The 68,138-nt window shown below is 45.4% G+C and overlaps 8 protein-coding genes across 12 annotated transcripts in view; 4 read left to right on the forward strand and 4 right to left on the reverse strand.

The window, feature by feature from the left end:
• NLK (nemo like kinase) overlaps positions 1-1,288 on the forward strand; it is a 142,334-nt gene extending 141,046 nt beyond the window's left edge. Inside the window, exon 11 of the mRNA XM_044672816.1 lies at positions 1-1,288. This exon is cut by the window's left edge and continues 563 nt beyond it. The gene's annotated coding sequence lies outside the window, so the exon portion shown is untranslated.
• Positions 1,289-9,063: 7,775 nt separating this feature from the next.
• On the forward strand, positions 9,064-16,415 carry TMEM97 (transmembrane protein 97). The gene is made up of 3 exons (XM_044672817.1): positions 9,064-9,249; positions 13,575-13,719; positions 14,629-16,415. Exons 1-3 carry the CDS (start codon positions 9,121-9,123, stop codon positions 14,871-14,873), a joined length of 519 nt encoding a protein of 172 aa, XP_044528752.1. The 5' UTR covers positions 9,064-9,120; the 3' UTR covers positions 14,874-16,415.
• An 89-nt stretch (positions 16,416-16,504) lies between these two features.
• On the reverse strand, positions 16,505-26,011 carry IFT20 (intraflagellar transport 20). The gene is made up of 5 exons (XM_044672818.1): positions 25,918-26,011; positions 20,118-20,246; positions 18,210-18,295; positions 17,733-17,836; positions 16,505-16,951 (listed from the first exon to the last, which is right to left on the reverse strand). The coding sequence occupies exons 2-5, from the start codon at positions 20,242-20,244 to the stop codon at positions 16,870-16,872; spliced, it is 399 nt and encodes a 132-aa protein (XP_044528753.1). The 5' UTR covers positions 20,245-20,246; positions 25,918-26,011; the 3' UTR covers positions 16,505-16,869.
• A 5,108-nt stretch (positions 26,012-31,119) lies between these two features.
• TNFAIP1 (TNF alpha induced protein 1) lies at positions 31,120-37,783 on the forward strand. Of its 2 annotated transcripts, none has more exons than XM_044672822.1 (6): positions 31,120-31,509; positions 31,807-31,976; positions 32,678-32,767; positions 32,885-32,937; positions 33,698-33,893; positions 34,909-37,783. In XM_044672822.1, exons 1-6 carry the CDS (start codon positions 31,296-31,298, stop codon positions 35,143-35,145), a joined length of 960 nt encoding a protein of 319 aa, XP_044528757.1. In that variant the 5' UTR covers positions 31,120-31,295; the 3' UTR covers positions 35,146-37,783. The 2 variants fall into 2 exon arrangements, with proteins under 2 accessions (XP_044528757.1, XP_044528758.1); XM_044672823.1 differs by having other exon boundaries at positions 32,885-32,934; positions 33,764-33,893.
• POLDIP2 (DNA polymerase delta interacting protein 2) lies at positions 37,769-46,431 on the reverse strand. 3 transcript variants are annotated; one of them, XM_044672820.1, is made up of 11 exons: positions 46,228-46,431; positions 43,623-43,704; positions 42,872-42,915; positions 42,371-42,467; positions 42,080-42,155; positions 41,589-41,696; positions 41,192-41,328; positions 40,576-40,602; positions 40,207-40,332; positions 39,682-39,761; positions 37,769-39,162 (listed from the first exon to the last, which is right to left on the reverse strand). In XM_044672820.1, the coding sequence occupies exons 1-11, from the start codon at positions 46,383-46,385 to the stop codon at positions 39,048-39,050; spliced, it is 1,050 nt and encodes a 349-aa protein (XP_044528755.1). In that variant the 5' UTR covers positions 46,386-46,431; the 3' UTR covers positions 37,769-39,047. The 3 variants fall into 3 exon arrangements, with proteins under 3 accessions (XP_044528755.1, XP_044528754.1, XP_044528756.1); XM_044672819.1 differs by having other exon boundaries at positions 42,872-42,969; XM_044672821.1 differs by lacking the exon at positions 40,207-40,332 and having other exon boundaries at positions 42,872-42,969.
• A 169-nt stretch (positions 46,432-46,600) lies between these two features.
• Positions 46,601-52,026, forward strand: TMEM199 (transmembrane protein 199). The gene is made up of 6 exons (XM_044676262.1): positions 46,601-46,808; positions 47,828-47,901; positions 48,666-48,755; positions 50,123-50,165; positions 50,378-50,490; positions 50,723-52,026. Exons 1-6 carry the CDS (start codon positions 46,601-46,603, stop codon positions 50,816-50,818), a joined length of 624 nt encoding a protein of 207 aa, XP_044532197.1. The 3' UTR covers positions 50,819-52,026.
• A 2,788-nt stretch (positions 52,027-54,814) lies between these two features.
• On the reverse strand, positions 54,815-56,260 carry SEBOX (SEBOX homeobox). The gene is made up of 3 exons (XM_044672324.1): positions 56,179-56,260; positions 55,417-55,577; positions 54,815-55,204 (listed from the first exon to the last, which is right to left on the reverse strand). Exons 1-3 carry the CDS (start codon positions 56,258-56,260, stop codon positions 54,815-54,817), a joined length of 633 nt encoding a protein of 210 aa, XP_044528259.1.
• Positions 56,261-64,245: 7,985 nt separating this feature from the next.
• The window catches only part of VTN (vitronectin), a 6,847-nt gene continuing 2,954 nt past the window's right edge, over positions 64,246-68,138 (reverse strand). Inside the window, exons 5-8 of one of the 2 annotated variants that reach the window (XM_044676264.1) lie at positions 68,105-68,138; positions 66,325-66,468; positions 64,941-65,285; positions 64,246-64,536 (exon numbers count right to left, since the gene is read on the reverse strand). The exon at positions 68,105-68,138 is cut by the window's right edge and continues 123 nt beyond it. In XM_044676264.1, the coding sequence (XP_044532199.1) occupies positions 64,421-64,536; positions 64,941-65,285; positions 66,325-66,468; positions 68,105-68,138 (639 nt within the window). In that variant the 3' untranslated portion in view covers positions 64,246-64,420. Of the gene's footprint in view, positions 64,537-64,940; positions 65,286-66,315; positions 66,469-68,104 lie in introns of both variants that reach the window. The other variant, XM_044676263.1, reaches the window with a different exon arrangement.

Below are 68,138 nucleotides of genomic sequence, written 5' to 3' on the forward strand. Positions count from 1 at the left end.
GGAAGGGAGGGTTAGGGAGGGGGAGGGGCATGCCACCTGATGATCAAAATCCTATAAATAGCTTCTCCTTAGAGCTGTGATGGTGACGTGTGCTGTTCTCAAATCAACTGTTGTGGGTAGAGAAGAATGAGTTTGTGACTAGGCAAGACTAAACTTCTGTTTTCCTTACCCAGTATATATATATAAATATATATATAATATAAATATATATATATATTTAATCTATTTTTATTAGAAGTTTTTCTGCTCTTTCTTACATAAAAGACCCCCCCCAAGCATGCATCTTTCATGTATGTAAATAATTCCATTTCTGGGTTAATTTCAAAAGTACCCCCAACATTGCTGTATAGCGATAAACTAGCTTGCACATTTTAGGTCTGTGAAATTTTGTGAGACTTTTCCTGCACTGGACAGTTTAAAAAAAAATTTAAAAAGACAAAAACATTAAAAATTTTTTTTAAATGCCACAAAAAAAACACAACAGCCCATAGGGAATTCTGTTGATTGTGTTTGTGTCCTTAGGCAAAGCTGTGGGAGTCTTGAAATGTCCCAGTAGTCAATAACTTATTCCTTTTTTTCTGTTGGAACACTGAATTCTTCTGTGCATATGTATATATGAACACAAACTGAAGGCCTCTACCTCCTGGAGTCATACAACTTGGCTTGTTGACCTCCACATGCTGATGATGATGATGATGATGATTATTTTTTTTAAGTTCAGTGTGGAGACTTGAAACTTGAATGTCCCTTCCAACTTTTATATTTAAAAAAAAAAAAATAAAACAAGACAAGAACATTGAAGACTGTTTTTCACCTGTACAAGGAATACTAATGGATCGTCTTAAAATTGGTCTGGGGAAAAAACCTTGGTGTGTGTTATGGACAATTAACTGTTAAAGTTATTGTAAGTTATCTGTATTTAGCAGAGTATTTTCATCTTGAGTGATCTAAGCTGAATCTGGAAGCTATTAGTAAGTTATGTTTGGAAGTTTTAACTTCAATGAAGTAATTAATTAATCGCTGTGAAAGAGACAAACATTGAACTACTAAACAAAGATGGTGCGATATCTTTGTTTTTTTATGAGGCTCCTGAGAATCAACCCAACTGAAGCATTTCAATTCACTTGAATGAGAAACGTATTTAGTTACCAAAAGAGCCCAAGAAGACACTGTTATGAAAGGTACAATCTCAGAGGTTGGTCAGTTAACGTGGCACACTTGCTGGTCACTTTGTACAATGTAGACTTGAAGTACGGTGGTGAAAACATTAAATGTGACGTGTGAAAAAGCAGGGGCCCAGTTTGATTTACTTCCCATTCCTCCCTTTCCTTCCAGTTAGGGTTACAGTCTAACTTCAGAGCATTTGGAGACATTCTTCCTTGGATCACACAACTTTTTCGTGTCAAACTAACCAGACAGTGCCGTAGGGACTCATACAGTGTTGAGGCTAGAGGCTTATCGAAGCTTGTCTAAACTTTTAGGGAGGAGGAAGCTGAGGCTCAGCAAGCTGACTTGCCCCAAGTCCCATAGCTCCTTAGTGGCACAGCAGCATTCCCCAGCCTGGAGCTCAGGTTCCCTCCTCAGCCCCAGGCAAGTACAGTATTCTTCCCTTTACACTAGTCAGAGATGGGCAAAGTCAGTCAGACAAAATCATTCGGTTTTTCTTCTGGTTTCTGATAAAATATAAAGATGAGTGTTAGCATTTCCCTCAGGTCAAACTTGCCAGACATCTCCTTTGTGCACAACACTCCTTTTTCATGCCCCCAAAAACCAAAGCTTCAGCAAAGTCAGTTTTGGACAAAAATTTAGAAGAGATATCTGAGAAAAATATATGTGACACCTGGAACCTAAAACTCATCCTCACTAACTCTTATTCAGTCAGACACACAGACACACACACACACACACACACACACACACACACACACACACACACACACACACACACAGTGGCTGGTCATAAACAATTCCAGGTGGACCGATCTGCTTATCATACTAAAGGTTCTGGTACCTTATCATTGTTTAAATCAAGAGCCTGAGTGAATGAACAGGTTAGATAAAGAACCCAACAGGATTCGAGGGAACTACTTGGAGCCAGTGAGCAGTGAAGTCTTTGCTAGTCTAACCTGAACGATTTTTTTTTTTAATTCTAGAAAGACATAAAATCATTGGTATTTATTAACCTCTCATTGCTATACAAGTTGTGATCCACTTTTTAGATTAGGAAACACTCAAATGGCTTGCCTATCATCATATATAGTATTGAAGCTGGAATTGAACCCCTAAACCAGTTCCTTAGAAGCCCCCACTTGAGTACCCTTTATTTAGCACCACAGTCCTTTCTTGAAGATAAAAATCCTAATTGCTGAGGATCTCTTCTGGTTCTAAAGCCTTCTCCCACTTAATTGTAAGGGCTAACAAAAATTCTTGGGAGCATGTGTTTGCATGTGAGTGTTGGCTCTAGGTGCATTAAACTCCCATGGACCTGGTTTTTTGCTAAAGGGTAGATTCTTTCTTCTTCAATTACTAGTATCTCAAATGAGGGAACTGGCTGCCGTCCTCCATAAGATGGTAACTACACCCCTCCAGACCCTCAAGTACACTTCCCTTTGGCCATCTTTCTGCCATGCGGTGCTCAGTACCCTCCCAGGAGGAGCTGTGCCACTTGGCTTTGGAGTCTGTGCCCTGATGCCATGTCCTGGTTGCCAAGACACCCCTCCCTACCGATATATCTAGTCTGCCAACCTGAGTATACTTCATCCCAGCCACCCCCTTCTTGCTCTGGGAATGGCACTTATGTCAACATTCCCATTGCTTCCAGATAGGACATATCAATCAACTGTGCTTTACTCACCATCCCAGACTATAATAAAACTCCTTTCCTAGGCACAATTCCCCTCCCTGTATTATCCCCTCTTAAAATTTAAAAGAGCTCCTGGAAGACAAACTTAACACAATGATAATCACTTAACAAGTGCTTAATAAGTGATGTTTTGTTTAATTCTTTCATAGCACTCGTTACCCTTACTCTTTTGGGCAAAATGTTTGCCTGGAACTACAAAAACAAAATCATTCTTGCTTTCAAGAAGCTTTCATCCTATGAGAGATACGTATTCATGGATAAATAAGGGAGATGCCCAAATAAGTTCACTGTGGTTTGGTCTGGGAGGAGGTGACTAATAAGGAAGGGCAATCAAGAGAGGCCAAGAGTCAGGTGTAAAGTCATGGAGGCAGGAGATGGTATGTCATGTGCAAGGGCCAACTAGTAGATCAGTTTTGATGGAGACAGAGTGGAAGTAATCCTATAAAGACAAGCTAGTACCAGATAGCATTTTAAGTGCAAGTTTGGGTTTTATTCTAGAGATAACGGGGATCTTTTTGAGCAGGGGAGTGAGATCATCAAACCTTGGGGCTTTGGGGGCCAGCCTTCTAATTTAATTGGTCTAGGAAATTCCCAATGAGAAAACACTTTCTACCAATGTAAATCTGCAGATCAGCATCTGCTCTGAGTACCCAGGATTACACAGGATTCATCAAGAGTGTAATGCCTGCTCTTCACAACAAATGTTTTTAAACCCTCCCCCCTTTGGTCTTAGAATGAATACCAAGCTCCAAGGCAGAAGAGCAATATGGGCTAGGTAATTGGGGTTCAGTGACTTGTCCAGGGTCACATGACTAAGAAGTGTCTGAGGCCAGAGTTGAACCTAGGGTGTGTGTGTACATATGTATCCAGAGACATGCGACCTCCCAGGATAGTAGCTGTGGGGCAGATGGACTAAAGACAAAAGACACTGGATTCAGGATGACTTATGGTGACCTCCTGAACCAGAGTAGTTATGGTATGAGGAAAAGAGAAGGGGATAGATGTGAGAAATTATGGAGGAAAGATTTTAAAAAGAAATCTTGGCAACTCATTAGATATGGGAGTTGGAGGGCAGAGAGAATAAGAAGTCTAGGACTTTAGAAATGAAATTGTTACTTGAAAAAGTTGCCAAAATATTTTCTTAAAACAAGTTCATGACCTCCAGGTTAAGAACTCCTGATTTGGGGGACTTCTAAGTTGTGAACTCAGGTAGCTTAGAAGAATGGTAGTACCTTTTACAGAAAAAGAAGCGTCAGAAGAGGAGTCAGTTTGGGGGAAAGATCATGAGTTAGGTTTGAATATGTTGTGTTTGAGATGCCTGTAAGCTATCCAGAAGGAGCTATCCAACAGACAATTAGAAACACAAAATTCCTCTGCAGAAAAAGACAGTTGAACCTATGGGAATTAATGTCTAAAGGGAAGAGGAGTGCCCTGGAGTATACCTACACATAGGGAGCAGAACACAGTGATTCTGCTGCAAAGAAGGCTAAGAAGAATTCTAAGAAAACTATGACAGCAGTGCCACAAAAACCCAAAGGGGAGAGAATAGCTTCCCCTCTATTATTCTGGCCCTTGGTGGTAGCGTCCTTCCCCAAAGGACACCAAGCTTGGCCTGATGACTGTAGAAAAGTATGTGGCTCCTCTGGCCCCTTATCCTGTCTTCCTAATTAACAAACTGGAGATGAGGTAAATTCATCCTTTCTTCAAGCCAAAAAATGGCTTACCAACATGCACATTTTTCATTAATACCATATTCTCTTTGACAGCAGAATCATATGCCTTAGAGGTCCACTAGCTAAGTCACCCACTGGTAGTAAATGGCAAACCAAATCTAGGTCTTCTGATTCCTGCACCATGCAGCCCTCAAGCCTTGCTCTTGACCTTAGACAAGCAAAGAAAGGTGAGGGAGTAGTAGATGCTTCCAGCATAGCACCGGTTCCCACCCTTTCCAAACACTGTGTCTACTATGAGCAAAGCAATAAGCTAAGAACTGGAGAAGATGCTGCTGGGATAAATAAGACTTGGCCTGTCATCTCAATAAACAGTGCTATATGTTGAGTTTTTGTCTCCATTTTAAAGTTTTACTTAAATGTTTGCTAGTCCAAAGGCTAGAGTTCAAAATCATGAGATTAGGTTGACCAGATGCCTAGAAAGTCAACAGTAAGAAAACAATTTCCTTTCATCTCTAAAAAACAAACAGATCCAAGAATATTATTGACTAAACAAGCACACAGCTCTACCGGCTGTATTTGAGGCTGACAGAAGCTTGCTTTTCGTTAATAATTGAATAATGTTCAGATTCAGAGGTGTGAAACCACCGGCTGGCTTTAGAGCAGCAGTACCTTTCCCAATCTTATCAGCCACTTAAAATTTTCCACTAGTAACAAAATATCTTGAAATGTGATAAATGGTATCTGCATTTCTCCTTTGATAACTACTTTTAAACCTTGCAGATCTAGATTCCCTTTTAGACCCACATCTGCCTCTTAACTCCTATGTAACCTTGGGCAAATCAAGGTCTGTTTCATGCTATTTCACCATCTGCAAACTAGGGGATTGATGGAGTAAAACTATTCATTATCTTTAAGTTCTCCAAGCTCTAAAACCTCCTGTGACTGCCTCCTTCAGTATCATTTTGGGATAAGTACAAGGGAAATGACACAACTAGGCTTCAGGAGACCTGGGTTCTAATCCCAGCTCTATAAATCTGGCTCTGCTGGCTGGAAAAAAGTCCTTCTGAATCTCCATCTCTTTTGCAAAATGAAATGTGACTCTGGGCAGGTATACTTTATTCAAAAGAGAATGGCTTCAGTAAAGAAAGGTAGCATAGGGCAGCTGGGTAGCTCAGTGGAGTGAGAGTCAGGCCTAGAGACAGGAGGTCCTAGGTTCAAACCCGGCCTCAGCCACTTCCCAGCTGTGTGACCCTGGGCAAGTCACTTGACCCCCATTGCCCACCCTTACCAATCTTCCACCTATGAGATAATACACCGAAATACAAGGGTTTAAAAAAAAAAGAAAGGTAGCATAGATTATGAAAATGTGAGGAAATGGATTTGTCAATGAAGGTGAATGAAGGCCATAAGGGATGCAATTTTGTCATGATAGTATACCACAGACCACCTAAACAGAAGGAATAAATAGATCAGTCAGGGAAACAGCTCTCAAGCCTAGCTAGTCATTGGAGACTTCAGTTATCTAGACACTAGATGCTTGTTCCTAGAGCTCTCTGCCAAAAGGAGTATATGTAATAATGTTTTTTACCCTAGTGTTAAGTTCATCTCTCAAAAGCTGAAGGAACCAACAAGATCAAAAAAGAGCAACTGAGTCTAGAGCCAGAGGATGTGGGTTCAAATCCCATCTATTATCTGTGGGAACATAGGTAATCACTTAAACTTCTTTTGGTCCTTATATTCTTCATCTATAAAATGAAGGGGTTGGAACAAAAGGTCTCTCTATAGTCCTTAACAGCTCTAAATCTAAATCCACCTTATGAAACTATTAGAAAGGAGTAATTGGTACCTTAAAAGCCCATCACTACTCCCTCACTGTCTGAAAGACTGAAAAAAAAAATAAAGCTTATAATCTGAAATAAACCAGTATAGAATTAAAATTAGTACCATAATATATACTATTACAATAATGTAAATAAAAATAATATTCCCCCCAAAAAATGGACTCAGTAAATGCAGTGAACAATATTGAATCCAGATACCATAAACTATGCCTGGACACACAAAATGCAGCAGGCAGAAAAGGATGTGGGGGCCGGTAGTTGTACTAGTTGCTTTTACTCAGATTTTTTTTAACAAAGATTTTAGGTAGGAGGGGAGTGGTATGAGGGAAACACTGTAATGAATTTATAAAAGTCATTAGTAAAAATTAATTTTTTTTTCTCCAGGAGACAAGAGATGTGAACCCCGAAATCTCACCCTGAAAGCATTCAAGCTTTAGACAGATATACAGTCTTACTATTTTTATTTGAGAGCCTTTGTCTCAAATAAATTTGAACTCCTTTCTGTAGAGCACAGGATAGACAAATAATTCTAAATTGAGGCAAAAATGGAAAACACTAGATGATAAATATAAAGAATTCTGAGAAACTTGCTAACTTTAGGAGCCTAATTGAGCAAATTACAACCTCTCCAAGCCTCAATTTCCTCAAGTAAAATGAAGGGATTAGATTGGTCTCTCTGGTCCCTGCCAGCTTTCAATCCATTATTCTGTTCCTTAGCATGTCATTCACATGTAGGCTTTTTTGGCAAGTCTTCTAACCTCTTTAAACCCAATTTCCAACCTCCATCTCCAGACTGAATTTGAACTCTGGTCTTTCTGACTCCAAGATTAATGAGGTATGCACTGTACAACCTAGCTACCCCCAAATACTGACTCATTTGATTCTCATAACAACCCTTGGAGGCAAGTGCTATTATATACAGTACTTCCATTTTACAGATGATTAGCCTGAGGAAAATAGCAGTTAAATGATTTGCCCAGTTAAGAAACTAGGTAAGTGGGCTAGGCTGGATTTGAATCAAGGTCTTTCTGCCTCCAGATCTAGCACTATATCCACTATGCCTCCTAGCAGCCTAGCTAAGTTATTATAAGAAAGAACTTTCTAACAATTAAGTTACCCAAAAACAGAATCTATGAATAGAGGTAGTGGGTTTCCCATTTGAAAAGGACCATTAATCAGGAATGTTGAAAGATTATGAGGTTGGACTATAACCATTGAGGTTCATGCCAACTCAGTATTTGTACATCTTGGTGTGAATTTAAGTCAATGTGTTCCATCTCCCACAGAGTATTTGCATTCTAAGTCTTATCTTTAATTGCAAAGTAATGGTTTTTGGACCCAGTTAAAAGAATATACAAATAGCCCTTAGGGAAAGAAAGTGTTGGGTAAGAGGGGTGGAGAAAGCCAGAAGAGGAGAGTGACTTCCAAGAAGCAACTTCTGTCATACCTCTAGGAAAAAGATGGTTGGTATTCAACTTGGATCATGTTAAATACTACTTAGGTAAACAACTATATGGACAATGGCCACTGGACTGCAGTCTGTGACAAATTACAATGGTGTAGATTCCCCCCACCCACCCCCCAGTATTTTTTTAAAGGGTGAAATTTTACTAAAATGAAAATCAAGGATAGTCTTGAGATGTCACAAAAGGACAATATATAGACTGTTTGTGTGTGATGTGATGTGATGTGATGATGATGTGTGTGGGGAGAGAAATGAAAGGCACCCTTGCTTGCCAGACTACCCCAGTTCTCTTCACCCTACCAATTCCACTTCAAGACCAGCCAAATGAACGACCTCCGTTTTTAAAGACCTGCTGCACCTCCGCAACTCAATGCCTCAACAGTAATTATAACACGTATATAAGGCTTTGGTGCTTTCCTCACAATAATAATACCGCACTTAAATTGAACTTCGGTGTTTTCCTCACAAGTTTGGGGTAGTTAACTCAAGTTACATGCTCCCAAGGCCGCCACCACCCCAAAACAATTTAAATGAACATTATTAAACGACTTGAAAAGCGCTTCAAGGGCAAAGCCCTGGTGCTTACAATCTAAGGAGGAGCTCTAATGTGCCGGGAGTGGCCTTGACCGTTCCCCACCCCCATCCAAGACCTCGACGCCCAATCTCCGGCCTCAGAATAGGGCTAATTAGACCAGCAGGAGGACAGCCCGGGGCCATGGGGCATTTAGTGTTGGCGAGTAGGGAACCCCCAGGAGGCACGCACCTTTCTCGGCCCGTTTCCTCCCCTGAAAATGAGGGGTCCCTTCCGGTCCCACCCTACGACGACAGAAGGAAATGCAGTGGGGCGGGGAAACCTAACAGGTAAGGGAGGTAAGGGGCTGGCCTCGCACTGAAAAACAAAGGCCTCCCTCGTCGTCCAGTCAGCCCACAGGGTAGGACCAGGCCAAGCCGGCTCAGACTTCAATGCCCTACGCGCGCGCTCGCGTAGTCCAACCATCTGACCTGAGGAGACCCCTCCTCTCGACCAATCCACTTCTGCCGCCCCTTGCCACGCCCCCAGGCGATGGCCCCCGAGAGCCAATCAGCGCGGCCGGCGTGACCTGGCGCGAGGCGCTAGGCGCTGGGACGGAGGTGGGGCGGGACCGGGGGATAGGAGCGGGGGCGGGACCGAGGCGTCCTGGCGGCGTTCGCCCGGCGCTCGCGCACTTGTGCGCCGTTCGGTCCTGGCGAGCCAGGTTTCTTCTCTGCTCCTTTGGCGGCCTGGCCGGGATCTAAGGCATGATGCGCGCACGGGGCGGGGCGCGAGCGCTGGAGTACCTGCTGGGCCTCTACTTCCTGTCGCACATCCCAATCACGCTGCTCTTCGACTCGCAGGCGCTGGTGACGTCTGACAAGTTCCCGAACGAGGTGAGGGGCGCATGCTCGCCGCGCGCGGTTCTTTCCACGCCTGCGCTCGGCCACGAGGTGGCCTAGCTGGTCCTCTTGGTTTGAACCGCAATGTTCGCTAGCCGTAGGGCCCAGGGCCGAGCAGTATGCCACGCGCTTCCTCTATAAGGTCGGGACCAGGGCCTCCCTACCTCTCCTTGAGACTGTGAGAAAAGCGCCCAGCAGGATTACAGCACCTTGGCCAAACCCCGCCGCACCCCAAAAGCCGATTCCCCCCCCCCGAACTCCCTCAGCGCCAGGCCCCACACAACTCAAATCTTTGCTTCAGGACCACGAAACTCGGTCTTCGGCCCAAGGCCCCCCCAAAAGTATAGACTGTGCCCCCGCGGCCACGCTCTCCGAGGAGACTAGGCCTATCTTTCCCGGGTGAGGTTCCTCGAGTCCCCTTGCGGGGTTCACTGGCCATTGCCCACTGGCCTCCCAGGCTGTCCTGTGGAAGAGTCAGCACCTCCCAGGTTCCTGAACTGACCCCCCCCCCATTCCCTAGGCACCCGAAAAGCCCATCTTCTGGAACAGAAACTCTGTGGCCCACTTTTTGCCAGTGTCCCTTCGTCCCTTCTTGGATTCAGTTTCACCTTTAGGCCAAGACCTGAAACCTAACTCCCCCAGATCCCCTGCCCTGCCTGCCTCCCTCCAGCCCTCCATGCTTCCCTTCCACCCCAGTTGGTCTCTGAATTCCATCTTCTTCTGTCAAACCTCTCCGAAGTCCTTCCCAGTTTGACTTCTCCTCGGGGACCTGGCCCTCCATGGTGATCTCGTGAGGACGCCTGGCCATAAAGGAGAATCCGTAGGGCAGGTGCATGGGACCTGCCTGCTGCCCAGGCTGGGGAGGGAAATGTTTAGCCAGAGGACCCAGAGCTAGTAAGTCAGCATCAAGACAGGATTTGAACCTAGTTGTCCCGTCTTCAAAACAAATGTCCATCCTTTGTAACACTTTGGTTTTGTTAATCTGGGGAAGCCTAAGGACCCCTTCTAAGAATAATAGTTTAAAATCATTGAAAGAAATGGTAAATTTCAGTGAGAGGTTATGACGCTAAAAATGGGGGAGGGGAAGCTCGAGGCGGGAGGGGTCCCATCAGTTCACAACCCCTTCAGAATCCCACTTTAAGAACCCCAATATTAGGGTCTCAAAGGGACTCTCAACATCAAATTTCAGTGAATAGCTGAATAAGCCCACAACCTCTTTTCTCAAATAGCTATTAAAGTCCGAGATTCAAGCCCCTCTTATGCTTTCCATGTGCTGTGCTAAACGCCAGGGACCCAAAGGCAAAAGCAAAACCATCTTTGCCCTTAGGGATTTTATATTCTAATGGGGGAACCAACTTGCATATATATAAAAATAGGTATAGAACATACAAAATTAGTACAAGCTGGTTTACTGGGGGAAGGAAGGCAGTATCTAAGCTGAACCGGCTGGATCAGGAACCCCTTTTTTTGTAACCTAGTTTTTTTAATTTTTTTTTAAACCCTTCCCTTCTGTCTTAGAATTGATACTATGTATTGGTTCCAAGGCAGATGAGCAGTAAAAGTTAGGCAGTGGAGGTGACTTGCCCCGGGTCACACAGCTAGGAAAGGTCTGATGCCACATTTGAACCCAAGACCTCCCAAATCTGGGCCTAGCTCTCAAAAAACTGAGAGCCTACCTGCCCCAGTTTACCTTAATTTTCAAAAGTAATATTTCAGGAGAGAAGTAGTTAAAATTGTGCTGTGAATTTAAATTGGATTAATTTAAGATCATTTCTAGTCAAATTGTATCCAACTGCAATCCTAAAATTAGCAATTTTAGGATTGCAATGTTTGTCCTGGCAGTACTTTCCCTTGAGTTGATTTCCTTACTTTCCAAGCAGGTCTATACTTATCCAACTTGTTCCTCATCTTTCAATTTGAAAAAAATTCTTTTGCACCAGACTGGTGATTTCAACAGTATAGGAAGATAGGAGGACATTCCACCTACCAGTCTGTTGCAGTTTATTGTCTCCAAATTGTCTAGGGCACAGAGAGTACATTTGTTGCCCATGACTGTTCAGCCAGTGTGTGTTAGAGGTAAATTTCTTCCAGACTTGCAAGGCTAGCTTTCCAACAAAGATATTTCCCAAAAATTAACAGGGAGAATATCCTTGGATTTCATAGAATACTAAACTTATTTCAAGCTGGTTCTGTTTCCTGTAAATGGTGTTGATGTTTTTTCAAACACTCATGAGGTTTACTGGGGCAGTTTCCCTGACTCCTACCCTTAAACTTCTCTAGTTCAGATCTTTGGGATCTTTTTTAAAAAGACAAGTTTGTGGGGCAGCTGGGTAGCTCAATGGAATGAGAGTCAGGCCTAGAGACGGGAGGTCCTAGGTTCAAATTTGACCTCAGACACTTCTCAGCTGTGTGTGATCCTGGGCAAGTCACTTGACCCCCACTGCCCACCCTTACCACTCTTCTGCCTTGGAGCCAATACACAGTATTGACTCCAAGACAGAAGGTAAAGGTTTAAAAAAAAATAAAAAGACAAGTTTGTTGCTTTCACTCTCCAACCCAAGTAGCTATGTGTACCCTTCTCCCTCATTCAGTGCACTAATGGTAAAGTCTAGAATACCATCTGATTCCCATCCCTTTCCACATCCTAAACTGATTTTTGTGGCCAAAAGAAGAGCTTATTTTTTTCTAATGCAAGCCTATACCTGACCTTTCGAGGAAATGAAATATAATTTAGGGGAAGAGAGACCTTGAGATACTGGAAGAATGTTAGGTCTTGGAACTGCTACAATGGGCAGTTGGGGGCATCATAGCAGTTTAATGGGGTTTTTTTCTTCAAAGAAATGGCAGCTTAGGACCAGCTTCACAGTGGGATAGTCAATACCTTGTGGAGGTTACTTCAGATGTGAGATCTCTGCACCATTGATTTTATTTTATAATGTTATAAATTTTTATTATAAATTTGCCAATCATACACAAACATTCCAATAGTCAGAGAATAAGAGAATTGTTTTTGGAAACAATTAAGTATATCTTGTATCTTAAAAACATTAAAGTTAACAAGGATGTAACAAAATTGCTGTTTGTGACCCCCTTCTGAACTTTTTTGTGTTTATTGGTTGGGTGTTTTGGTTTTTTTTGTTTTTTTTTTTTTAGATTAAAAAAAGTTTTACTGATACTCTTTTCCTGCAAGTTTAAGAATTGCAGGTGATCAGGATCTAAAGAATCCATCACCACTTCTGTAAGGCTGAGTAATTGCCCATATTAATATCATTTTATTCATATACATTGCAAAAAGTCATTCTTGCTCAGCCGAAGAACAGTTCTATAAGTTCTGTATGTGCACAGCACCAGTGAAAGTACAAAGAAGCCTACTTGGAAAGCCAGGTAAAAAAAAATTAGGAAGGTTGCCTGGTGAACAGTTAAAGGCATCCCTGCCTCATCAGATTATTGTGAAAATCAAATAACCTTTGTACTGAGCTTTACAAATGTAAAAACACTACATGAATGTCAGTTGTCATTATTATACAGCCATGGAAAGTAGCCTGATGCATCCATTTGCCATCTGATAGGGTCAGACTGGATACTTGTTTTAGACCAGAGCACTCACTCTCCCTGACAAAATTTTGGCTCCCTTTTTTTAAAGACTTCATGAAGATCTCCACCCTTTTGTTAAGACAGCATCACCTCAAATGTGTTAGGAACAATTTTTTTTTAACATAATTATTTCAGGACATCCCCTCCCTCGTGTTTCTTGGTGTGGGTGACACTGACCTCTTGTTGGATTTGAGAGTTACCCTCATCTAAAACAGCCATTAACAAGCCATCTTTCAGATAGGGTAGTTCTTCCTACAAATCATCCACTGGGGGGATTCTTATTGGATTCCACTTGAGAGCATATTTTTCTGGGGTTTATCTCCAATATATAGCCCATATGGAACTTGCACCCAGCACAGAACCCCAGTGGGGTAAGGAGTAGCTTTGTGCATGTAGGAATCAATGGCCAGAGTTCATTGTCTTTGAGGGCAATAACCTCAATCATGTTCCATAGAATCACAGCTATGGCCTTCTTTCCCTTCTGGAATTTTAATCAAAAAAGTACAATCAGGAATGAGTTGTTGTTTTTCTCAAATAGATATCCCAGACTGTGCCAGAAAAGGTATGAAGTCAGATCAGAGTCCTGCCTCTGAAGAAACTGATCAATGAGAAATCTAATGAAAGGTTTGACAGTAAGATGAATGGAAAATGGATTGTTTGGGCTCCTTAAAGCCCCAGCATCTGTGTGCCTGTGGAATAAGGTGCTAACCTCTTGTCTCTTCCAGTTAACAGATATGCTGAAGTGGTATGCCCAGGCTTTCAAAGACCCTCTGATAAAGGACCCTCCAAGTTGGTTCAAGGCGTTAATATTTTGTGAACTTGTGTTCCAGCTGCCTTTCTTTCCCTTTGCAGCCTATGCCTTCTTCAAAGGTTAGTAAAGCAGTGGAAAAGGATTTTCAGTGATTATGTCCTGAAACTTCATTTTTACTCAAAAACCAGGCTTCAGAGACTATTCTTTCCAAAATGTGTTTGTTGGGACCTGGGGCTTTTAGGAGAACAAAAAGCTACAGGTCATTTTTGAAGAGAAAGGGGAAATAGAGCGCTGAAAGTCTCATGAAGTTGAATAGCCTAAGGGACAAAACCAAGAATGAAATTGTAAAGGGGGCTGGGAAAGTTGAGTCGGAGACCTGGGCACTAGCCAAGGTCAGTAAGGTTAGATGCCAGTGTGTGTGGTTGTCACTTGATGGGCACCAAATACACTGATGTCCTCAGGCAGAGCTCACGCTTGTTACAATATGTGGCCACTGGTCAGTTCTATAATTTTTGCCTATGCTTAACCCAGTTTACTTTCTTATAAGTGAGCTTTCTTTTCCTATTGGGAAAGCCTTATGAACAGTAGGATCATGCGATCTCATGGCACCAAAAGGAAGACCTATTTGGCCATTCAGAAGAAAACATAACAGACTCTAAGCTGAAGCAGCTTTTAAAAGGCCTCTCAAACTAGGACCTCTCTTGGTATTGATCTGTTGATGACTTCAATGTGTGATGATTGAGCCTATGTATTTACTTATGGAAGCTGTCTTCTGATTGCCCTGAGGTTTTCAGATTCATATTCCAGCTGCCTTTCTCTCCTTTAAAGGACTTAATGTTCAATTTGGACATCAGGCAGTGCCATGTAAATATGGGTTTCTTTTGGCACCAATCTGCTGCTGGAGGAGGAGGCAGAATTGCCAAGGTGTACTGTGATTTCACAGAGAGGCCAAGAACTCACTGCTACTCTTATTTTTTGGAGAAGCGTTATAAACAAACATTGACGTTTTTCCTCTGTAATTCTTTTAGGAAGTTGCAAGTGGATACGCATCCCTGCAATAATCTACTCTGTTCATACAACAACAACACTAATTCCAATTGGCGCCCACATCCTGTTTGAAACTTTCCCCCGAGGACCTATGACATTTCAGGAACGCCTCAGCCTTTTATCCATCTATATCCCATACTTCTTCATTCCAGTCATACTCCTGTTTTTTATGCTTTGGAGTCCTCACTACAACACTTTAGAAAAAAGGAAAAAAAAAACAAGGTAAAAGAACTGCTGGCAAGGGAGGGAGGTTTCCACTGGGCCTTGTTTGGGCTCAGTTTCTCCAGGCTTCCCTTTAAATAGCAGCAGCAACACACAAGAGTAAGACAGTCAGTGGGAGAGCCCATTCCAGTTTTAATCTGCCAAGGGAACTGAGAAGGATTGATTGCCTGAGGATGGCCAGGGAAGCCTGTTGGGAAACAGTACTGAATACCTAGTGTATGCCTTAAGTGCCATTTCAGAATTCCGAAGAGGGACACACCACCAGAATCCCTGGAACAAAAGATTCTTTGAAACTGTCTTATCAGTCAGATTCTAGAGGTTAGTTTGGTCCACAATCCAAATGGTGCTCTTCCCTCCAAGCCATATAACAGGGACTGGTCAAAGAAAAACATGTTTCCCAGTCAATTTTTCATACAGTTGTTTGTCTCATCCCAGATCAGATCAAATTTCAGGTGCAAAAATACCTGACCTCTCTCTGGCCTTTTAGTCTCATGGGACTAATAAACTTTAGTGCTCCAACTTCCTTGTCCATTTCAGACTTGTACTTGTAGAGCTGGTTTTAAAGGATCATAAATTCCCCTCAATCAAGAGGAATTTCTCCAAAGGGAATGAGATTCTGTATTTTACTTTTCTTTTTTTAAAAAAAGAACATTTAATGGAAAAGACTTTTAATAAATGAATCCTTTTTAAAAATTTATTTGAGCAAGTTCCATTCCCATCAAACTCTTCAATCAAGTATTCTGGCTTAGTGCTTTTGTTGACTCTTACTGATTTACCTCTTTAGAAGTCATCCAACCTAAACCCTGGTTTCCAAGCAGTGTTATTTTCAAAGTTTCTTCTCATTAACCACCTGCTAATTATACCACCCTGTGGTTCAACATCTTCACTCTCACCATTAAACTTTATCATCTTTTCTATTATAATTTAAGTCTACACATACTAATGGAGATGGAGAATAGCTGTTCACCACATTCTGTTATCCCTGCCTTACTTGGAAATGACCTGCTAGTGACCCAAAAATTTGTTCCTGAAAGCTAAGTTTGCTATTCTCCATAAGTAGGGAAGGCCCCAAGCAGCACTACATGGCAGCTCCTGAATACCTGGGTGCCCATGCATTTATTCGTGCAGGGTCCCCCACGCCCAAAACCCTCCCAGTGGGGTTCCATTCTCCACTTCACATCTCCTAGATGTTCCTTCAGCTCCCTTCCTGGAGACTTCCCCTATCCCTACCTCAACTCTGACCTTTTTCTCTTTCGGAGCAGTAAGCAAATCAACTACTATTCCTGGAAAAGCTGTCAATTAATTACTCTTCCCTGGCCTCTACTACCTTGTATGTGTTGGCTTTCTCTGTTAAACTGTTAAGTTCCTTAAGGGCAGTCTTTGATTTTTGTATTTGTATCCCCAGTGCCCATTCCAGTGCCCGAATGCTTTTCATTCATTCATTATGTGCTAGAACAGCCTAATCAGCTGCTCCTTACAAACTACTCTTTAATTGTTCAAAATTGACTCTTGTGTAACTAATTCAAATAAAGGTGGCTGCTGAGCATGTCTTCTTTGGTGGCTTACTCGGGAGAGGGCATCTTCCAGTGAGGACTGCGAACGTGTATTCAAAGTACAACAAGCAGATAACCAAAATCTAGAAACAATAATTTATTGCCTTATTTCTTTCAAAATGGTAGGTGCTTCAAAAAAGGCCTGGTGTTTACAGGTGTCTCTATAAGTCAGACAACACAGGAGAGTCCACAGCAAAGATGGTCAGCCCTGCTGTCCCTGGCTTCTGGACAGGCAAAATCCTGGTTACTGCCATCTGGCTATAAATGGGCAGGATTCTAAAAAAAGTTTTATTATTGCCTTTCAAGAAGACATGATATTTGTTCTGATCCCAAATTGCATATGTGCAAACATAGTCATCAAGTTTACTGGAATGATAGAGGTTTCTCTATGTAGGTGTATGGGGGGGGGGGGGGTTGGTAGTTTTTTTTTTTTCTGTAAAGATCAGTTTATTTCTGAAAAATAAATTGGTCAATAAATTCATTTTGTTCTGCTTCTACTTTACACAAAGCTTCATATTCAACCCGATACCTGAAAGACAGAAAATTGTTACAAATCCTAAAGAGGGATGAATTGAAGGTAAACAAACCCATTTGTTTAATGTGTGTACATGTTATGGAAGCAGGGTGCTCACGTGATTCTGAGGAAGCAAGAAGGTTCAGAAATTCTCAAAAAGGCAACCATTAAAAGGAAGTGAGAGCAAGAAGACAGAAGAAATTAAGTGAAGGAGGAGAGAAAAGGAATACATCAAAATCCCAGAGTTTTATCGAGCCTGTGCACATTTCTTTCCAGGATGTTCTGGGACAGCTTTTACCCTACAGCAAAGATAGCCATGCTTAAGCCAAACTTAAGACTTTCCTTCCACACTTTTCATCCTCTGACAAAGTTAGAAATGTTTTCCCAAAACAACTAATCACACTGACCAAAGAAGAGACTGGAAAATGTACCTACTCTCTTCTTTGCTGAGTGGGGGGGATTATGAACACTGCATATGCCATCAGAGACTGATGATAACACTGGTTTTACTGAAATGGATTTTTTTCTCTTTAATTCTTTGTTACAAAAGATGGCTCACTTGAAAGGGGAAGGAGGAGAGATTCAGAAATGATACCTTGCAATATAAGCAAAGAAAAATGATAAAAGTCATGCTTTTGATCAAAACCCAAATCTTTGACTAGTCAACAGTTTTAAGACATGGTTCCCTAGGCTCCAATGGAAAAGAAACGCTCAGGGGCTTAGAGGCGGTAGCGAAAAGCCTAACAATAAAGTCTAAGAAGAAAGAATGGAGGTCAGTTCTGCTCATAATTCTTACCTTTCTAGCTGCATTTTCTTTTCTGCTATTAGAGCCTGGAGCTGCTGCTGTTGGGCCTCCCTTTGCTTTGCTATGGATTTAAGCAAATTGCGTGCTCCAATTGCCTGTGGAGACAGATAACTTAAGGAAACTGAGCTGCAGTGGTCCTGCTGTGTTCAGTGTCCCCAGAATAGGACATCAAAAGAGGATCAACAAAGAAAGTGAGGGCCATATGCAGCTACACTATCAAATCAGTGATATGATGGAAAGACCATTCAGAGGAGAATCAGAGGGTGCAAAGAGGGCACAGGTGGTCTACTTTCAGTTTAACCTATCATCAATGAAAGAAATGTTCGTTTTAAAATTGAGTGCTACACCTGCCTCACAATGCCTTTAAAACAGGCAGCATGGAGCAGAAAGGAAGAAGAGGGCAGGAAAGGTCAGGGAACCCAAGGCTTCATTAAGACCAGACACACATCTCTGACATTCTAATCTTACCTTCATCTTCTCATTTTCAGCTTCTTTTGCAAGTTGGTCCACAAGCTCAATTAGGCCACCTACTATTTTCTGAAACTGGCCGATTTCTTTCAAGGAAAGAAAAAAAATGAAGTTTATTTTCTCTAGCTGCATCTCTACTTCCTGTCAAGAGTTCTTCAGGGCAAATTCTGCTTAGGCAAAATTTTGGGCAGCTAAAGCTGGTGAATTTGATGCCTGAATCCTTAATGCCCTGGGACTGACAATTGTAGTGATCCCTTCAGATCTCTGCTGAGCCCCATCCATTTTAGTCCATCATAGGTCTGTTGTGGGACATTGAAAACTGTGGCCTAAGGATCAGCTGTGGATTTTAGTAGTCATATAAACACACAGAATAATGTTGATCTTAACACCAAAGAACCCAACCTATTTCTATATATATTCAATTTAGGCAGAAGGAGCAGGGGAAGGTAAATATTTCCCCATTGGAATGAAATCTGATGAAATATAAGTGATGTGGCCTAAAATGTCCCTAAGACCCTGCCAAGTAGCAACGAACAATCAAAAGGCCATGGAAACAATAACTAGGTGCTTAGTATGGGCTGCCTTTCAGATAAGACATATGGGTGGCTTAGATTTACAATTATGAGAAAATTCCTTATATCACATAACTCAAGTCCTTGGTTAAGGGAGTTCGGATTCCCAGTCACACAGGACTAGGTTCAAACAATGCTCCATTTCCATAATCGCTACCTTCTTTAGGGTCTGAGTAGAAAGTAGAATTTGACTGAAAGTTGCCCTAAAGTACTTAACATATCATTAGCATCGCACTTACATTCCCTCCACACACACACAGTGAAACATGGGTACAGTGACATCAGTTCTCTGGGAGCATCAGAGCAACAAAAACCCAAACAAATGGCCCCCTTCTCCTTAGTAACTATCAAGATAAAAAGCATTCCTGAAAACCCCACTCCCCTCCCACTTCACCTCTTTAGCTCCTTACCTTACTCGCTTGTTTACTGTGTCTTTTACTACTAGCTATTCTACTACTGTATTCTCTCAAAGTTAGCTCCCTCTCCATGGAGTCAGTCTGAGCTGTCAATCAATTCTCTGGCTGAGACCCCACTTCACAAGTAAGATTATCTGACTTAGCCAAGGCCAGGAGGAGAGGTCATCAAGGGCAGAAGGTGGACTAGGACACAGGTCTCCTGATTAATAAATGAAATGTTAAGATAAGTCTGAGGGAAATCCAGCTTTTTTGGCCAGGTTTGGCTATTACTGAAAAAGAGTTTAATGCTATGGGTTACTAATAACCTTTCATTTATATGTATAGGAAACACTATTCCAACTAAGCTTGTGGAAAAGAACTATCCGGTCAAACAAAGTTAATCTCAGCTCTCTTGATGAGCCTAGAAGAGACCGGTATAAGAGCAATGAAAACCCAATCCCCTACCATAGTGGAGAGGTATTGAGAAGAACATTGTTGAGAAAAGCTAGGCAGTCAAGTCATGAGTGGTGCTTCAAAATGGATCCTAGCAACTACCTAGGAGCCAAAGACTAACTTCTCTGTGCTCTAGAATTCTAAGGTGAAGTGAACTATACCAATAAAGTGCCTGTACTAAGTTTGGTGTTAATATGAATGAAAAGGGGAAAGAGGGACCAATTGTCTAAGGATAGTAAACCAGCGAGAAACTGAATGGATCCCATCTTCCTATTTATCAGTAATGGGAACAGATCTGTTAGAACCCCCAGAACCAGAGGGGGCCTGTTCTTTAAAAAACAGGTGGCACTGAGAGGCAGGGTAAGTAGCATGAGCATCGGCAATGATAGCCCCTTCCCTTCCTCATGTGGGAGTGGGCATAAGCCTTGATTTCTGTGGGCTCCCTCCAAGGGAGGCAGCTGAATGAGAAGGAGCTATGAGCTACTTACTGTCCACAAAGTCCTTGCATTCCTCCTTGAGTTCTATGGTCTGCTGAGTTACCTCAGGGTCCAACACTCGAAGTTTGTTCAGCTCATCAAAGTGAAGGCCTGCATCACCCAGGATGTCTTTAGCCATGGCTGGAAATAAAAAAATTCCATACCTCATTTACTCTCCAATGATCAGAGAATATTCTCCTCCAACCCAACCTAACACTCCTTGTCAACACCAAAATGCCAAGTGTTCCAAAGCAACTTATCCACATGGGCCCACTGGCTTGTGCAGACCAGGAGTAATCTGTACCCTCTCCCTCTGTCTCTACCTTTCTTCAGAGAGCAACAGCTCTAGTTTGAGGGAATGATCCCAGCTGGTGGGAATGAAATGTGCCACAAGAAGTACAAAGTTCCAGGAAGAATAAAGTCCATTCGCCTGTCAAAGGCACCACCTCCTTCTGCCATAATAATCCATTCTAAGTGGATGATTGGCGGACTCAAGCTCAGTGAGACCTAGGATCTCAGAATCCTTTAGGGAAACATCACTAGAATGTAAATCATGGACGTTTTAACCAGCTGCACTATAATGTAATAAGGTAATGCAGAGCTTACAGCAAGGGACCAATGTAGTCTCCAATAAGAGCCAAAGAGGAAGGACTTGCCAGTTTATTTCTAGGACTGTCCAGGAATCTGTAGGTATTCTGATGATAAGATGACTAATAACCAGTTCTTAATAGAGATGTGTCCCTAGAGCAGGGGTTGGCAACGTATGGCTCTTTCTGCAGGAGCCATAACGTCCATTTTTTTTTCAGGCGCTGTTACAGGAGCGCACTGTGAGCACTGTACGGCTCTCACAAAATTACATTTTAAAAAATGTGACGTTTACCGCTCTCATGGCCAAAAAGGTTGCCGACCCCTGCCCTAGAGTATAGAACACTCTATCAAATTACCCTAGCATGAGGTGAATATCCCCTAAAAAAGCATATAAACCTTTTGTTCTCAACCTAGGCTCACCAAGCAACATGCTGATTTTGATATTTAGTCTCCTAAGAAGACCTACCCACCAAGAAGTAGTGTTAAGATTAAAAATGATAAAGACTGAGATAATAAGAGAAATTAGTAGTTTAATTAAAGCCATGGCCATGTTGGTAAAATATATATATGACCGTGCCTGCCTAGCTTTTAGAATTACCACCAGAGCCCATCCTCTCCGCGCATCAGTCAGCTCCTCAGGAAGATCAAGAAGCATTCTTTTGGCCCTCCTCTGAATTTAAACTGCCCCCTGCGTGGGGACCTTTGACGTCCCCACGCCCTAAGACCCTTGGAATCATAGGTAATGTAGTCTCAAAGTCTCCCACATGTCCATAGGGAGTCTGCTAGACACTTCCCTGAATTTAAAACAAACAGTAGTGACCTATATAGATAAGCAGTATGGATTCTCCTGTTACAAATAAACAAATTGCCATTCTGAATTATTGGTTACTATAGCCCAAGACATGTGTGCCAGATCCCTAACAATCTTTTAACATTAACACAAGGCTCAAAAAAAAAAAATTCCCTCCTGACACCTCCCAGAATTCTTGTACTTTCTTCAAGGCTCACCTCAGCTATTTCCCCATTGAATCTTCCTGATCCCTACCCTCACCACCCCAGGTATTAATATTCTTCACTACTTTCTTTTTCCTTATATCTATAGATGTTTCCCTCCAGTAAAATGTAAACTTTTTTTTTAAACTGGATCACCCATTTATCTCCCTCAGGCTGGAAATATAGTGGCCTTTCTAGGCCTGGCCCCAGTACTGATCAGCATAGAAACTCTCCATGGAAACTTCAAACCAAGCTGGAAACCTTAAGCAATCTCATGGGTCCCCCACCTCCACTCCATCCCCATTCATTGATGGACTCTGTATGGACATCCAATCAGATTTAGATCCACTGTGGCTCAGAAATCTGGAGTACAATGAAGTAATCAGACAAAGGGATTACAGGCCTGCCCACCATGCTGGTTAGAAAATAAATTTCTGAAGGGCAAGGTCTGTGTTCTTGTTGTCCCTGCTCCTGAGCACTGGCACCAGCCTGGACTTTTTTTATAACTAATTGTGATTTAACTGGTATAACAAACTCTTGTTGATGAAACTCTCCATTACCCAAAGCAGATCAGCAATTGCTCTGCAAGTCTGGATCTGCCCCCCAACCCCACCCCAGGAAGCTTCCTGAAGGCAGGGCCAGTCTGTATTTTCTTTGGACAAATATAATCTCTTTGGCAAAATATCTGGCACATCCAAGTGTTATATTGAAACTCTGGGAGCTGAGAGTCTCACTGTTGACTGACAGGTGAAGACCGTTGGACATCAGAATGTTCCCAGAGGCCATGAGGACAGGGGAGAAAGCGGTTGGCCAGGGGGGTATAAATACCCTGGCAGCCCTGGCTTTTGGGTCCTTTCATTTCCCTTGGACCTGAGATCTGTAGACCCTGGTCTATTGGGTTTTGAGACTTGCTTGGTTCAACCTTGCAAGAACTCTTGTCTAGTACCTCATTAACATTGCCGACCTGTATCCAGACCATGAATCCTCTTATTCTACTGTCCCTAGATATTTAGGAATTCAAACCATCTTTAGTTAGCTAGGTCTCCCAGGGCCCGGGAGGGATCCGGGAAGTGGGCAGGAGAAGAAGATGAGGGTGGAAAAGGGTGGTTCCTGAAGGCTGTAAAGGCATAACATCTAGCAGGAAGAAGAAGCTGAAAGACATCAAACAACAGCTTGCTTGCTCTGGTTTGGCTGTGGCCAGGCTGAGCCAGAGGAGCTAATAACAAGCCAGAATCACTTACCTGCCTACAGCTCTGAGGGATTACTATTATCAAAATTAGTTTAGGGTTTCCCAATTCCTCTTCCCATTTCCTAATACTCCTTCTTTGCTAATAGCTATTCAAGTACCTTCCTGGAGTGGTTGTTTCATCACTTCTCTAGGAAGGGAGCAACGCAGTCAGATAAACGTGTCCAAGGCTAATAGAGCCCAATATCCATCATTAATCAAACCCAGGTGGGACCTGAAGGGATACCATCTACTGACCTGAAGGATCCTGCCTGGGCACTGTTATAAAGGAGGGAGGTGTTACATCATCTAGCTAGGTGGCAAGACTCAGGTGATCTTGCTCTAGCCACATATCTGAACTACCACTGCTGTCACTCAATTAACAGAGGTAGTATTCAGTTTACCCTCTCTCTATCTCTATCTACCCCATTTGTTTATAACACAAGTCATTCAACCAATCAACCAGCTTTCAAAGCACTATGCTAGGAAGAGGGAACAAGATGACATATCTGAGTTCTTGCCTCACAGAGCTTACACTGTCAGGGAATTGGCAAAGTACACATGCCCAATATGGACAAATAAATACAAGGTGGTTTCTAGGGGAAATCACTAGTGGTGGAGGGAGGGAGGATCAGGAGAGTTTCCTGCAGGAAATGGCATGTTGAACTAAGCTTAAGAGAAGTTTGGGGATATTAGGTGAAATGGGTCAAACTGACAAAAAGCCAGACAACAATCCCTCCAAAGGGGCCCGGTCCTAGCCTCCCCCTGTCCCTCTCAGCAGGGGTCTTTCACAACCAGCTTTCCAGTCTTCTTACACATTACTCCTTCCTCAACTCTGTGATCCAGCCAGAGTACCCTTATCATTGTTCTCTACACAAGACAACCTGCCTCCCACCTCCACACCTTTGAACTGGCATTCCTTAGACCTAAAATGCACCCTGTCTTCACCTCTACCTCTTTAAATCCTGGTTTCCCTAAAGACTCAGTCTAAAAAGAGAGGAGGAGCAAAAATGACAAAGTAGCCCAAACATCAAACTCCCAAAAATGTGAGTAAAAGAAGCTCTGGCTCAATAAAATTACAGTAAATAATGAAATGAAGTTAAAAGATGAAAAAAAGGAAAGAAAACATAAGGTTCTCATGGCAAAACAGACCCATAAAAGAGTGAGGAGAGATAAATGAAGAATCACTGTGCTACCTAAAAGCAATTACAAAAAAAAAGATTCTCAAAATCATATTTCAAGAAATCATAGGAAAAAACTACCTGGTTCTCCTACAAGCAAAGAGAAAAGTGTAAACAGAAAAGAATACATCTAAAAGACACTTTAACTAAAACTCACAGGAACACTAGAGCTAAAATCCAAAGTTTCTATATCAGAGTTAAATACCACAAAGAAGATTTCAGTAACAAGGAGCCACAGTCTGGATCACATTTGACTTAACAACTAAAACTACACAGAAGAAGAGAACTGGGAATGTAATACCCAGAAAACGGAGAATATAGGTTTACAACTAATAACTTACAAACAAAACCAAGTATGATCCTTTGGAAGAAAAAAAATGAACTTTTAATAAAACAAACTTCTGAGTATTCCTGATGACAAGACCAGAGCTCCGTAGAAACTCTGACATGCAAATCCAGGAGTCAAGAATGACGAAAAGGTAAATTCTGATGAACAATCATAAGATACTAAAAAAGATAAAAACTATTTACATTCTAATATGGAAAGACAATACAGGTGATCCTGCTATACCCCATTATCATCACAGGTCCTACAAGGAGTTTGCTAGGGGAAGCTTTTTGGTAAGTTTAAAAGAAGAAAGGGAGAGAAAGAGAATACACTGGAGGAGAGAAAGAGGAAGATTAGGGGAAATAATCAAAACACACAAGCAGAAGACTACAAACAAAAAGGAATGGATGGTGGGGGGAGGGAGGAGGCAGCAATTGAATGGACTTCACTCTCATCTGAACAGATCAAAGAAAGGAAGAAGAGAGGTTTCACTCAACAGAGAAAAAGAAAGAAAAGGGTATAAAGATGACAAGGAAGAGTGCATTAAGGGAAGGACCAGTCCTAAGCAAAACAAAGGATGTACAAAAAAAAGTATAACTCTTCCTAGGGTGGCAATGAATTGGAAAATGAAAGGCTGACCACCAGCTAGAATGGCTTTACAAGTTGTGGTCCATGAATGGAAGGCTATTATGCTTTAAGAAATGACTTGGGGGAAGGGAGGTTGGCCCAGTGATTAGAGTCCTAGGTCTGGAGACTGAAGGTCCTGGGTTCGAATGTGGCCTCAGACACTTCCTAGCTGTGTGACCCTGGGCAAGTCACTTAACTCCAAGTGCCTAGTCCTTTCTGCCTTGGAACAGAAAGAGAAAGAAAAAAATAAAAAGAGGATAGATGGATGGGATGGATGAAAGGGAAGGCTTCGGAGAAACTAGGGAAGACTCCTGTGGACTGGACAGGAAGAAAGCAGAAGCAGGCGAACAATTCATAACAAAGAAACAGATCTGAAAGCCAGGGTAAGGCTCCCCACGACTCCAGAGGGCTCTTCGTACTCTTGGGACTGCCCGCTTCGTCCCCTGGAGACTTATTCTGAGGATTTGCTGGTCACCAGTTTTGACTTTCTAAGGACTTGGCTCAGCCGCACCTTCTGCACGAGGCCCACCCCCATTCTGCATGCATATGTGTACACCGGTGCGGTCTCCCAAAAAGTACAGAATCCCTTCCGCCTCTGTGTCCCCAGCACTGGGCGCGGTGCACCTGGTAGGCGCTTGACAACCAACGGTTGACTGACTGATTGACTGACCGAGGGGGTGGGCCTAGCCAGACCAGGGTGAACTTCGGCCTTCCTCTGTCCGTGACTCGCTTTCTGGTCAGTCCGCGACCACGAACCGGGGGTTCATCAAAAACCTCCTGGGGAAACTGAGGCATCTCCCCGCACACTGGGAAGCCAATCGTAGCGGGAGCCCTGCAGCCTCTCCTTCCGAAGGCCAACCTGCCACCTACCTGTTGCTGAGGCCCGCTGGTGCTAGGCGGGCGCGGGAGACAGCGGCTCCACTCTCCGGTGGGTAGCTGACTCCACCGCCCGGAGCAGCCCGCTCCCGCCGCTGCCACGGCTACAGCGCCTGTTTACTGCATACGTCATTTCCCCGCAACCCAAGCTCGTCGCCGGAAACGGTTCAACCTCCCTCTCCGCAGTGTCTGCTGGGAAGTTGAGTCCGAGACGCGATGGCAAGACCACGGAGTCAGCCCACACCTCCCCTAATCCTTTGCGCCGAAAGAGGGTATGGAAGTCTCTTTCCTTCTTTCCCCGGGATAAGACGGCCCCGGAGGAGGTGTGGGAACTAGGAAACACCCACAGGGCACGTGCCTTCGTTCTCTTTGCATGCTGGGGGTTGTAGTCCTGGGCCCTCCCCAGCAAGGCTAGGGAGCAGGGAGGGGAGGGAGCTGACTCGGGGTGGAGCCAGCAGAGGATATGAGCTCATGAGAGGAGCCAGGGGCGGGGGCCGGTCCAGGCCGGGCTGGGGTCGAGGTCGGAGCGATCTGCTTGGCTGAGATTGCAGAGCCTGGAGCCAGGGCCGAGTGAGCTCTAGGGGGCTATCCCGGGACAAAGGTAAGAAATGGGCTGCGCCCGCTCGGGAAGCTCCTACTCGGGAGGGAGGTTCAGCTTGGCCACCAGCCCACCCGCAGCGCCCGGGGCCCGGACGGAGGAAAGAAGAGAAGGGTTAGGAAGAGAACAGGAAAGAGAAGGGGAGAAGGAGAAGACGGAAAGAGAAGGATGGGAGGAAGAGGAGAAGGGATGGGGAAAAGGAAAGGGATGGAAGGAAAAGGAAGACAAGAAGGAATGAAAGGAGAAGGGATGGAGGAAGAATAGAAAGAAGGAAGAAGTGAGACATTGAGAGGAGGACGGAAAGAAGGAAGAAAAGGAATGGGATGGAGAAAGAGGTCAGCGCAAAAGAAAAAGGAAGGCTGGAAAGGAGGCAAAATGGAACTTCTTTGAGGACTAGAAGTTGTTTTATTATTATTATTATTATTATTATTAATTTTATATCCACCTGTGTGACACCACTAAAATGTTTATTGAATAGAAAGACTGGCTACCAGTAACTCTTTCCAATAAGGATTGACTTGTGAGCATCTTTAAAACCTTGGGATGGAGGGAAGGAGTCTTCTGGCTAAAGTGCCAGCAGCATCCCTGATGCTCTCTTCTAGCTTCTTCCTCCTCCCCGAATCCAAGACGGTAGCTGTCGGGAGGAGGGACACAACAGTGAAAATTCACTGTGAATTCCCCTCCCCCATGGCCTTTCTTTCTGAGGCCTTTTTTTCCCTTCCAACCTCTTCTCTAGTCACATCTATTTCCTTCTGCCCTTTGGGTTCCCTATTCAGTAAAGTTTCCACTTACCTTATTGGTTGAGGCGCAAACATAGAACCTTAAACCTCCCAAAGAAATGGCAGCAAAACAAAGTCCGGAAGGAAGAGCACTGAGGGTATCAATGGAAACTTCATTTTCCCTGGAGTCATTTTCAGGGCGTTCCCTTTGGGTGGAATTTAAGAGCCCATTGGTTAAAAGTAAAATGTACTCAGACCTCACATTATCCAGGATAGGCTCCTTGCTCAAAAGCAACTGCATTGTGAGGAAAGGACCATGCTTGGCTCCTGACTTGCTAATGGCTTCCGAAGTTGGAAAATCCCTTTGCTTTCTCATTCAGTTGTGTTTCTTGGTTTCTTTGGGAAGGAAAAGGAGAGATTTCAAAAACCTCCTAAAAGGGCTTACGTTGAAAAGGAAAAGGAAAGAATTCTTAGGTTAGCTGTCACAAAATTCAGAAAGCAAGGACTATATTCTCTCCTTGCTTTTCTAGTTAGGATGATCACCCTGCTAAGTACAGAAAGATGCCTTCTCCAAATCCCGGTATGTCAGAGGCTAAGAGGCTACTTCTAGTCCAACCCATACTTAGTAATGACACCCTCTGCAACAGACCCAGCAAGTTGTTCTTCCCTTTTTTGAAGACTTCTGCTTTAAGTAGATCCCCCAACTACCTGAGACTGGCCACTTTTGATTCACTTTCATAACTAAACCTATTTCTCTACAATTTCCACTCATTGTTCCTGCTTCTGCCTTCACGAATCTTACAGAATCACTCTAATCTTTTTCCTATCTGATAGATCTTCTGATATTTGTAGAAAGTTAGCATTCTTCCCCACTAACTTTTTTCTAGACCGAATACTCCAATTCTTTTAATCCTGGGAGCCTTGCATTATTCTAGGTCCTTTTTCCTAAAATGTGGTGCCCAAAATTGAACATAACCGTCCAGAAGTGTCTGACTCTATCAGGATTCTCATTTCCCTTTTCTTTGGTGCTAGACATCTGTTCCTACAGCCAAAGACCATATTTGATTTTTTTCTGACATTCTGTAGGTACACTCGGTTCGCTGCAGTGCATTAACCCTACTCCAGCCACACCTGCCTAGCTGCTACTAGCTGTATGACCTTGAGCAGGTCACTTCTTCATTAGTCTTGTCCTCTTCCTCCTCTATAGAGTGAGTTGACCTAGGTGAACCTAAAGGCCACTTCCAGCTCTAATCCTCTTATGTTATTTAGTCATTTCAGTCATATCCTTGACTCTTCATGACCCCAATTTAGAGTTTTCTTGACAAAGATTCTGGAACAATTTTCCTTTTCCTTCCTCAGTCTATTTTACAGATGAGAAACTAAGGCATACAGGGTTAAGTGACTTGCCCAGGGTTATACAACTAGTGTCTGCGACCAGGTTTGAACACAGGAAGATGAGTCTTCCTGATTCCAAGCCCAGTGCTTTATCCTCTGAGCCACCTACTTGCCCTGATGCCTCTCCCATTTTCTTAACTTGTAAAATCTATCTTATTTGGGTCCAAATGTAAGACTCTACCTTTATCACTATTCAGTTTCTCATTAGATATAGCCCAACATTCAAACCTACAAAGAACTTTGTAGATTCTGCTGTCATTCAGAAATTTGATCCATACTTTTATTCTAGTCACCCATAAAAATGGTAAACAATATAGACCAGTGATTTCAAACCTTTTAGAGCCCAAATGCCCAAACTGCAACCCTCACATGACATGTGAACTCCACCCCTTACCCCAGACAGGGGAGGGAGGAAGGAAGCACTCCCATTGGGTTGCTGGATAGAGGGGCGGATCATGTGAGAAATGTCCTCAAATATGGTGGAGAGGGGGAAGGTAATAGCCCTCTCCAGCACTCGTGCCATAAGTTCACCAACATGGCCATAGGCCAATCCCAGATCCCTGAGGCACCACTAAATGAAGGCCATATTGAACACTTCAAGTATAATCATTCAGTATCCAGCCTACATCCCTCTATCTTGTCCACAACAGGTTGTCAGATAACTTTGCTAAAATCTCCAAGAACTCCATTCATTATAGAACACACTTTTTATTTCTGGGTCTTTTCCCAAAAGTCTGAAATTTCTTCCTTCTATTTAGCCTAATAGTTCTTTTTAGCCATAGTTCTAGCTCCAAAGTCAGTATTTAATGAGTACCTACAATGTGCCAACACTGTGTTAGACATAATTCTTGTCCTAAGAGAGCTTACAGTCTCACTGGGAAGACAAGCTTGGTATTGGGGGAGGGGGAGGCAGGGAGGTGCAGTCTGTGTCTTTCTTCTGTATTCTGTGTTCTGTTCCAAGGATAGATAAACAATTAGGCACACCTCGCTGATCATTTCTTTGGACCAAACTTGTGTCCATAGGAGTAAAGAACTCCAAAAAAGGAAGTTTTCTCTGTTAAATCTATTGTCTTTGAGAGTTGCCTGGGATCCTTGAAATAGTAAAAAAACTGGCTCAGTCATGTAGGTCTTGAACCCAGGACTTTTTTACTTATAAGACAGCCCTCTAAGAACTTTACCCCACTACCTTGAAAAAAAAAAATGGTAGGGAGGCACAGTGGATAGAGAGCCAGGCCTAAAGTCAGGAGGTCCTGGGTTCAAATGTGGTCTCAGACACTTCCTAGCTGTGTGACTCTGGGCAAGTCACTTAACCTCACTTGCCTAGCCCTTACTGCTCTTCTGTCCTAGATATTAAGAAGGTAAGGATTTGTTGTTGTTGTTGTTGTTGTTTTAAGTAGATGGGAAGAAAATCAAACAGGCTCTAATCCAGGGTTTAGCAAGGTATGGCTCTCGAGCCATATCTGGCTCCACCTCCTGACCCGCCAGTCTGGGCAGAGCCCCAGGATGTCCCCCAGGGGGCCCTTCAGCCTCCATCCTCCTCCTTCCTTCCGCAGCCGTTTATGGCTCTCACGGCCAAAAAGGTTGCTCTAATCCATAAGGGACTGACCCTATATACTTCCTCCAGGGCCCACTAGCATCTAGAACTACATATCTCAATGAAACCTGTGTTTGGGGCTCATCTTAAGACTTTCCTGGAACATGAAGCATTCCTAAGGTCTTCTCCATCCACTCAGGAAATAGAAGAGTTGGGAAGCCCTGCCCTACTAGAAAGACAAGACAGCAAGGGGTCTTCCATTCATTTCTTTAGATAAGGGAAAGCTCTAATGATTTCAAGAATTCTGCACCCAGAAAAGAGAGAATCAAGAAACCAGCACCATGAGGTCAGGGCTCTCCAATTCTTCATGACCTCTTTCTTTCCAGGTTCTCCTACCTCTCTAACTGCTTCTTCTCAGTCTCCTTTTTATTAGATTCTTTCCAGGTCACTCCTGAGCATCCTCTAGGGCTCTGTTCTCACCCAATTCTCCCTTTTATTATTATATTTGGTACTCTCTTCAGCTCTCATAGATTTGATTACGTTTATGCTGCTGATTCTCAGATTGACTTATCCAGCCCTACCCTCTCTGCTGACCTTCAGTCTGGCAGCTGAAGATACCGATACCTTCATCCTAGCTTATTTCAATCTTTTCTCCCAAGTCATGTTGCTAACTAAGTGGTGGCTCTCTGTTCCAGTTCCTTTCCACATATTTGTTATGGGTTGATTTTTCTTTCTTAATGTTGGGAGGGAGGGAAGGGATAGGATGCAGATCAGAAAATAAAATGAAATGAAAATTTTTAAATTACTCTTTTCACTTCCCTTGATTCACTCCCATTGAAAAATAGGACAACTTGGTGCTTTATTCCTGACAGAGCCTGGAGATTGGCCGAATTCTCAGTCTCACTAAGACTTTGATTGGTTGGCTAAGATTTAATTGGTTTACTGGAAATCTTCTATGTCCTAACTTCATAATATCTCCTGACTCCTATTCTTTCTTCCCTTCTGCCTTCAGTCCTGAGATTATGAGGCTCTGGCCTCCACCAATTGCTTACCTGTGACATCCTCCACCACAGTGGAACGCCCCAGGCCCACCTCCTGCCGTGTGGTCATCTACCTGCAACGGGAGATGTCCGGAGACACCTGCTTGGCTGGCCTGTGTCCAGCCTCAGGGTCTAAGCCCAAACCAGGAGGCTTCAAGGGCGGTGGGCTGGGCAACAAATACATCCAGCTCAATGTTGGGGGCTCTCTTTACTATACCACGGTTCGCGTGCTCACCCGCCATGACACCATGCTCAAGGCCATGTTCAGTGGGCGCATGGAGGTGCTCACTGACAAGGAGGGTAAGGACCCAAGGCAGAGAAGGAAGAGGGTGGGTGGCAGCAGGAAGCCATAGGGCTGACTGGTTCGGGGCAAACCTTGCACAAGAGATATGGGCATTTTCCCTTTCATAGACTATTAGTGATGAGTGGGACCTTCAGGATGGTCCGCTCCATCTCCTCATCTCATAGGTAGGTGAGGGCCCAAGAAATGAGTCTTCCTATGCCTATCCATACAACCCTTTGAAGTTTTTGGAGCAAAAGAAATAAAGTACTCTGGGTACAGCAGTAATCCCACTGGATTCTGATCTGAATTTTTAGGCTGGATCCTCATAGACCGATGTGGGAAGCACTTTGGCACCATTTTGAATTACCTCCGAGATGACACCATCACTCTTCCCCCAAACCGGCAAGAAATCAAGGAGCTGATGGCAGAAGCCAAATATTACCTCATCCAGGGGCTGGTGGACATGTGTCAGGCAGCACTGCAGGTATGCAGAGGGCCAGGTATCAGTGCCCAAGCAGCAACCCTCCCCTACTCTCCTTCATGGACTTGTTCTTAAAGAATTGGACAGAGACAGATTTGAGGTAAATCCAGTGCCAGGTCAACATGGCAGCAGAGCTTCTGGTTCTCCAGAGGGACTGACAACAACCATTATCTGTCTAAATATTTGCCTACCAAGTTGTCTTAGCCTGGAACCCCTGACTGAATCCTGTAGGCCATCAACTTACCAGTCAGTCATCACTGCCCACAGTCAGTCACTTACCAAGTCAGAATAGGGCCCTGATTACACTGGGGCCTGGAGAGCGTTGGCATAACCTCTGGATGGGGAGGCAAAACATCTAGGTTCTAAGCCTTATCTTGCTACTATAAGAGCGCCTACTTCCCAAGGTGATGGGGCATTCTGAAGATAAAATGAGATATTTGTAAAGTGCTTTATAAAGTTTAAGCCCAATCTTATCCTTATCATCATCATCATTCCTGAGCCTCTTTTTCATCCGTTGTAAAAAAGGGGAGCTGCCCCCTCAGGTTATGGAAGGGGATGGGCAGTGGCCTTGCAAAGCTGTCCAGGTAGCTCCACTGGAGACTATCAGCATAGCTGGAAGCAGTGTTGCACTCCTCGCTGGTACCAGGCACAAAGAGAGTGTGATCCCATAACACCCACCCCTTCTCTTGCTTGCACACATACAGGATAAGAAGGACTCCTATCAGCCTGTGTGCAACATCCCCATCATCACATCCCCAAAAGAGGAGGAGCGACTTATTGAAGCCTCCACTAAGGTAGCACCACCCTTCCAGAGAACACCGAGGGGAGGGGATGGGAAGGGGAGGGGGGAGGGATTTGCAGGGAATCAGGCAGACCCTCTTCATCTCTTATCTCCACCCTTCCCCCTGTAGCCTGTGGTGAAGCTACTTTATAACCGAAGCAACAACAAGTATTCCTACACCAGGTGAGAAGCCTGAGAAGGAGCCACTGCCAGAATCAGGAGGGCCACCCCTGGAATGGATGGAAAGAGGGAGCCAAGCTAAGATGCCTCTTGGAACAGCCACACTGAGTGTACATTCCCTTTGGGCAGAGAGAGAAGGGCTAATAGGGAATGTCCTGGGATGTGAGTCCATAGGGACAAGATACAGGCCAGAAAGTAGCAAAAGAAGCTTGGAAAGCACTTCCCCAGAGAGCACTAATGGACTAGAGGTCTGGGGCCACAGGAGCTGCCTCTTCTTCCACCCATTGCCCAAGTAGGGACTTATCTTGAGCTCAGGCGTGCCCTCCAGAGTATCCTTCTCTTCCTGGTCCAGATCTCTGAACCACCTTTGATGACTTAGCTCCAAAAGAAGAGCAGAGAAGAACAACATGTGTAAGACCATTTCCATATCAAAGATGAGATCTTAAAAAGATCATCTTTATTCTCCTGTGTCTAAGCTATTTAAGGGAAGTTCCACTCTGCTATCCCTTTCTCCCCAGTTCTGTTGTCCATCCCTTTGGTCAGTTGCAGGCTCTCTCCTGTTTTGGGGCCTGGCATAAAACTAGTGCAGAAGAGTTCCCTGGTTTTTCACAGCCACAGCAACCAAAGAAAACTCTAGTAGTCACCAAAATGTTGTGCCTCTGAGGCCAAAGGGAAGGGACCCAGCCCAGTCTACAGCCTTAGCTCTTCTCTGCTCCAGAGACCAAGGACTCACTTCACATCTTCCAATGTCTTTGTTTTGTAGCAATTCCGATGACCACTTGCTTAAGAACATTGAACTGTTTGACAAACTCTCTCTCCGCTTCAATGGCCGTGTGCTCTTTATTAAGGATGTCATTGGAGATGAAATCTGCTGCTGGTCTTTCTATGGCCAAGGCCGGAAGTTGGCCGAGGTGTGCTGCACCTCCATTGTCTATGCCACTGAGAAAAAGCAGACAAAGGTACACCAGGCAGCCCTAGGAGCTGGGGTTAAAAGGGCTGCTTTGTTCCCATTGAGACATAGTATGTAGATCCATTTTTATAGACTTGGGCCTGCAGGTCATTGAAGTTCAGGGAGAGCCCCAATACTGGGCCTACAGGCTGGGCAGCCACTATCAACTAGATGAGTGTCTTGAAGCATCTGGGTAATAGTTGTTGCCTGTGACTGATATCTTGGAGAGACAAGAAATCTGAAGGGCCAGGGTGGCTTGGGCATGCAAGCAGAGGATATGGTAGTCAGAATAGATACGGGTAAGAGGTTTGCAGAAATATCCAAGACAGCTTCCCAAGTCCCACTGTATTGGGGCATGGTGATGTCTGGCATAGGTCATGTCTGGAAGAGAAGGAGGAGGGGGAAGAATGAGCTTGTCCTCAAAAAAAGAGCCCTTAGTGTCCCTGAAGTTAGCCCAGGAGGTCTGAGTATGGTGCCAAGTATAGAATTCAGCTAGTATGGGGCCTTAATTTTGTCCCTTTCCCTTTCCTGTAGCACAAAAACCCCAACGGGTAGATGGGCAAGGGAGGCTCTACTCCATTTAGCCTGAGAGGAAGTTCAGAAAAGACAACTTAATTACTTATAAGTTAAAGCTGCAAAGGCCTTTAGAAATCACCTTCACTACCATATTCATTTGACAGAGGTGACTGAGGTTTCACCACATTGAGAGGCAACAAGGTCAGCCAGGCACTCCTCAATGTCTGTTGACCTGCTGTCATAAAGTACAGTATGGCCGTCTTCCCACAAGACAGCCAGATTTCTGAAAGCATGTATACTGTGTCATTCACAAGCGAGGGTTTCTTCCCATTTCTTAGAAGAGAAAACTGAAGCCCTGCACTGAGATGGGTTCTTATTCTAGCTCCAAGAGAGATTTTGGTGTTTTGGGGAGTTGCCTTCTGCAATAGGCAATGAAGTTATAGGACTGTGACCAGGTCACCAGCCTTGGAACCCTTTTCTAATCCTTCTTGGTTCCCACCACCCCCCAGGTAGAGTTCCCAGAGGCTCGAATCTACGAGGAAACACTCAACGTCCTGCTCTACGAGACACCCCGAGTCCCTGACAACTCTTTGTTGGAGGCTACAAGCCGCAGCCGGAGCCAGGTGTGCCCTGGTGAGGATGAGGAGGCCTTTGAACTACGGGACCGAGTCCGTCGCATCCATGTTAAGCGCTACAGTACCTATGATGATCGGCAGCTCAGCCACCAGTCCACCCATCGGGACTGACAGTGCCTCTCAGTCTTGGGATCCAGACAGCCCAGGTTCCCCCCCTCTGGGGTGCACCCAAACCAGCATCACTTGTTGGGCAAGTGTCTGTATTTGCCTCTGCCCCACCCCTCTCCAGAGGCTAAGGGGAGCAGGGTAGGGAAGGACTTTTGTCCTGCTTCTCTGCTCTGCCCAAGGTGACTGAATCTTGCCCATCAATGGCATAACTAAGCCTTTTTCCTCACCTGCCTGGTTCCCTGCTGGGATAACTCCAGGGTACTGTTCTTCAGTTCAGCCTTATAGCTCAGGGGATCAACCTCTCCAAATTCTCATTAAGAAGACCCTGAAGCTCTAGGCCTCGGTTCTTCCTTGTACTCTTTGAAGGGTCCTCTTGCCCTTCACAAGTTTGGGGCACTGTTTTAGGGCCTCTTTCTGAGATACAGTAGGAGCTGAGAATTCAGTTCTAGGGATGGAGAGGCCCTAGGCAGTCCTCTAGGAAATTTCTAATCACCAGTGATAAGCAGCAGCTTTTTTTTTTTTATAAGGAAGAGGATATTTTAAATTCCATGACTGAGCCACCCCTTCAGAGCGGGGGATCTGAGGGAAGCTACCTCAACTCCCCTTGGTTCTCTTCGATCATTAATGTAGTTTCTTCAGAATATGTTCTATTCTTCTGCAAAGAGACTTCAGCCCTGATCCATCAACTTTTCACCAGAGGAAACAAGGTAATCTCCCCATGTTTTCCTTTTTCAACCATTCTGCCTCTTTCCCCAGGACCCATTCCAGAGAAGCAAAGAAAAATCAGTCAGTTTCCTTCTTGGATGAAAAGAATGAAATGGTTGGTCTTGCTATAAAAAGGAACCAGAGTCCAGCTGCCAGGGCCCTGGGAAATTTAAGAAAAGGCCAAATTCTCAGGCTGGAACAGTGGTAGGTCCAGATGAAAAGAAACTTAGTTTCTGCCAGCACATAACCTCCACCAGGGAGTCCACTACCCTAGGGCTGGTTTCTACCTCTGCTTTTTTTAGCTCTTTCCCTTATGGGTGCACTCTCAACCACACTTTTGGTGTGTTCTCTAAAGGACCATGAGGTGGTGGTGCCTGCATCTTGCCTGCAGTAGATGGTCACTTGGCCACACAAACAATATCCATACATGTTTAGTGGGCAAGCTTCTGAAAAAGGTAGCATGGTGGCTTCAAAAAGCAATGGCTCCTCTGGCCTTGGCAGAGCAATAATACAGAAGGGAAGGGCCCAAGCTCCCTTCTGCTGGATCACTTAGCTTATGGAATCTTCATTGTCAGGGGATGAGAATCAGACAGCTTCTCTTCTGGGCCACAGGCCTCCCTTAGTTTAGTTTAATCTCCAGAAAAGGATCTTTTCAAAATTCTTTTCCAGAAGCCAGTGCCTCCTTCCTCCCCAGATGACTGTGGTTATCAAATCAGCTGATGCATCTCAGGCTCTTCCTGCCTCTATTCTTCTAATGGTGGCTTCTAGGAGCCCAAACTGGCCTTTGTTTCTTGGTTCATTCTCCTCTCAAAATCTTGAATGTAGCTCCAAGACTCTTAGAATGGCACCTTAACAGCCACCTATTAATGTTCCCACCCTTCATCAAGGCAAGATAATTGTAAGTTCACCTTTCTTTGGTTAGGAAGTCAATTTGAGTGTGGTCTGACTTAAGGAGACCAACAGTTAACTCACTGTTACATCCTTCGGCATTCAAGGTGGAAACTCGGGCTGCTGTTACCTCTCTTTTGGCTTCTGTTCACTGTTCTAACCCCCTCAAAGTAGTCCTAGGCCACCTGCCAGGACAGGAAGAGATATGTGGGCTCATGGAATGTTATCACCCTTTTCTCTAACCTTTTTCCACACAGAAATGAAGACATGTTAGTAGGCGTTATCTTAAATTGCCCAGGCCGAGACTGTCTGAATTCTTGGTCTGTTGAGATGACCACTGCTGCTTTCACCAGAAACACTATATAGTTGGAGACTTTCCTTTAGAAAACACTAAGTCTGCAATCAAAAGTAGATATTTTTCAAGTGTTCACCAGGAAATCCTTAAGTCACTCATCTCTTAGCTGTGGGAACTTTTGACTTCAGCAGCCAGAGTAAATGAAAAATAGATCTGAGACAATCACTGCCTGACTGCAGAACCTGCCGCTATGGCCCTTCCCCCAAACCCCAGTTCAACTCTAAGTGGCTTTGGTATTTGTTTAGTATAGCACTTTTGAAATGACTGTCCTACCTTTAAAATGCTGTTGTTCCTGTTGGTTTTTTTAAGTCAGAACTGGACAACCTTCCCCTGACATATACCAAGAGGTTAAATGAGGTTTGGGTGAGGCATGACAGAGGCTCAGAGCTGGTATTGCTATTTACTGCCCCCAGACCCTGTGCTTGAAACTTCAGGCCCCATTTTGGCAGTTTTGTTGGAAACCAACAGCCAAACAGTTGGAGATTATGCTTTGTACAATCAGGCTACTTCCTGATCCAAGGGAGGTCTAAGATTGATTTTCCCATCTCTGCCTCAAAGGTCAGGTAGGCCCTTGGCTGAAATGAGGGCCTCATTCTTCTCACTAACCTTTTAAATGGCAATATTTCTTTCTCCCCGATTAGCACAGGCAATGGAAGCAAACACTAATTTTTAATAAAATCCTGTTACACCGTACACAAAGTGGGAATTTATTTGTGTGTGATGTGGCATAGCCAGAGGTGTCAGTCTGGAGCAATTCTTCTATTCCCTCCTGGATCACAAAACCCGATTTGGTCCAGTTGTACTATTTCAGGCACTCCCTAGTCAGAGTAGAAATCTAATTTTTAACTCCTGAAATGGGTCATGTTGTCCCCTTGGTCATAACAGCCCAAGCAGTTCCAACAGGGCAAGTTGGATATAGATGGCATGTTAGAACTCTGCTGCTGATAAAGGCAGCTCTAATCTTACTTTACTTAGAAAAATACAATTCTTCACCTTCCAGGAAGCATGGCAGAAAAAAAAGGTTCTCAGTGAGGAGAGGTAGCTGGACCGGCCTCTAAAACCAGTTCTGCCCATCTTAATCATTTGAGTTAACCCAGACCCCCTTTTATAATTCTCATCCACATTGGCGCCCAAGAATTCCAATGACTAAGTAACCCTATCCCAGAAACTACAGGTTTCACCATTCCCAGGCATCCTAGGTGAGCTATGTTCTCAAAAGCCTGAGATAAAAGGTGGACACATAGTATCTAAAAACTCTTACCAAGGGCTGGACAAGTCAACTTTTCTGTGACCCCTGGCTAGAGACCCTCCCATGCTCTCATCCTGCGATTGCCAGGCTTGCCAGGAACCAAAGAGTTTGATGGGAAAGAACTCTTGCCTTGCTCCATACTTCCAACACATGGCCAAGGTCAGGAGAGGCTGGGTCAGATGGCGTTCTGAAACAAACTCCCAGCCAGAGGTGGAGCTCTCTTGAGAGAAGGGTGTTGGAAAAAAGGACCGTGCTCAGAGTTCTGGTGGTTTCTTTGCTCTCAGAAATGGCAAGAGAGTCAAGTGCCTGGTGCCTGAAGGGGATGAGCTGGTGCCCTGATGCAGAAATGGAAAGGGCAGCCAGGCATGCACGGATTTATTGACCAAACTTCGCACTCCGAAGCACCTCCGAGAAATGGGCAGGGGGATAGCCCTCCTGTCTCCTGGGACAGCCAAACGGGAAGTTTTACTGGAACATGGTACAAGCAGGGCAGGAAAGGCTGCTTCTGAAGGAGCCCAGTGAGGGGGGTCTTTAGAGAAAATTGTTACATAACCCAAAAAAAAACCACAACCAAATGGAACAAACTATAAGAGACAACACCAAACCTATGGTGGCCTGGGAGAGGTGAAGAAAGCCCAATGTTCTGCAGCAGCTGTGAGGTGGAAGTCATTTAGGTAGGCCAAGGCTGGGCATGGACCCTGAGTTGCCCTACCAGTGAAGGCCAGAAGGGGGTGTTTTCTCATCCTTATTGCTTTCCAGAGAGAAGGGAGGAATTCGGACATCAAAGTGAGATCCATCAGGCCTCTCAAAGCGGAACGTGCCCCTGTAAGATGGACAGAACCTGGCTCAAAGAGAGTTTTGGCCTAAGCCCCTCATCCCTATTAGGAACCTCACTTTCTTAGCTATGGAATAAGTGGGGGAAAATGGCCCAAAGCTCTCACCTCCCCAGCATGGGAAAAGGGAAGGGCCCATGAAAAGCTGAACCTTCCTACCCTGCCCATCCAACTTCCTAGTGGTGTCAAACAGTACAGACTGTCTTGTTCTAAACCTGGGGTCCACGACTTTCTGGAAGGTCGGGGGGGAATGACAACATTGTGACAACTATACTTCAATAAAATTATCTTCCACTAGTCCCAGTCCCTTATATTCAGGCATTTAAAAATATTATGGGCTTCCCCAGCCTGGCAAGATGATTCTAGGACTCACAAAAAGTTTAAGAATGAACATTTGTCCTAGGCTCTTGACTACCCGGACACAGTGTGCTGGATTGCAGGGACAAAGGAAGGTTCAAGAAGATAGCAATGACTGTCCTGGCATGTCCCAGGATGAGAGGCTCACTCACCACATGTGCCCACTGGAGGCCTGCAGAGAAACATGGCTGCTGTACTGGAAAGCTGGCTGTTCTTTGGATAATACAGGCTCCTGGTGGGGTTTGTGAAGGGGTAGAATCAGAAGAAGCAGCAATGGACACTCACAGGGACTGACTCTTATCCGACCCTGCTGCTGCCCAGAGCCACTTCAAGCTACCCATGGGCCAAGCCTCCAGATCTGGAGCATCACCAAAAGAATATCGGAAATGGACAAGCTGGTCAATACCCTGCAGGTGCCCCCTTTGGTGCCAGCTAAGATGACCTGACTAATGGCTTCAGTGTTGAATGGATAGACAAGAGTCCTGTTGCCAACACCCCCAAAAATTTCATCCCCCAGGAATATTAATGTAGTTTTGCCAGAAGCTGTGTCATCCACTGCTTATCCCCTCCCCAAACGTACTTAAAAAGAGAAAAATAAAAGACAGGAGTCAGAAAGAGTCTTAAACCCAGCCACCGGGTATCCAAAAGCCACCAGGAAGGGAAGCTCTCAGCCTTACCCTGCCTACCACACCTCGGCCGCGCACCGTTTCTAGCGTGCCTGACAAGCTGAATATCCTCCAGTGACGTTCCCGAAGCTGAACTACATCACTGTCCAAATTTTCCAAACGGATACAGTAGCGCCACTGCCCAAAGAAGGAGAGGGCTGGTCAGGGCTGGGGAGGGGTCTAGGAGTGAGACAGTGGGCTGTCCTGTTAGGGGAGGATAACCTCTCCTCCCTCCCCAGTCACAGAAAAGCCAACAACAACGCCTGAGAACCTGACCTGATTTTCTCTTTCCCTGGTCAGAGGGGAAGAGCGCATTCTTCCTCCAAGCCAGCACCACACCACCCCTGCCCTGAGGGCTCTGTGGAAAGGAAAACTACTCACCCAGTAGACATGGGAATTCTGGGCCTCCTAAGGAGAGAAGCACAAAGATCATTAGCCCCACAGAAGGAGGACCAAGTGCTCAGAGGAGGGGCATTACAGGGCAGGCCCAAGGGGTTTAAAGAAGTCAGTGCTCCCAGCAGGCACCAGACTGTGAACATGAACTGAGGCAGCAAGCCAGTGGGCCTCCTCCCCTTAAGTTTGCTCTTCAGGATGGGGGGAGCTTTTGCCCTAGACCTCACTCTTATCTATGCTCCCCCTCCTGTTGAACCTGATGGAGCAATGACACAAGGTATAATGGGAGGAGAGGAAGACAGTGTAACCCAACCAGACAGAGGCCTAGACTCAGTCCCTGCCTTTATCAATTCTGAAGCAGAGTCAGGGTAGGACAGGAAGCTACAGAGCAAGGAGGCAGATCAAGATCCTGGGGCAAAAGGACCTGCGCTGGGCCAGCCCAATGCCATCTTCCCTGCCCTGAGTCAAGAGGGGTCATTCTGCACAAAGGATACACTGGAGAAAATATCAAACAAACTGACAATAGATAAAGCCCTAAAAAAACCCCATTCTCAGCCTGCAGAGCCTAGACCCAGAGTGGGGTATGCCCAGGATGGGGACCTACCCTCATGCCCATGTAGAAGGGGATGACAGTGACACGGATGTTCTCGGTAGTTTCCCGGTGGACATCTGACAGCTCCAGCCAGGGGTGATTCTTCTCCTGCCAAGCACGAAGTGTCTCTCGAGCCACAAAGGGTGGAGCTAAGAGAGGAGTGAACCCACCAGCTGACCGCAGGGCTCTGCCTCAGGTGCACCTGAAAGGTTTCCTCCATTCTTCCTGCTCAGCCCCTCACCCTACTCCCCCCCTCAGGATGCACATGCCTCTGCCTAATCAGACCCCAAGACAGAGGAAGCAGAGCATCTGGAAGGAAGCCTGGGCCAAGGACAAGCTCTAAGACCACCCACAGTCTCTGGAAAAGGCCGTCCTGGTCACCCCAGCATCAATCCCTAGGGGCCAGTACCTTTTGACTGTTCATAGAGGAGAAACCTTTCAAACAGCTCATGCTGGATGGGAACCTGGTCAGTGGATGTATAGGGGAGGATGTCTTCATGGCTAACATAGTCCAGGCCTAGGAAAGAAAAGCAAAGAAGCTCAGTGAGTGCCACTGAAGAAACAGAGGAGAGAGGCTCTTCTGAGGGCAGAATTGCCAAACCTGTGCTGGGGGTGTGTGGGTGGGGGGGATTGGAGCAGACCATACCTGAGCTACAGACCCATTCCTCCCACTCCTTAGGGCTCCTTTCCTTTCTGGATCACAAATACATAAACTTGGTTCCCAATGAAGAGGCCCTGGCTGAAAGGAAGCAGGTCCTAGTGAGACACAGAGACTTGGGCCTGCCCACCTAGCTTCCTGAAACGAGCCTGGTACTAACACTCGGCCAAACAAGGCATTTCTTGAAGAATGCCAGGTGTATCCCACGATCCCTTGCCAGCTTCAAACTTTCCTTCACGTACCTGGTATAGCGTAGAGAGCTCGACTGTCATCATGGTTGGCCAAGAACGTCACAGCTTCTGTCTGAGATCTCTGAGACTGAGGCAAGAGAGAAGTTAGGAGGATTGGTCTCTGCACACCCACAATGTGAAGGGGCTTCATCCCTGGTCTTGGTTCTGGGAAGGACCAAGGCTGTGTTGTTTCCATCTCACTCCCACCACACATACCTGCTGCCTCTACTAAAGCTCTCAGGCAGGGCACTGGTCTCTCTCTTGGTCAAGGGAATCTGGGGCCCGATATCCTTGTGCACTTACTATGTGTGGACAGTCCCGGGCATCAATCAGCACCTGGTAGTAAGTGTGAGTTTTGCCTTTCACCTCCTTAGAGCCATGGCCAGCTGGGTTCTCTGTTCTGGGTATGGGAGAAAGGTCTCAGTGAAGCAGTTGCTGCATATTCTATAATCTACTTTTATGGGGTGGAGACAGGATGGAGAGCTGGGAGGCTAGCAGAGGAGAGTTCCCAAATGAGCTCCTCTGCCAAAGGCACTTCAGGGTTGACTTGTAATGATTCATACCCTCCTGGGGGTGAAGACTAGAAACTGAGGGTATATGTTGGCACAGCTTAGGCCTTCCTCTCCAGCACTTAGTACTCTTGTCCCCATCCCTCAGTGGTGCTATCAGAGCACTCAAACATCAGACAGACCACTGGGGAAATGCCATCTTCACCCTGGGACCCATTATGAGGTGCTTTTCTTCTCCCTTGAGACCACTCCCCTGGCACCACTTGTAAGATACAAACACAGCAGGGAGGCTTACTTTTCTGGGGCTGTAGAAGCCACATCCCGGTCATACAACCTGGCCTGCCAGGGAAACAGGACAACACCTCGGTACCCAAATATACTATGAAGAAAGAGCTGCAAGAAAAGAAGAGTCTGTTGAGCCCATGCAAGCCTGGCTACAACATCAGTCTCAGACAAGAACATCACTTCTTTCAGAGACCCAAAAGAGACCCAGGCCCCAACCACATACAAGAGAAAAGGAAAAGAGACACCTGCCCAGACAAGGGCGACTAGTGCCCTTCAAAGCCAAGTGGCAAAGTGCTTGTTTCACTCTCAATATTCCTTCCTAAACATATTCAAGAGAACCTCCTCCACTTGCATCTAAGTCCCCCTAAAATCAAACCATCCCTACATACTTTCAATTGGGAGGTCCAAGGCAAGTCACTTAACCCCTCTCCATCTGTTATCTCCTCTGTAAAATGGAGATAATAGCAGCACCTGCCTCATGGAGCTACTGTGAGGATAAAGCAGGACCTCATGTTAGCTGCCATCATCATCATCACTATGACCCTCTGCTAATCTTAGACCACTTTCACCCTGGTACACACAAGTACAGTAGAAACCAGAACTCCCCAAACTGGGGGCACCTACTGCTCTCACCCAACCTAAGCCCTAAACCTGTCATTAGAAAACTCATCTGGAAGAAAACCAGCCAATTTCTCATGACTATAAATGGTGACCCCAGTTACCATCACTCCCCAGTGGTCATGGTCACTCCCAGCACTTACCTGGCCTGTCTCATATTTTCCATTCTGCTTTGGCACTTCAAATACACCAACTGTTTCCAACACTTTGCCCTCTGGTCGGTTTCTGAAGAGAAGGAGAGCACTGAAATGAATGGTTTGGGATTCGGAGAAATTACTGAAACTGGACTTAAGGGATAATAGAGAAGAGCTGAAGAGAGGCTCTACCAGTACCAACAACCAATGGCAGGTGCTTTGTTTAGAGGACACAAGAGAACATCACAGTACACACTGCTGGGTTGGAGTCAATAGATCTGAGTTCAAATCAACCCTCAGGCCTTCTGGCTGTGGGACCCTGGGCTAGTCACTTCACCTGTCTGCCTCAGTTTCCTCAACAATAAAATGGGGATAATAACAGCACCCACTTTTTAGGCTGTTATGACAATCTGCAAAGTGCTCAGTCCAGTGCCTGGCACATAGTAGGTATTCTAAAAGTTCCTATTTGCTCCTCTCTCTCATTTATTTGACAGACAAGAAGGGAGCTGTATAAAGGTTCCTCATAAGGCCCATCCACATCTCCCTAATACCCATCCCTAATCCTAGGCACTACAACAAATTGAACCTTCTCAGTTTCCAGTGTGAGCAGGGGAGACTCCCTGCAATCTATGCAATATGGGGACACCTCCCAGATTTCCCATGAACCTCCCAGGCTCTTTCATCCAAAGCAAAGATCCCAGAGCTCTTCTGCCCCGTGCCTACAGCAGCACACTCTGTACAAACACATCAACTCCATCTCCACAAATGAGACAAGAATTCATATTCCCCAAGTCTCCAGCTAGAGACACACTGAAGCCTGGGAGTTCTTCTGTTGTCTCTGGCCATGCCTTAGACCTCAGGGAAGTCAAAGCCCAGGCATAGGAGACCCAGAATGGTCAGGCATAAAAATTAAGCCTAAAAAGGGAGGCACAGTCTGGGGAAGGGGATGGGGGGTGGAATGGGGGGAACAGGACTAGCGGCCTTGAACTTAAATCCTGCCTCAGGGGCCTAGGGTGGGACCTCAAGATAGTCACATAACCAACCTGGGCCTCAGTTTCCTCATCTATAAAACAGATGGGACTCAGGGGTCTCTAAGGTACCCCACACCCTCCTTAAGTCGTTCTGCCCTTGATTTCTCAAACAAGTTACTACTTCCTTCACCTCAGTGCCTCTGCACTGGCTGCTCCTGTCCTCAGAATGCTCAGCCCCTCAACTCTGACTCTAGTTTCCCCTCTTCCTTCAAAGCTCAGGTCCCACAGGAAACCTTACATATTTCCCAACTAGTGCCAGCCCCTTGCTGATGGCCTTCCATGTATACATCTTCTAGGCCCATAGTTATTTATATGTCCTCTCCATCAGACTGTGAGCTCCTTCCTCAAGGACAGTTTGGCTTTGCTTTCTGGCAGTTCTAGCATCCAACATAATGCTTACCACAGAGTATTAGGTGCTTAATGTTTGTTTACTGATTGAATAAGAGCCCAGATATGATGCCTATCTATAACCTCCAATTTATCAGATCTGTAACTTATTTGTATAGTTATTTTTCATGCCATCCCCCGCCATCAGACTGTGACCTCCTCCAGGGCAAGGGCTGTCTTTTGCCCTGCTTTATATCCCAAGAATTTGCCAGAGGCCTAATACTCAGTAGGTGTTTAATAAATGCTTGTGGATTGGCTGTTAGGTGTGGGGGTTACAAAGGCATACCCACTAACTGGCCTGGTGGCACTGGGCAAATCAATTTCTCAAAAACATACAAATTAGTGCTAATTTTCTATGATTTCAAGTTGTAAAAACAAAGGAGTTCCCTACCTTAAGGAGCTTACTACCTAGGCAGTGTGCTAGGGGCTGAACCTGGAGGTTAGTTCTAACTTTTCATGATTCTAGACCTAAATATCAAACAGTCGCCACCCTCAAGGGACTTCTTTTCTGTTACTGTATGGACCAAGCCTTCAAGGCCAGCCTCCTAAGAACTTACTTGCCCATTACTGCATGGTCCAGGCACAGGAAGAAGAAAGACAAAAAACAGAGTCCCTGCCCTTGAGGGCCTTGTCAATTACTATATAGTTCAAATTCAAATACTATATAGTTCAAACACTAGATTTAGGCACTAGGGGAAAAGATCAAAACAAGAGTGTCTGCCCTCCAGAACCTTCCACTCGATTTGTCTTTTACACTGCCGTCCAGGCACTGGTTAACGAACTTGACAGCCAAATAGAAAACCAAGCACCTCTGCCCTCTAGGAGCTTCCATTCTACTTGTTGTCTATTACTGTAGGGTCTAGGCACCAGGGCTAGAAATACAAGAGTCCCTGTCTTCGAGAAGCTTCTACTCTACTTGTCCATTACTGTAACATCCAGCCACTGTGGTCTGGCCACTGGGCAGCCAAACACAAGGAGAAGAGCGCCTCTCCTCGAGGAGCTTCCACTCTACTCGACTAGCGCCCAATGGCCTAGCCACAGGGGAGCTAAAGACGCAAAGAAGAGTCCCCAGCCCTGTCCTCAAGGGGCATAGACTCCACCGGATCAACACCAAAATTTCGAAGAACAGCTCTTCAGGAGCAGGGGCCCCGAGCCCCCCTCCCGCCCCTCTCACTTCCCCCGCCCCTCCCCCTCACCGGGAGGAGAGGTGTCTCCGCGCTGTGGCCGCGACAGGGGTCGCCGGGGGGAAGGTCGCGAGGGGCCGCAGTGCCCGGGCCGCCGCCAGCGGCCGGGACCACCAGCAGCAGCAGCGGCTGCCCACGGCTAGGGCCCGCCGGGCCACACAGCCCGCCATGTCGGCGCCTGGGCCGCCGCGGACACGCGGACTCGGTCACGGTCACAGACGCGGATGCCTACGCGGAGTCCTGCGCGCCGCCTCCGCCGCGCGGCGCCCCGCCCCCGTCCCAGAGGGCTCAGCGTGCCGCGCTCCCCGCCCGCCGCGGCCGCTCTAGGGTTCCCCCCGGAAGTGCCTCGCCGGCTCCACTGGTCACCTGACGCGGCGCAACTCAAATGGCGTCCTCCCTGCTTGTCGGGGAGCGGCTGCAGCGGGCCCTGGGCCCCGGCGGGGAACTAAAGGGAGAGTTCCTGCCTCGGGAGCTGCGGGCTCGACTGGAGACGGCGCTGGAGAAGAAGGCCGAGAGGGGCGACAACGGAGACCTAAGGCCCGTAGTGCCCTTCCGCCTGTTCCTCGAGCTGCACCGGCACTTGAGGCAGCATGGTGAGAGTTCTGGACCGGCAGGGCCCTAACCCTCGCCACGCGCGCGCGCACACGCGTTTTGGGAAGAGGGGCGGGGTCCACCGCGTCCCCTTCCCCCATCCTGCATTCTTGGATGCGCATGTCCAAGCTGGATGCTGAGGACCTGAGTTCGAATCTCAGCTCCTCCCCTCTCTGCCTGGGCGTGTCCGGTGCAATTTATGTTTGAAAACATGGTTCTGAGGAAGGGTCCGCGCTCCATTCCTCTTTGCAGCCCCAAATCAGCCTCAGTCCTTTTGGGACCTTCTCGTGCTGAGGGAGCAGTGACATTGTAATCTCATTTATCATCTTAAACCCTGAAGGAGGAAGTGACAGGAAGGAATAGACCTGACCCAGCCATCAGCAGGGTCTTGGCCTTTCTTGAGCTCGTTTCCTCATTCACATAAGTTTAATTAAAAAAAAAACTCCCAGTTTAACTGAACAGGAAAAATAAAAGGATAAATTTAAATGAGTCATGGATTATTACTTATCTGTGACTGTTTCCCACCACTGGTGAAAGTAATTTTAATTCTCTTTACTTGACAGTCACTTCTGACTCCTCCTTAGGCTGTCACCTAAAAGCACACCAATACTATCCGTGAGGTTTTCTTGGCAAAGATACTGGAGTGGTTTGTTCTGTCTTTCTCCAGCTTATTTGGCAGATGAGGAACTTGCCAGGGGTCGCACAGCTACTACTGTGTCTGAGGCTCAGATCTTCCTGACACCAGGTCCAGGAACTCTATTCACCAAGCCACCTACCTGCTTCTAATTGGCTTCCCACAGCATCACTAATTTAATCAGAAGTTGATCTTAACACTAGCCAAGCTGTGCAGGGTGGTGAATCAGTGAGAGGGGGTAAGGCATTTTAAAATCACTCTTAAAGAGGGTCCAGCATCTGAGTGAGTAGTAGCCTGCTGTTTCTACCAGGCAGAAAAAATGGAGGGTTCAGGCCTGGCTCAAATATCATTCCTTTGTGAATCACTATACAAACTTTCTTTTCCTAGGCTCTTCTGTCTTCCTTCATGAGCTTCTGGAAGGCAGTGAAATCTATCTCCCCAAGATTGTGAAACCCCCAAGGGTATGTAATAGAGGTGATTAGGTGGGTGAAATTTCACCCTGTTGAGTTCTAACATACCATTTTTTAAGTCATTTTCAGTCATGTTTAATTATTCACAATCCCATTGGGAGGGGCATTCTTTTTTAAAATATACTATGATAAACTTTCTAAAAAATATATATTAATAAATGTTTAAAAGAATAAAATAAAATATACTATGATAGATACTGAGTTTCAATACTGAGTATGAATTCTAAGACAAAAGCTATGAGGACTAGGCATTTGGGGTTACTTCCCCAGAGTCTCACAGTTAGGAAAGGTCTGAAGTCAGATTTGAATCCAGTCCTTTCCAACTCCAGACCTTGTACTCTGTCCACTGTACTACCTAGCTGCCCCCCATTTGGGGGTTTTCTTGGTAACAATACTGGAATGGTTTGCCATTTCTTTCTCTAGCTTATTTGACACATAAAGGAACTGAGGCACACAGCATTAAGTGACTAGCCCAGGGTCATGCTGCTCATAAGTATCTGAGGCTGGATTTGAACCCAGGACTTCCTGATTCCATACCCAACAGCTCTGTCCACTGTATCACCTAGCTGATGCCTTTAGGAGAAGAGTATAGACCCCTTTTTACATACCAAAAACCCTAGACCTAGCAAGCCTGAATCACCACAATCTACATTGGAAAAGAGTTAGATCTAGAACGAAATGATGAGAACTAGTAAGACTTGGAGGACAGGAGTCATATCATAGTTCATATTTCCCATTTTGTCCTTCTTCCTCAGAATCCAGAACTGGTTGCCCGCCTAGAGAAGATAAAAGTTCAGCTGGCCAATGAGGAATACAGTCGGATCACCCGAAATGTTTCCTGCCAGGTGAGTGCTATGAATTCACAAGTTAAACTCTGTGCAAAGCCTTTTTATCAGGAAGAGGCCTACAGAGGAAAGAAGCAACTGCCTCCTAGGTCTTCTGTGGGAAGTAAAAGCCCCTTCACTCAAGGGATTTCCTAATTCTTAGATTTCCTTAATCTGATAGGAAAGAAAAACATAAAATACCTACAATTAAACCTTGTTAAAGCATGAGTTCAGTCCTGTCTCTGAAATGAATACAAAAACATTTCAGCACTAAATCTTCCCTTCATCAAACAGAAGTTCCAGTTTCATTCAGGATAGATTCATGAATGAGTTCTTAAAAATGCTCTGTTCCAGCCACCAGAGGGCTCTGTATTTTGGGGATAAATAATGCTTTAAAAAACGTTTTTCATGCATTATCTTTTTTGGTTCCTTATAACAACTGTAAGATAAGCAGTAGTATCTCCATTTTAAAGATGAGAAAACTGAAGCCCAGAAAAACTAAGTTGTTATGGTTGAATAATAGATATTTACTCTGCTGATATTTGATATATGCCAGTCACTGGGGAAACAGATCTTTTTTAAAAATAAAAATAGTCCTAGCCTTTAAGGATCTTACATTCTAGTAGAAGATTTACCAAATACTTTCCTCATTTTTTTTTTAATTCTTACATTCTGTCATAGAACAATTATGAGACAGAAGAATGTCAAGGGCTAGGCAATTGGGGTTAAGTGACTGGCCTGAGGCCACACAGCTGGAAGTATCTTGAGGCCAGATTTTAACCCAGATCTTCCCAACTTCAGGCCTGATGTGTCTACTTTGCTACCTAGCCACCTCCTCATTATTCTTTAACATGACCATTACAAGTATTATTGCTCCCGTTTTATGAGTGAGAACACTAAAGTTCAGAAAGACTGCACAGCTAGTATCAGAGCTGGGATTAGAAACCAGGACTTCTTACTCTTTTTCCTTCGTCTAACTAACTCACAGTTCACATAGCTAGTAAGTGACCAAGTCATCCAATACTTTGGTCATGATCCATTAGAGAAAGTATCCAGCTTATCTGAATGGCAAAAGTAATCCAATTCACTTGAACCTTTGGAGGTAAAATTTGGGGCAAGGACCCCAACCCTGTGTAAATCAAGGCTTCCCCATGCACTGATGGAGGTGTAGAGTTTGTGCTCTTGTCTCCAAACAAATGCCCTCAGTGATTCAATGCTAGGTATGAGATCTGTAACCTTCCCCCAGGTGCCATCTTAGGTGGAAGAAATTTAAAGTTGACAGTGAGGAAGAGTGTGAGCAATATCCTGATATAATCTTAATTGACAGATGAAAAGTCCCAGAGACATCTCTGTGCCATGGCACACCATTTACCTTTCCTTTTTTCTAGGCCTCAAAGCAGAATGGGACTCTAGCTGGCTTGGGACAACAAGGTGAGGCACCCTGAGAAGCTAGAGTCCCCACCACTGTCACCATCCTTCCTTTCTCCAGGAAAAGAGGGTGGGTCATACCTTCCCTGCCCAAGCACACAGAGATCCTTTCTGATGGAAAGCTAGTTGATGGGGGAAGGGAGTTACTTGCACAGGGACGTACCCGGCAGTGAAGATGACTCAGAGCTTTGTGTCCTTCTCCCTTTGGCCCACAGTGAGGTCAGCAAAGGCCTTGGTCATCAACATCTTCAACTTCTTCGTCACTGTGGCAGCAGCTTTTACCTGCACCTACCTAGGAAGCCAGTACATCTTCTCAGAAATGACAGGGGTAAGGGGGCATTGGGCTGGAAGAACAGCGTTCCAAAGGTAATGGTTGAATTCAGGTGAACATAGTTCTCAGGGCAAACAATGATCCCAAGAAAAATTCACCCTCCTCCTGCCACTTTAGAAGGGCACTGCAATCTGACTTTTTCTCTATAGGGTTGGGGGAGGAAAAGAGAAAAAGAATTTCCAGGGCCAAAAATTGGTGAATCTCTCCTTTATCCTACTGTTTCTTTCAGAGGGTGCTGGCTGCTGTGATTGTTGCCTCTGTAGTGGGGCTGGCTGAGCTTTATATCATGGTACGAGCCATGGAAGGAGAACTTGGAGAGCTTTGATAAGAATTCTTCCCCTACTCTGATAGGCATGGTGGTGGACATGGTGGACAGAGACATTTGCTCTGTCTTCTCCCACCTTCGCTACAAGAATTAACACCTGCCAGCCCACCTCGCACCTTTAAAACCTCAACACTCCGTGTCACTCACTGGGGGGGGGCAATGGACTCTTCTCTGCATATGGTCTTGTATTAAGGTCCAAAGAAGAATGCTGGAGCTGCCACCACAACCACTGCCTCATCTTTGCCCACTCCCCAACTCAAACAGTATCTTAGCTTTTCACAACCTTGATATAAACCTAGCCAATGGCATCAAGAATGTCTTAGGGCCAAGGTCACTGCCCACCGCAAGGTGTGCTTATGTGAAAGAAAAACAGAGCAGAGAATGCCAAGGCAAAAGAAAACCTTTGAATCCAGCCTCTAACTAGGACCTTGCAAAAGAATTGCCTTTTGCTGATTTTACTTCCTGCCTTTATTTTGACCCCAAGATTTCTTCTTGCCCTTCCCTTCATTCATCTTTGAGTGTTTGTAGATATGTTTCCCTCTCCTTGGTGTTCTTGAGGCTTTCTGTCTTCTTAGCACCATGTACTCTTGCTTCCAACAATAGGGAGAAAGTAGTGGTAAAACCTGTTTATTTTTAACCACATAAACCCCTTCTTTGGCTCCTATTTGTGTTTGGGGGAAATGCCGCCTATGAATCCTCTCTAGTCTTGAAAGAATGTACAGTCAGTTCTTATTTCAAAAAATGCAAATTTGTTCTAGTGTGATAGATATATTAGGGAATAATTTGAGCATAACACAGATTTTGTGTTTGCTCATGTGCCCTTTCATCCATGAGAAACTTTAAGAGACCGAAAAAACCAGGCCCCTTTGCAGGAACTCGCAAGCATTCAGCCTTCCAACACCCACTTCCACAGGCAAACTGCCGGTCTTTTCCCAAGGTGAGATACCATATAGTTTATGGTACAGTAGGATCTTCGAGTTGAGATGAGCTGGTCTGTCTCTACCCCTTCCCTCACATTCCACTATGGACAAGATACACCCCCCCACTTGACCTAAAGGTTCCATCCACTGAAACCACCTTCACCTCACCAGCAATTGGACCTTGCCAGCCAGGGTCCTGTGGGGGCCTGTCTGCAGATACTGCTACCATTTACTCCAGTATTTATGTATTTCTTAACCATTTACTATGTATAAAACTGCTACAATTTTTATTAGGTTCCTGTTTTGTGTGTGTGTGTCACTGATGAAGTTTTTGAGTGTTATCCTCCTAACTCCATTTTCCTATGCCACAAACTGGTTTTTTATTGTAAGATTTTGCATAGCACAGTGGTTTTTAGGCACACATATGTCTAAGAGAGTATCTTCAGGTTTACTGTATGCCGTGTCTCATTAGCCTGCCTGGTGGCTTACTGTATGAGAAAAGGCATGTGTATATATATGGCAATACACTGGGTATTTCTAGATATGTCGAATATGCCTGAAGTTCGCAATGAATCCTTATTTCAAATCCTGTTACCCACAAAGGGTCCCATCAGTGAAAAGGCAGTACACTGTTTTGCTGTCCACAGACTTGAGGGCTGAGAAGAAATTTCAATTTGTTCTTAACTTCTGTTTTCGGAGTTGGTTTTTTTAATGTGCCCCAACAGGATTTATATAACCTATGCTATTAAAATTTAAACATAAAGGAAAATTGCCAGAAAACTAAACTCTGCATGGACAAATGTATGGGTATTTCATTCATCTGGATCCCATTCCCAGGGGAATATTTTTTCCTGAGCACCCACACTGTCCTGGGATGCCCATAGAATGAATGGAGTGGTCCACTCTGTGTGACCCTGTCCCTTGGGTATCTTATAATAATATCTTTTGTTACATCACCTTCATTTCTAAATATATCCTCCCCCTCCTCATCCCTAGCAAAGCATTTCTAGGGTGTCTTAAATTGAACCTAGTTCTGTCCCTACCAATCTGCCACCTTTTGGGAAGAAGATTTTTTTTTAAAACCCTTGCCTTCCATCTTAGAATCAATACTATGTATTGGTTCAAAAACAGAAGAGTGGTAAGGGCTAGGCAATGAGGGTTAAGTGACTTGCCCAGGGTCACATAGCTAGGAAGTGTCTGAGGCCAAAATTGAACCCAACACCTCCCATCTCTAGGCCTGGCTTTCAATCCACTGATTGAACCACCCAGCTGCCTCCAAAAGTTTATGGTTTTTTTAAACCCCTACTTACTGTATTAGCAACAGCTCTAAGTCAGAAGGGTAAGGGCTAAGTAATTGAGGTTAAGTGACTTGCCCAGGGTCACACATTTAGGAAGTACCTGAGGCCAGATCTGAACCCAGGTCCTCCAAACTGCAGATCTGACTAACCACTGAGCCACTTAGCTGCCCCTAAAGGTTCTTATTTTCAAGAAAAGAATGCTTCATCCCAAGACAAAGAAATCCAAGCAAGAAGGGAGGTCTGTCAGACTGAATAAGGCCACATCATCAGCACTAGTCATTGCTTTCCTATGTTTCACCATCCTGGTCCAAGATCTCCATAGGAAAGAGTTCAGGGAATGTATTTCCTTTGGTTTAAGCTACTGAAAGAAAGCTACTGGGGAAGCTGAGGCAGCTTGCTATGGGGTATCCCTTTGGCCCACAAAGACTAGGGAAGATGATTATAGGAAAAGAAGTCCCTCCTTTTCTTCATTGTCCATCAACCAGAGCCATAACCCCTCTGATTAAACTTCTAAGTCCCTTCCTATACAAAGGGATCTGTGTTGTAACCTGGCCCTATTAAGGGATTAGGGAATGGAGATAAAGTCCCAGGAAGCCCCATCTCCACCACCACAGCCAGCCGCCTCCCAGCCGCAGTCACTCATTTACAAAACAGCTCCAGATTAAGGTAGAGGGGTTTGGTTTTATTTGGAAGATTAGTTGGTATTACAGATGATGGATGCACTGAAGCTCTCTGCCCTCCCCAGCCCACACCCCCTTATGGACAGCATCCTCTGGTATCAGGTGGGCTTTGGAGGCTGGGGTCAGAGCACTTCTAATTCAAATCCAGATAAGCTTGGGGCCCTGGATTTCTCTTTATTACTTTAATAATATTCCCTCTGCAGGAAAAATGATATTTCTCCCTCTGGTCACAGAGGTGCCACGGACCAGATTAATTTGTCCTGTGAGGGAGGAAGTTAACCCTCTGTGAACTGGAACACAGCATCAATGGGCCAGCTGTTGTCACTGTCAGCTAAAAAGCCCAGGGCTGGTGGGAGCTTTCTAATTGCCTAGCTCTCTGCTTATATTTGGATTTTAATTAAGTAATGCCAGGGAGGGGGTGAGAGGAAAGTGGACATCTGCCTCCAGAGGGAGAAAATGTAACTGAAGGAAGTCATGAAAGCATGGGGGGGAGTGACCCAGGAAGGTTAACCTGACTGGAGAGTTGAGGAAATTGGGAACAGAAGTGGCACCAGAAAAGACCACCCACACACTCCATCCCTCCCAAAGGGATCTCTTCCCCACAGCTGTCCTGCTGCAGGGAAAATAGCCATATGTCCTCCTTGAGGACCCGAGTATGTTGTAGGTGATGCCAGGGATTCCTTTGGTGTCCGGGTTCTACTAGATTCTGAGGTCCCTGAGTGATCCTGATGGAGCATAGTGCCACTGAGGTCTGTGCTCCGGCTCCAGGACAATGCAATTAGGAGGCTGACATCATGTGGATAGGCCTAGTCTGTGTTACATCCTTAAGGGGTTAGCCCTGGACCTATCCAGGCAGGCATCTTTATTTAGCCCCTGGACCTCCCCCGTGTAGACTGTTAGCCCCGTGCTTCCTACTGGGGCTTAGAGGTCATGGGAAGAGGGGAAAAGAAACCCAGGGCCAACTTCCCCCCTCAAGACACTTCTAGGGGAAAGGGCTGAGCAGGAAACTGGCTATTGATATGGAGAGTTTCCACCAAGGCAAGGAAAAAAAGAGTTCATCCTAATATGGGACAAGAAGAAAGATCCCCAGGCCCCCGATTAATCGTCCTCCAGGTTGGTGACAATGGCTGCATTATAGATGAGATCGGAAAGGCTGCCCAAAGAGGTCTGGGTGGGCCCACGTTCCCATCGGTGAAGTGGCCCGGGAGGCTTCGACATCCCCCCAGCTGGACCTACTCCCCCAGGACCCAATACCTTAACCCTTCCCCCACTGTGCCCCGGGGCCAAACCAGGAGCTGGGCAGAAGGACAGCCAGCCTGAGTTGGGGTCATTGTCATGTGGTGAGGCATGTCCCCAGCTCTCAGGTTCCTGGGGATGAAGAGGGTTATTGGTAGGAGGGAGAGTTCCCTGAGGATCCTTGTTCCAGGAGCCCAGCCCTTCTGGCTTCCTGCTCTTGATTCTTCGGGCCCGGCGGTTCTGAAACCAAACCTGATAACGGGGAAGAAGAAGAAGCAGCTCTAGCTTCTTTCTATCTGCATTTCCAGAAAGACAAAAAGGAAAATCTCACAAAGCAGAGTCTTTGGAGGGGGAGGAGGGGGAGCTGTCCAGACACAGAGACGGGGTGATCTGACCCAGAAGTCCTGCTTCTTTGAGGGTCATCGGTGGAGGGGAAGCAGAGAGGGCAGGGCACAGGGTTTCACCTGGATTTTGGCCTCAGGAAGACGGGTGAGCCTTGCCAACCGCTCTCGGGTGCCGATGTCTGGGTAAGGACGAGCCGCAAACACCCTCTCTAGCTCCAGCAGCTGCCCACGGCTGAATGTGGTGCGTTTCCGACGTCTGGTGCTTGGCACAGGGGCACGACCTGGAAAGGGAATGAGATAAGGGTAAGACCAGGACTGCCATCGACATTCATCTCTGAACCAGCCTCCTTCCAGTACCTCTCCCTCCATTTCCTTCCTTTTCCCACTGGTTCCCTCCTTGCCCCACAACTCTCCCCTGAAGTTCTCCCAATTTTCTCTCCAGTCTTATCGTTCCTCTCCAACCACCCAGACTCTCACCCCCATCTTCCAACACCCAGTCTCCTTTAGCCTTTCCCCTTTGAATCCCTCCCATTCCCAGGATCCCAACCCCCCTTTCCGACCCCTCAACCTCTTTGCCATCCTCTCCAGCAACCTCAAATCTCTCCCCATCTTTCCCCTTCAAGCCCCAAGTCTCCCCATCATCTCAACTTCCCCCTTCTTTCTCCTTGAACTCAGCCCCTCCACTCACCCCCATATCTCCCAAAGTCCTCCCATCAAATTCCCCATCGTCCCTCCCCACTCTTGGCTTAGTCTTCTCTAACTCCCTCCTTTAATTTATCCACAGAAGCTCTTTGTTATGTCTGCCCTTCTTTATGGGGTTACTCCGGTCTCATCCCACACACGCCCCAACCTCCCTCTTCTCTCAGTTCCCCTCAGCCCCACCTGCCTCTGAGGCATCCATCGGAGGATGAGGGATTGGTTCTCCTCCTGGGGAGACGAGCACTGAGTGGAGCAGCCGGGCCATGGCTGGGGACCGCCTTGAGTTCCCTTCAGGGGTCCTCTCTTCCCCTGCAGGGCTCTCCTCTTCTCTCCCTCAGCCTTGGGCGACTGAGCTACCTCCTCCCCCACTTGGCTTTTATCCCTGCTCAGCCTAACCCTGCCCCGCCTCTGGAACGGGAAGGGTGGCAATGCCTGGGATCCTCCGCAGATCTGGCCCCTTCCCGGGAGGGAGGCAGAGACCTCTAATGAGAGGGAGACCCCGGGGACCTCAATCCAAAGGCTTGGAGCTGGGGGGCCTGGAAGGGGACTGGCTAGGGGGATGGGGCCAGAGGAGAGGAAGGAGCTTAGAGGGAAGTGGGACTCCCTCTCCCTTTTCTACCTTGCACCACCAGCCTTCTACATAGCCCCTGCCTGATGGCCTCACCACCCCCCTCTCCCCTCAATAATAACAGCCAGCCTTTACAAAGTTTGCAAAGCACTTTGGGGAAAGTCTCCCATGTGATCCTCACAGCATCCCTGTCAGGGAGGCGCCACTTTGGAGCGGGCTCTAAGCACGTCTTCCTGCTCCCAGCCCAACGCTCGATTCCTGGCTGCTTAATGGAGAACACTTAGAAGAGGGCTTTGAAGTTCACAGAGCTGGGGGTGGGGGGAGGGGGGTCCTCATTTGTTCCATCACCCTGTGAAGTAGCTTTTGTGATCTCTATTTTAAAGTATGTTTATCGACCGCCTGGCCGACCAATAAAGAAACTCAGCAGCCCCATCAACTACAGTCTGGCTTCATGAAGGGGCACTGCTGAAGTTGCCCTTTGTCACTCTCTCATTCTCCTCCATCTCGCCGTGTTCTACACTGTGGCCCACCCTCTCCTGCTGAGTACCCCCTCCTCCCTTGCTTTCCTCCGCCCTGCTCTCTTCTGGCTCTCTACCCACTTCCCTCTCTGCTCCTCCTCTCTCTTCTTCCATGTCTCCTTCCCCCCCCCCCCCCCCGCAGACCCCATAACCCAGGAGTTTCCCTGGATTGAGTCTGTCCTTTACTCTCCTCTCCTCTCACCATCCACTCATCTTTGGTCTTGTGCGATCCCATAACTGACCATAACACCTACATGACAGTTAATGACTCTCCTGGCTCTATTCAGTGCTCCCAAGTCTATATCCATCTAAGCAATATTCTTTAACCCTCACCTTCCATCTTAGAATCAATACCGTGTAGGGGTTCTAAGGCAGAAGAGCAGTAAGGGTAGGCAATGGAGGTCAAGTGACTTGCCCAGGGTCACACAGCTAGGAAGTGTCTGAGGCCAGATTTTTTTTTTTTAAACCCTTAACTTCTGTGTATTGGCTCCTAGGTGGAAGAGTGGTAAGGGTGGGCAATGGGGGTCAAGTGACTTGCCCAGGGTCACACAGCTAGGAAGCGTGTCTGAGGCCAGAGACCTGGCTTTTAATCCACTGAACCACTCAGCTGCCCCTCCAAGCAATATGTTTTGAGCTCCTTTATCCCGTTAGAAATAAAAATTGATCCGGAGGCTTCTTACTAGATTTATAAGCGTTTATTGGTAGAGAGAGAGGAACCGATAAGGGATCGAGAGATCTCAGCCTTTCTAACTTAAGGGAAGATCAGGTCCTCCTTCAAGAGCTCCAGGTCTTCATAGGCAATGGCCTACCCTACCAATGACCTCCACTTGGATGTGCCTTTTCTTTATCCCAAGCTCAGCATGTCCAAAATAGAACTGATCAAGAACTGATCATCTTCCCCCTCCACACACACACACACACACACACACACGCTACTGGATTCCAAACTGCCTCATTTCTCTCCACAACATCTTTCCTGTCACCCAGCTCCAACCAGTAGATTCCTCTTTAACTCTGTGGAAATGACAAGAGCACAGACTATAAAAACCAGTTGGGTTCACTCAAGTTTCCATCCCACAGAACCTGGACATAACAATAATGTTTTGTGACTAGAAGCTAAGCTTGAGAAACCCACCAAATGATAAACTTCACGACTGATCCAGCCTTAGCAACTTTTGCAGACAAAGTAATCCTCGTATGGACCAGGAGAAATTTTCCTCGGGCTTTTTCCAGAGAAAACTACCATTATTGTCCCAGTTCCCTGGGAGTCCCCAGACCTGCTCCAGGAACTCACGGTTCCACCCGTTCCCCTGAGCCAGGCCAGTTTTGAAGCAATAAAAAGTAAGCGAGCCCTGTAACTGGTGGGGTCCTTTTCTTAGGAGAGGAGTTCCCACGTGCATGCTGTTCGAAGAAAGAAGAAGAATAGAAACCGAATGCCAGTGACCCTCCCTTTACTTCTCAGCATCTCTGGCTTCGTTCACCTCTGTCCGGTGGTGAATTGACAACTCCTTTCTCTCCTTCACTGGCCATATCCATTTGATCACAAAGTTGAAATTTGGCCTCAGAGACTTCCTAGCTGGGTGACCCTGGGCAAGTCACATAACCCCAATAGCCTAGCCCTTACTGCTCTTCTGCCTCAGAACTGATACTTTGTGTCCATTTTAAATCAGATGGTAAGGATTTTTAAAAATGAAATAAAATGGGGAAGTTGGACTTTGTTTCTAAGATCCTCTCCAACTCTAAATCTCAGATCTGGCCAGTTTCCTACAGAAAAATCCTTGCTCTCTAATCCTCTCAAGTGTCTTTTCAACCCAGCCTCAACCTACCTTCTCATGAATCATCTCACAGATTTGGAGCTGAAAGAGATCTTGGAAGTTTTCAAAGCCAATCTCTCTCGTTTGGTACCATATAAAAATCTGCAAAACCTTTGCCATTCTTCGTGATCCAATCCAACATCACCGATACCATGAAGACGTCCCCGAGTTTGTAGAACTTCAGGTCAAAGTCAGGACCAAGAGCCAGAAGTCAAGATAAATCATCTTCATGAGTTCAAATCTGGCCTCAGACACATACTAGCTGTGTGACTCCTGGGTGAGTCAGTCACTTGTTGCCTCAGTTTCCCCATCTGTCAAATGAGCTGGAGAAGGAAATGAGAAACCACTCCAGTATATTTGCTGAGAAAACCTCAAATTGGGTCACAAAGAGTTGGACACAACTGAAATGATTGAATGACAACAATGGCCAAATGAGATCATTGAGGTGGCATAGGGGATAGAGTATTGGACTTAAAATCAGGACAACCTGAATTTCAATTCTGCCTCCTATAAATTAGTAGCTAGCTGTGTGACCTTGGGCAAGTCACTTAATCACTCTCAGCCTCAGGTTTCTATTAAATGAAGACTGAGAGGTGAGGGACACTGCCAGGGCCAGTATGGGGCTTAGATAAGCCAACACTAACTCTAGGTAGAACTCTTCTCCTAGTTCCCCACACACTGGGCACCTATCTTGGCACCCTTCAAGGATATGACTCATACGTCTCAGGGTTATCATGATGAGCAAATGAGATCCATTAAGTATTCACCAACCTTAAAGTACTATAGAGAGGATGCCTAGCTGGCCCAGTGGTTTGAGAGCCAAACCCAGAAATGAGAGGTCCTAGGTTCAAATCTAACCCTGGAGGCCTAGAGACGGGAGGTCCTAAGTTCAAATCCGGCCTCAGACACTTCCCAGCTGTGTGACCCTGGGCAAGTCACTTGACCCCCATTGCCTACCCTTACCACTCTTCCACCTATAAGTCAATACACAGAAGTTAAGGGTTTAAAATAAAATAAAATAAAAAAACAGAATAGTAATAAAAACTTGTGGTTTTAAATTAGCTACCACATAACAGCTGCTTGATAAATGTTTGTTGACCAAAAGAAAATTTGAATAGCATTTTTCTTTCTTTCTTTAAACTCTTACCTTCTATCTTAGTATCATTTCTAAGGCCAGGCAAACAGGAGTTAAGTGACTTGCCCAGGGTCATACAGAGTGGGAAGTATCTGAGGTCGAATTGAACTCAGGACCTTCCAACTCCAGCAGTCTTGGCACGACATCCACTGTACTACCTCACTGCCCCTCACAACTCTCTTTCTCAGGATAGAGCCTGGACCTACTTGGGATTTCATTGAGATAGTGTAGTGATATTAAATTAAAATGGACCTAGCTTCAGACATTTTTTAGATTTATGACCCTGGTGAAGTCACTTAACCATGTTTGACTCAAAAAAAAAAAAAAAAAGCTGAAATGAAAAGAATCCCTACAGGCCACAAATCAACTTAGAAAATCACAAATTACCATTTTCTCTGTTGTATTATATTTTAATTTATTTTTAAAACATTACCCAATTATATTTTAATCTGGTTTGGTCTATACTCCAGAATTTTGAAGTGATGAGTTTTGACACTCTTGGATAAAGAACTTAATAAAAAAAACTTAATAAAGATGAGGAAACTCCATCTACCAATATCAGGGAGCACCTGTTCTACACCTTCTAGCCTTAGAGGAATGCCTAAAGGCACTGAGAGGTTAAGGAACTTGTCCAGGGCAACATAGCCACAATGGGTCATCTAGAACCCAAATCCTCCTAACTTCAAAGCCCATTCTTTATCCCCTATGTCAAACTCCATTTCTTTTTCTTAAGACATTATGTTTACTTAAAAGGGCCCCAAGGAGCTACTTAGTATCATTTTTAGAAGTGGGGAGCAAGTGGTTTGGGGGTTCCTGCCCCTTCCCATCTCTCAGCTTCATGGTCTCTCTCCATTTCCCAAACCTGAAAGAGATGTCCCCTCAGTCTAGGAATAGAGAAGACAGAATATGACCAAGACCAGGGGAATCGAATGGATCAGCTCAAAGAAGGTTATTTTCTTAGAAAATAGAGATTCCAAGAGACTAAAGCTCTTACGGGTCTGGGGAGGAAGGAACCAACCAGAGATCCAAGGATGAATCTCAAGCAGGCGATGCCCACATTCCCTAAGCTCTGCCAGGCACAAGTCTCCATTCTCCTTACTCCTTCTGTTCACAGAGCCACACTGACAAGGATTCCAAATAGATGAGGGATGTTGCCAGAGCCAGTGTTTCTTCTCATTCTAGGTAGGACTCCTCCCATAGTTGCCATGTACCATGAACATCAGCCTGGTAGCCCTCATAGATAACCCCAGAAGTCTTTACCAAGACAGATCCCCCCCCCCTCATAGAATTCCTAGAATCTCAGTGCTGGAAGGAACTTCAAAGCCCATCTCGTCTAACCTGTAGCTAAAAAATAATAGCTTATATAGACATATTGTCAATACGTAGTCATCTGGTCTCTGTGTGAAGACCTAAGACGACGTAAGAGGAATCCACTACCTCCTGACACAGCCCATCCCACTTTGGGATAGCTCTTATTGTTAGGAACTTATGTCTCCGCCACTTCTACCTCTTCATTCTCTCCCGGCCCAAACTGATTAGGTCAGGATTGCTCTTGAACATTTCATGGTCAGGAAGACTCATCTTCATGAGTTCAAATTTGGCCTCAGGCACTTATTCCCTGTATGGCCTGGAGCAAGTCACTTCACTCTGCTTGCCTCAGTTCCTCTTCTGTATAATGAGCCAGAGAAGGAGATGACAAACCAATCCAGTATCTTTGCCAAGAAAACCCCAAATGGAGTCATAAAGTCAGATATGAGTGAAACAACTTAATGGCAAAAAAATTCGTTGGAAGGACAAATCCTGAAATGAAATATTTTAGTAACATAATGAGAAGTCAGGACTCACTGGAAAAGACCCTAATGTTGGGAAAAGATGAAAGGAAAAGGAGAAAGGGATAGCAGAGGATAGGATGGATAGATGGTGGCATGGAAACAAAGAACACAAACGTGGACAGACATTGAAAGATAGATGGGAATAGAAGAGGTTGGCATGATATGGTCCATAGAACCAAGTCAGACATGACTGAATGACTAAATAACAACATAGATATAAACACCAATATAGATAAAGATATACACATACAGATGGAATACTATTGTGCTCAAAGGAATAATGAACTGGAGGAATTCCATGCGAACCGGAACAACCTCCAGGAATTGATGCAGATTGAAAGGAGCAGAACCAGGAGAACATTGTACACAGAGACTGATACACTGTGGCACAATCGAATGTAACAGACTTTTCTACTAGCATCAATGCAGTGATCCAAAACATTTCTGAGGGACCTGTGAGAAAGAAAACGCTATCCATATCCAGAGAAAGAACTGTGGGAAGAGAAACACAGAAGAAAAACAATTGCTTGATCACATGGGTTGATGGGGATATGATTGGGGATGTAGACTCTAAACGATCACCCTAGTGCAAATATCAATAATATAGAAATAAGTTTTGATCAATGACACTTGTAAAACCCAGTGGAATTGTGCATTGGCTATGGGACGGAATAGGAGGAAGGGAGGGATAGAACATGAATCATGTAACCATGGAAAATGTTTTTAAATACTAGATAAAAAATAAATTTAAAAAATAAAGAAAAAGCAAAAAAGAGATATCTACATACACACATATGTAAATATACATATATACACACAATACACATCTATACATGTATACACACAAACTACAATATAGACAGATAGAACAAAATAGATATATACATACACACATATATGCACATATATGTACACACATGCATATAATCCCTGCCCCAATTTCCATTGGTATGAGACTCTCTCCTTATTTGTTGGAGATCAATGCCCTGTCCTGGGTGAGGGGTAAGGCCAAGTTGCTGAGAGTTGAGAGAACATCAGTTCTCTCTCAGCCGGTCCACTTTGAGTCCCATTTGGGGACCCGCTTCAGATTGCTGAAAGAAAAGATTAGGGCAACATGAGAGGAGCGAGCAGAGTCCAATGTGTCCTTGTCCCCATCTAACTATTCTAAAGACTTCAAGAAGGACAGTCTCTCTTGGTTAAGCTAAGTTATCTCATTCCTGATGAGAGAGCTCCTTCACTCTGTATTGCCTGGTATATATTCTCCTGTGTAGGTCTTCTCTGGTTTGGATGAGCAGCTTTATTAAGTAGGCGTGTTCCCTGGGGGACCTCGTATTGATGGGAGAGGGGTCAAGCCTTGGCACTTGGGCTTCCATCTAGAAATGACAAAATGATCAGGAGTGAGCTTGAAGCCCATCATATCCCTAGACTAATAATATTTAAAGGCACAAATAGATATACTCCTAGCTCGGTACTGTCCCTTGTCTCCCACTTCTCTCTGTGGACAGAAGCATCTGGTGCCAACTTCCTGTTCACTCTCCCAGAAAGAATAAAAATCTCCCATGGAGAAGGGCAAGAGGAGAAGAGTCTAGAGATGTTTATGCTGCCTCCTTTGGAGTCACGTGACAGACTTTGTCTGTGGATCCCTGTCTACACAAGGGTTCATCTTGTCTCTCTCCCCATGCACACAGATATATACAAATATGCACAAAGTGGTATAATAATAAGTGAGCATTTTGATAAGTTCTTTCCATATGTTACTACATTTGATGACCACAAAGACCAGTAAAGGAGATGCTATTATTATAATCTTTTTACAGATAAGAAAACTGAGGCTGAAAGAGGCTTTTAAGTAACTTCCCCAACACACACCTAAGTTGAAGAATGAGACAGAATTTGAACACAGGTCCTCCTGACCTCAAGTCCAATGTATTATCTACTAACAGCTGTGTGATTCTGGGACTAGAGCACTGACCTTAGAACCAAGAAGTTCTGAGTTCAAATTTTGTTTCAGAAGGATACTTATTAATTGGCAAATCACTTAACCTCTCTGTACCTCATGTTTCTCATCTGCAAAATGGGGGAAGAGGTTGGGCTCAATGGCCTCAAAGGTTCCCTTTCAGCTCTGAATCTATTATTGATGACAATTTTTTAAAATACCCTATAAGGGAGAGAGCAGCTAGGTGGCTCAGTGACTAGAGAGCCAGGTCTGGAAACAGGGTCCTGGCTTCAAATATGGTCTCAGATACTTCCTAGTTGAGTCATCCTGGGTAAATCACTTAACCCCCATTGCCTAGCCCTTACCACTCTTCTAAACAATACTAAGCATTGATTCTAAGACAGAAGGTAAGAATTTATTTTTAAAAATGACAATAATAATACCATATGGAGCAAAAGGACTTTATTAAAAGTGCACACAATAATGGGAACAATTTCTCCTTTGATCTTCGTATGCCTAACACGATGCCTTGAACAGAGAACTCCCTTTCTAAATCCTTGTTGGGTTGGGCTGGATTTGAGGGGACCCCCAGAGGCACTTGGGCTGTGGTGGCTCAGTTCATTTATTTAAGAGCCCTCAGAGGTGGACAACCCAACCAGTACGGGGCGATGGGACGAGGGTACGGAGGATCCACAAAATCCACCTTCTTGGTTCGAAGGTTAACCCGGTAATACTTGTCTGAAAAAGAGAATGGGGAATGTAGGAGGTGAGACTGATTCCTCTCTCTAGCCCAGGCCTCATCCTGGGTCCCAGCCAGCCACCAGAGCCTTCTCCCAGCCCATCTGCAGGTATGTTGGTTGGTTTTTTCCATTCTTTCCTGTTTGAGCTTTGGAGGGAGAGAGACAGGAGAAGCTTCAGCTATGACCAGAGCTCCCACACCCTTGGCTCTATGACCAGGCCTCCTTCAGAATGAGATAGCTACTGGGAGGAAGATTCTGGCCAGGCTTTCAGGATTGGGGGGAGGAAGAGAAAGAGAGGAGGAGAGGGAGGAGAAAAGGAGAGGGGAAAAGGAAGGAGAAGAGAGAAGGAGGGGAGGGGAAAGAGAGGAAGAATAGAGAAGGGGAAGGGAGAGGAAAGCGCACCTCCTACAAAGAAATAGATGCTCTGGATGGGCTCGCAATTGGATGGTTGGAACCAATCAAGGCTGAGTTCCAGGTCATAGTCTACACCATCTTCTTCTGAAGAAAACAAGCTCCAGAGGTCCCTGGAGCGGCGGGAATGGCGCAGACGGCTCTTCCTGCTCCGATAGCGTTTGCGGTTCCGTTGCCTGGCCTTGGCCTTGGCCTTGTGCTTCTTAGCCCAATTAGAGCGGGGAGTGGATGAGGAGGATAAGTAGATGCGACCAGCCATCGCAGCATCTACCCTGTCAGGCACCCCATGCCAGTCCTGACTGATGAACCAAGGGCCACTTGCCCCCTGTTGAAGGTCTGAACAAAGAATGGTCATTGCAAGAGGTAGCCCATAGAACCCTCTATACAGATGCCTATTTCCAACCCTGACACTCATAACCATCTCCTTTCATCAACTATCAGATGCCCAAGGTGGAAAGGCACTTGGAACCATTCGGTCTAAAACTCTCATTTTACAAAGAGAACACCAGAGGGCAAGAGAAGGGGAAGAACTGCCCCAAAGTGGGCATCGGATCATAGGATCACCGATATAGAGTTGGAAGGGGACTTCCACATCATCCAGTCCAACTCCTTCAATTTACAGAGGAGGAAGCCAAAGCCCAGAGAGATTAAAAGTCTTGCCCAAAGTCCTACAGATGGCAGTGCGGAGACCTGGATCCAATTCGTCCAGCTCTAAATCCAATAATCTTTTCTACTATACCATGTTAGGGATAGAGTGTGCCCTCCTGACCCTCAATCTATCGTTCCTTCCACCACACCAGACACGCTATTGCTTTTTGCCCCATTCTCCAGAAGACCTTCCCTCGTTCCCCCAAACTTAGGGTGTGAAGGATGGGAATCTCCCTATTCCAATTTTCTGAGCCTCCCCCCTTTCTAGCACTGGGTCCTACCCTCTCCAGACAGTGCCTCCTGAGCCAGGTCAGACAAAGTCCAAAGTATGGGGTCTGAGCTGAGCCAACTTGGAGCTTGGGTCAACAGAAACAAAGTCTAGGGCTAAGCAAATAGAGATCGTAAGGTCATAAATTCTGTGGGCTCTATTTAGGTCCTCCTTTACACCCCCCAACTCCTCCTACACCCCATCAGGATCCCAGCTAGGGGCAGAGAGAGGAAGGGAGAGGTCAATCAGGCCCAGGGCTAAGGGTTCAGGTGAAGGAGAGGGAGAGAATACCCTCTGGGGCCTGCTGTTCCCCCCTTAGAATGTAATCTCCTTGAGGTCAGGCATTGCCTTTTCAATTCTCCAGTTCCTAGGCCTGTGCCTGGCATGTGGTAAATGCTTAATAAGTGCTTTAGGGCCATCTGTCCTAGACACAGAGAGGGAATGGGATACCTGATTCGCTATTCCAGAAGAGGAGTTCAAAGATACTCTGCCAGGAATATTGCTGCAGGATAGCGAAGTGTTCAAACACTGTGGACAGCTCACTCCCCTCACACTCCTCCTGGTTGGGCTGTTGCTTGAACTCATACTCCCAGAACTGCTTTCCTAAGGAATGAAGAATAATGGACTGGAAGTGACTCTCTGGTCCTATGACCTTGCCCAAGTCACTTCCATTCCCTAAGCATAGGTTTCCTCTTCTATACAGTGAAAGCTTTGGCCTGGATAATCTCTAAGGTTTCTTCCAATTGTACTTCCATAATCCTATCAAGAGCACAAATAGAGACTCTCAATAGCCTTATTCATTTAATTAAGTGGCACAGTGGAAAGAGCCTGGGCCTGGAATCAGGAAGATACGAATTTTTTAAATTTATTTTGCCTCTCCAAGAAAATGGATTTATTTTACAAATATTCATTATCTATTTCCAAAGAGATTTGGAAATTGATAGACACCACATAAATGTGAGAGTAATTATTTGTACCTCTCTGCCATTAAATATGCCATTCTACATGTTAGTGCCAGGGAATCAAAGAAAGTCCCCCCAAACTCCAAAATAAGCAAACAAAAAATGTCCTGCTCCCAAGGAGCTCCCCATCTAGTTTCAGATCTCTCACTAATAGAATTGTGATCTCAACCAAACTAGTAAAACTTTCTTGACCTCAGCTAGGAAGATGTGAATTTAAATCCAAATTAGACTTTTTTTTTTAACTGTGCAACCTTGGGCATATCATTTCACCTCTGTCTGCCTCAGTTTCTTCCCCTGTAAAACAGGGATCATAATAGCACCTACCTCAGGATTATTGTGAGAATCAAATGAGATACTATCTGTAAAGTACTGAGCAGGATACCTGGCACATTTGTTCCGTTGTGCCTGACTCTCTGTGACCCTTTGGACCATCGCTGTCCATGGGGTTCTCTTGACAAAGACATTGGACTGCTTTGCCATTTTCTCCTCCAGTAAATGAAGGCAAATAAAAGGTACACAGATAGTAAGTGTCTGAGGCTGGATTTCGATTCAAGCCTTCCTGCCTCTAGGCCCAGTACTCTATCCACTGCGCACCTAGCTACTTAACATAGAGTAGGGGGTTAATTAAGGTATGTTCCCTTCCCTTAGCCTGGAAAGGGACTGAGTCTGAAGAGCAGAGACTTGGGTGAATTGAGGTTTTCCTGAAACAGAAAGAGCACTGATCTGGGCCTCCGGGTGGATTCTAGACCCCACTTTTCTAAGTCACTTCAGCTAGCACCACCTTACTTTTCACCTAAGGGAAAAAAGCTTGAACTAGATCATTTTTAGGATCTCTGATAATAAGTATAAGATTTCAGTAGAGTTTGCTAAACACTTTGTATCTAATCTCTTGTTTGGTCCAACAGAGGCTTATAATAAGTCTCCTTGATGGTATTCTAACCCAGGTCTTCCTTCCTTCAGGCCCAATACTCTTGCCAAACCACCTCTCTGGTGTTCTTTTTGCTTCTGATGAATGCCATTGGGGTATCGGCGGAACAGGAGAAATGGTTTCTGATTTTCAATACTGTCCTAGCCTGGTGATGCAAGCAGAGGCTCTAAAGCATAAACAGAGGATCCCTGGCATAAATGGCCAGACGTAAATGGAGTCAGGCTTAGAACATGGAACAAGTATACTTCTGAGGCCATGCTGAGTAACCATGCTGGGGGACGGGGCTGCTGATAACATGGCATCCATCCCATTCTCTCCTTTTCCTTCCTCCCTCTCTATACCCCCAAACCTTTGAAGAAATAGGCACGCTCCCGGCCACTGTA

This window comes from Gracilinanus agilis, chromosome 4 (assembly GCF_016433145.1).
Source record: "Gracilinanus agilis isolate LMUSP501 chromosome 4, AgileGrace, whole genome shotgun sequence".
In the NCBI taxonomy this organism is placed as follows: Eukaryota; Metazoa; Chordata; class Mammalia; order Didelphimorphia; family Didelphidae; genus Gracilinanus; species Gracilinanus agilis.

Coding starts and splice junctions, on each gene's coding strand:
- TNFAIP1 (XM_044672822.1), top strand. CDS start 31,296: ATGTCCGGAGACACCTGCTTGGCTGGCCTGTGTCCAGCCTCAGGGTCT. Junction 31,510..31,806: donor GGTGCTCACTGACAAGGAGG/GTAAGGACCCAA, acceptor CTGAATTTTTAG/GCTGGATCCTCATAGACCGA. Junction 33,894..34,908: donor CTGAGAAAAAGCAGACAAAG/GTACACCAGGCA, acceptor ACCACCCCCCAG/GTAGAGTTCCCAGAGGCTCG.
- IFT20 (XM_044672818.1), bottom strand. CDS start 20,244: ATGGCTAAAGACATCCTGGGTGATGCAGGCCTTCACTTTGATGAGCTG. Junction 17,837..18,209: donor CTGAAAATGAGAAGATGAAG/GTAAGATTAGAA, acceptor CTGTCTCCACAG/GCAATTGGAGCACGCAATTT. Junction 16,952..17,732: donor AAGAAAATGCAGCTAGAAAG/GTAAGAATTATG, acceptor TCTGTCTTTCAG/GTATCGGGTTGAATATGAAG.
- TMEM199 (XM_044676262.1), top strand. CDS start 46,601: ATGGCGTCCTCCCTGCTTGTCGGGGAGCGGCTGCAGCGGGCCCTGGGC. Junction 46,809..47,827: donor CCGGCACTTGAGGCAGCATG/GTGAGAGTTCTG, acceptor TTCTTTTCCTAG/GCTCTTCTGTCTTCCTTCAT. Junction 47,902..48,665: donor AGATTGTGAAACCCCCAAGG/GTATGTAATAGA, acceptor CTTCTTCCTCAG/AATCCAGAACTGGTTGCCCG.
- SEBOX (XM_044672324.1), bottom strand. CDS start 56,260: ATGGCCCGGCTGCTCCACTCAGTGCTCGTCTCCCCAGGAGGAGAACCA. Junction 55,578..56,178: donor GATGGATGCCTCAGAGGCAG/GTGGGGCTGAGG, acceptor TTCCCTTTCCAG/GTCGTGCCCCTGTGCCAAGC. Junction 55,205..55,416: donor TTCCTGAGGCCAAAATCCAG/GTGAAACCCTGT, acceptor CCCCGTTATCAG/GTTTGGTTTCAGAACCGCCG.
- POLDIP2 (XM_044672819.1), bottom strand. CDS start 46,385: ATGGCGGGCTGTGTGGCCCGGCGGGCCCTAGCCGTGGGCAGCCGCTGC. Junction 42,156..42,370: donor CCCGGGACTGTCCACACATA/GTAAGTGCACAA, acceptor CTCTTGCCTCAG/TCTCAGAGATCTCAGACAGA. Junction 40,333..40,575: donor AGAATTCCCATGTCTACTGG/GTGAGTAGTTTT, acceptor TTCTTTGGGCAG/TGGCGCTACTGTATCCGTTT.
- TMEM97 (XM_044672817.1), top strand. CDS start 9,121: ATGATGCGCGCACGGGGCGGGGCGCGAGCGCTGGAGTACCTGCTGGGC. Junction 9,250..13,574: donor CTGACAAGTTCCCGAACGAG/GTGAGGGGCGCA, acceptor TGTCTCTTCCAG/TTAACAGATATGCTGAAGTG. Junction 13,720..14,628: donor AGCCTATGCCTTCTTCAAAG/GTTAGTAAAGCA, acceptor TAATTCTTTTAG/GAAGTTGCAAGTGGATACGC.